Here is a 72,089-nt window from a genome sequence, read left to right as displayed (position 1 = left end):
AAGTCAGAAATCAAGTTGAAGAGGCCCCCAAACATAGGTGGGACACTCTGATCTTTAACAGCACCCTAAGTGTAATTTAATGGAAACGTTCTGATGCGTTTGTACCCATGGATTCTGGGTACCAACCAATATCACCTAAGTCACCTTTGAAGAGAGCGAGGGAAAGAATGTATTATTTTGAAAACTGGTAAATAAGGAGAAAGTCTTAAGCATTTACCCTGGCATGTCTATATGCACAGGACTTGAAGGAAGTGTATAGTTGACAGATTTTTATACGGAAGTAATCCGGCTAATTAAAAAAAAAAAAATGAAACCAGGAAACCAAGTCAGTCACTGGTGCTTTCTTCAAGAACTTTGAGATCTATATTAGTTAAAGCGATTTCATTTTCAAGCAATAGGACCAATGCTGGGTTCTGTAAGTAAAGAGGAATCGAGTCGCAGGTTAGAGGGGCGAAACAATTGATGGAGCCTTAGAGGAACAGGCTTGGAAACTAGAGCAGCTGGAGATGTCTGCAGGCAGCCAAGAAGCAGGGAGCCATCCCATTATCTTTTAGGAGAAACATTTTGGCCAGGATGCTGTGGCCGTCAGGACGCAGCCACTGCTATGTCTGCATATGAACTTTAACCTTTCACATGCTCAAGATGCAAATCCTGGAGAAGAGCATCTCATTGCTTAAAGGCCCTGAGGTCGTGTGCCCATAGGTTGAAGCAGAGGGAGGCTCTGGTCCCTCCTGATGTTGTAGAAAAGAAAAGATGATGCCCTGTGCCAGTACCAAAAGTTTCATATGTGTTTACTATGTGATTCAGTAATAAAAGGTCCTTGTATGTTTATCTTGATAATATATAATATTAATATGTGTCATATATTTATAAATCAGAAAAGCAATACGTGATATCATAGAAGACAATAGGAGAAAGAGAAGGAATTGTACACATACTATGCCGAAAGGTGTATCTCCCGCCTCATTATGGAACCCTAACACCTCTAAAGTCTGCATGGGAGGCACTCCCTATCTTTCAGGCAGCCTCATAATTCCTGGGAGTAAGTGAGGTCACTAACATGAAGTTGGAAGGGCCAGTGTTCGAGACTAGATTTTTATGATCACTAAATCCAGCTCCTATGAGAATCCAGGAAGAAGAAATGGTGGGCAATCAATGGATTGGCTCAACAGATAGCACTGGCTGTAGACCTTGAGAGTTGGGTAAGTTTCAATGTCCGTTAAGGAAAGAGAATCCCAGAGAGAGGGGACAGGATGGGAAGGGAGTGCAGTTTGGCAGCAATGGGAACAGGTATTGGGAAGGCAAGTGGAGGTTAAGGTGAAACCTTAGAGTGCTTTGAAGGCCAGGCTAGGAAGGGAATTTAGTCTTGACTCTGCGTGTACTTGAGAGCTGTTAGCAATGTTTGACCAGGGTGAGTAATATTGTCTGAACTGTGCCTCAGGAACATTAATGTGACAACATTTTTATTAAATTATGAGTTGCTACATGCTATTATTATTAAAAGAATATGGCCAGGTTTTCATTCTTTATACAAGGACACAATGAACAGTGTTCTTCATTATTTTTTGTATTAAAATACCCCTTGGGTAAAACTATTCCCTGTGGATAATTTTAACCCAGATAACCATTTTTAAACTTGTGTTAAGGTAAAAAATATCACACATATAGCAATATTTTCTTTTTTTCAACAGCTAATAATTTATTTAAATTAAAATTTGTACTTGAGCCCATGAAAATCTCAAAAGGTGCTTTGCATTTATTAGGCATCCCAGTATTTCATTTAGAGAATAAGAAACGAAACCAAGGCAAAGCAAATGACTTTGAGAATATCAAATTATGAATTTGTGTCAAAGCCAATAAAAGTCAAATTTAGCTTTTGTGGCTCCTAACATCACTCTGCCTTCCACATTCCACCACACATTTGCTGTCCTCTCTCTAGGCTGCTGGGGAGCAAAAATCATCTCATGGAAACTTCTGCAGGTCGCTGAGCATCCTGTGTGTAGGAAGAGTTGGTAATTTAAGGAGGGTCCTTCAGATTTATCTGGCAGTTTATTTATCTAACTTTTGTGAGAGTTGACAAGGTCACCATCTTGAAAACATCCAAGTCGGTCTGTCTCCAAAAGCCGTATCTTGAGATCTGACTTGAAGGATGTAAAATTATCAACAGATCAGCAGCTTAGCACTTAGATATCTAATTCCAATGAGCAATGGAAAATCGTATAAATAAATTATATGATTTGTATCTTCCTATATAGAAAGAGTAAAGGGAAAATTCTTTTGAGTCCTTTAGTTTCTTAAAACAACAACTCAAAATAACTGCCAAGAGAACATTTTAGGTCTTTTAATATAAATTATCAGTAAGATTGGTGATCATTTTATTTATTGCACACAGTCCACTTTTATTTTCCTTTAAAAACAAAAGGAGACATCTAATCTTGCTTATTTTTCTTTGCTTGGCCAAATGCATCGCATAGCTTCTTGAAAGGGTTAAATAATTTCCTCCTCTTCTGCACATTTTTTTTTTCTTTTTGTGTGTGTGTGTTTGAGGTTCCCCACTAACTATAGCTCTGTCCAAAAGGAAATTAAAATGAAATACATCAGGCATGCTGGGACTTCACACTTCAGAGACTTACAAAGCAATATGGCCTGGTTAAATTGATTGTCACTTTAACTGCCCACAGCTACTCTTCAGGGAGGGGGCTTACGGTTTTACTGTGCTTAACGGGACCATATCCCTTTTCCAATGGCTTAATTTAGGTTGTGCTGAAATTCCTATTAAAATCAGAGTCATTAATATTTCATTAAAAAGACCCATGATGTCAGAAGCAGCCATTCCAGGCCTGCCAAGTTACAAAGAAAACGACCCTTTCCTCCTCAGGTTGTGCTAACATCCTGATATCCAAGCCCACATTTACATTTTTCCATCAACCTGAACAAAAAGCAAAAAATGAGAGAGGAAATATATCAAGTGGCTGCCGTCGTCTGGTGCCTTCTCGGTTTTGATGTTCAGATTGAGCCCTTAACTCTTGAGTGAGATCAGAAAGTCTGACTTCAAGGATGTGAAATTATCAACAGATCAGCAGGCTGACCGATTCGATATCTCAGGTTTTTGCACCCAACATTAGAGCGTTTGACAGATGGATCTGGAGACTCCCTGGGTCAAGGGTACTGAAAAGATTTAAACAAAAGCCCTACAGACAGAGCCCCTTCCAATCCTGGAGCTGCCCCGCTCACGTGCATAGAACATTTCAATCATGGCGAAAACTCACTGTCGTACACTCAGCCAATTTCTTGTAGATCTTTATTCTTATTCACTGTTTGATTCAGAGCAAACTTCTTGTCACAGAGCCCTGTTTGGAACTTTGATTTTTTGAGTGTTTGCTTGGGGAGAGAAAAAGCCACTCGAAGTAGTCAGATGAAACGAGGACTCTCACTGACTGACTTCACATTCATGGAGCATTTTCTGTGCATGGCACATTCTTTGAGCCCTTCAGTCTACCTTTTCCTCCCTCTTTTTGCTCTACAATATGGTATATCTATCCCTAGAGGACTCATGCGTGCTTTCCCCCTTGTTTCTAAACTTCACACAACTCTCAGAAATTGGAGAGAAAAAGTTACTTGTCGGCTGGCCTGCTTGTGGTATTTCTTACTAAGTGAAATAGCACACACTGGCTACGGTGCCCTACATGTATCCCTGGTAAAAGGGAGGCTCCTTTTCAGGATGCACATGTTTAGAGAGAGAAAGTATTCTGGTTCAGCCTCATTTAAAGAAAATGGAAGAAAGAATCCTATATAATAAGATCGTAGTATGCACATTGTCCCCTCCCCCAGGAGTTGTCTGGGAGTTCAACCAGGGGGTGGGGCCAGCCAGGGGAAGGGAGGGAGGCCCCGGCCAGCAGCCAGCAGCTACTAGTGACCCTACCAGTGCACAATTTTGTGCACTGGGCCTCTAGTGTATTTATAAAAACGAAGTGATACTATTGGCCAATTGAATTCTGAAGGCAAAAGAAAAACCAACCAAAAAAACCCCACACAAAACAACAAAAACACAAAAAGAATTTAACCCACACACTTTTCTCATCCAAGCAATGACTCAGAAATAGTCATGATGACTATCTGTTTGAATTACACAAACACTACAGAGGAATATTGGGGGAAAATAGCTAAAGTAGAGGACATTAATGTGATAAAAGAATAAAATAAGACATGTGGTCTGAATAGAAGGAGAGAAACATCCTGATGATATGATTTCCTGGCTTCTCTGTTTTGTAAATAAAAACTAGATAAAACCACAGTTTCATAATTTGTAGGCTTATTTGAACAAGTAGATACAGGGGCTTATCTAAACCTGCCAAACTGGTGCCCCAGCCAACCATCTCTTCACTTCGAAAATGGCAAGGCCATCATCCATGCAGACAGCCTAATCTTGGGTTATTTTTAACTTGAATGAAAAGAGGAAATGCTCATGAGTGCACAAGAGACATTATACCAACAAACTCTCCATTTCATCTCCAGGCCAAAGACATGCAGATAAATTCGGGTTTAACTAGAGCCGGGTTAACACCAAACATGCTTGAATGGGAGGAAAGACACCCTGTTCTGACCTCTCTGCCTGATTTCTGAATATCAGTCCATTTTTTTTCTTCTTCAATTAGGGGAATTTTTCATTCAGGAGGACCATGATTATGTGATTATCTTCTCCAGTCTTTTTTTACATTGTATTTATTGGGATGATATGGGTTAATAAGATTATATAGGTTTCAAGTGTACAATTCTATGATACATCCTCTGTATGTTATATTGGTTCCCACCAAAGTCAAACCACCTTCCATCACCATGTATTTGACCCCCTTCACCCTTTATTACGCTCCCCACCCCCTTTCCTCTGGGAACCACCATACTGTTGTCCGTGTCTGTATGTTTTTGTTTCTTTTTCCTTTGTTTATTTGTTGCCTTCCATTTTTTTTCAGTTTTATATCTCAATATGACTGGAATCAGATGGTTCCTAACTTTTTCTGTGTGACTTATTTCGCTGAGCACAATATTCGTAAACTCTGTCCATGTTGTTGCAAATGTCAGAACTTCCTCTTTCCTTAGGGCTGAGTAGTAACCCATAGTGTATATGCACCACGTCTTCCTTTTATACCTCAGCCAGGGCCTCTAATTAGCATAATATTCTGCTTAACTATCTTTCATATGGAACGAAATCAAAGGAGGAGTGTAGGAATGGAAATCAGATGCAGTGGTTTCCCAGCTTCCATAGAAGCTTCATTAGATTTGCTAATAGAGAAAGGAAAAAAGCAGGGGGGGGGGGGAGAGAAGAGACAAAGAAAAGCATAAAATACATAAACCATTTAAAAACATCCTTTGGCTAAAATGACTTGGAACACATAGAAATTACACCAAATACAGAATATTTTGTTTTCACTTCATCTTTATTAAGGTGTCACTGACACAGCATTGTGAGGTGTTTAAAGTGTACATTGTTGTGATTTGATACAGATTTTGAAAGGCTTTCTTTTTTATCCTTTTAAGGTGGGGTTACCTACATTGGTCTATTTCGATGATTTCTTTCCTCTTGTGTAGCTCACTTCTACATCCTTCAGATTCAGGCCTTTTACCCAAAGAGTTTGTGTGATTCTGTTTTGGTTTTAGGACTTGTGCTCCATATTGTCCAGGTTTTTTTCTTCTTCTGGAATTCCAGTCATCTTAATTCTGTATGCTGTTTTCTACTGACCATAACTTTTACTTAATACATCTCATAAGCCACTCTGACTTGGACTTTCTGTGGGGCAGACAAACCTCCCGGGAGTGGGTATAATAGATAAGCACTTACGTTACCACTTCAGCGATGCAGAGTGTAAGACAAGTTAGCACTTCCAGCAGGGGCGTCTTATCTCCACGGGCCTGGGGACACTGGCTTCCTGGAGACAGCTATCAATAAGCCCTGGTCTGCTCCGCTGGCCTTCAGTCCCCGAACACAATGCGTCTATGTCTGATACCCTCTCTGGTGCTGCTGTCTGAACTATCACTGCCAAGCTCTGCCCGATCAAGGAGCAACCTCATTGTCCAGAGGACGTTCAGCCTGGTCTGTTTCTCTCACACAGATCCTTGCAAATGCTTCTGGTCCAGGACACAAAAGGACACCCGTGTGGAGCACTTGGTATCAATCCCAAGTCCCATCTTAGCCATCCGTCTCAGACTCATTCTTTCTGAATGCTACATATTAGCAGGATTTTTACCAAGATCTTCTCAGTTTAATTTTTCCTACACTGCTTCATCAAAAGGAAGAGATTGTTTCTTCCTTTAATCTCATCCTTGCTTTATTAAAGAATTGGAGGGTCCTGGCTAGATGGCTCAATGGGTTGGAGCATTGTCCATACATCAAAAGGTTGCCGGTTCGATTCCGGTCCAGGTGCAAATGGGAGGCAGCCGATCGATGTTTCCTTTTCACCTCTCTCTCTCTCTCTCTCTCTCTCTCTCTCTCTCTCTCTCTCTCTCTCTCTCTAAAAAAAAAAAAAATAGTAGTTGCAGATTAAGAGCTAGTCTAATTGAGATGTGTGATTTGGCTTGCCCACCTGTGCCTGTTAGGCCCACCAAGAGCAAAACAAAAAGCTGTTGGTTCAAAGGGAATGAGGAAACCTGGGGAGTGCACTTGAACCTATCTCACAACATGGTGCCAAGTCCAGCTGATCCCAGGCAAGCCCTGGGCGTCCACAGCCAACCCACAAGCAAGGAAGTGCGTGGTAGATGTGATCAGCCACGAGAAATGCAATCAGTCGTGTAAGCCCCTGAGAACTTTGTGTTTGATTAGTTAATCAAAATTATTTTATTTTATTTAATTTTTATTGCTTAAAGTATTACAAAGGGTATTACATATGTGTCCATTTTATCCCCCCGCCCTAGACAGTCCCCTAGCCTCCCCTATCCCCCAGTGTCTTATGTCCATTGGTTATGCTTATATGCATGCATACAAGTCCTTTAGTTGATCTCTTACCCCCCTACCTCCTGCCCCCCAACCCTCCCTGGCCTTCCCGCTGCAGTTTGACAATCTGTTTGAGGCAGCTCTGCCTCTGTATCTATTATTGTTCAAAAGTTTATAATGGTCTCTATTGTCCATGAATGAGTGAGATCATGTGGTATTTTTCCTTTATTGACTGGCTTATTTCACTTAGCATAATGCTCTCAAAATTATTTTAATACTTTACATTTATGGCATATAAACTATGGAACTTTAACCAAAAAATGTAAAATAATGAAAAATCATAATAACAAAAAATAACTCAGTGGCACAGTCATACACTGGAATTTCCCCTCCTCCACAGTCATATCTCTCTCTGCCTTTTTTCCCCTCCCTGAGGACCACACCACAATCTGTTTTTCTCTTCCCAAGAGTAGCAGGAATGACTCAGCATGAGCAACTCTTGGGTCCCTGTCATCCAAAGGCTAGACTCGCAGAGGACCCAGCATCCTTTGCTTGACTCGGTTTTCTCAGCCTTTTCAGGAAGCTGGTCTGTCTTTCTGAGCCTCCGGCAATGCTAACCTGCAAGGCTTCCTTAATCCTCTGGCTTGTGTGGGCCTCAGTTTCCTCATTTGTGACATTTGGCGTTCTGCTTCCACCCCGTGCCCCCCATTCCATTGGGGAAAGGAAGGTCTGGGCAGTTAGGTTGGAGCAGCTGGAGATCACAGAGGTGAAGAGGTCAAGGCAAGATTCATGGGCACAAGTCAGAGAGGGGTGGCATGGGCTTGGCGGGGAAGATAAGCTTTGGAGGCATAAAGCAGAGTACACAGGGGTCTCCTTTCCAGCTGGTGAAATAAAAAAAAATCCCCTTTAAGACCCTCAACGGGAAATCAGCGGCTTCCTCCCCCATGGAGAAACTTTCCTGTCTTAACAGGAACAGCATAAATAACACTTCTATTATAAGAAAGGATTGGCTTCTTATTAAGACCCATAAATCAAGCTATTTTATTTTCACAAAGTGACCCCCCCCATGTAATTTTAAAGTGAAAGCATATTTTAAGTGGCATATGGGTTTATATAATTTATATTTCTGGGTATACCTGTGGTGCTGAGATATCTACTTATATTTGAATAATTATTTGGGGGAATACACTGTTTTGTTATGTTTAAAATATGGGGCGTTAAATTACTGTCAATTCATGTGAGCATTGTAGTAGTGTTGAAAAGCATTAGGGCCAGAAAGACCTGGATGAAATTCTAGACTATCTCTCTCTATTTTCTTATTTTATTTACCAATGTAAACTTTTTGTCATCACAGACGTCTAGCACATAGTTTGAGTTTAATGTATGTCCGTAAAAAATAAATAAATAAAGCGCCCTAGTCGGTTTGGCTCAGTGGAGAGAGCATCGACCTGTGGACTGAAGGGTCCTGGGTTTGATTCTGGTTAACTTGATTTTTTAACTAGATGGTTTTGCTGGTTTTTTTCTTCTTTATTTTGTCTCTCCAACATTTATTTTGAAGCGCTACCCCCCAATGTGATGGTATTTAGAGATGTGGCATTTATTTGGGATGTAATTAGGGTTAGGTTAATTGCCCTGGTCCCATAAAATTGATGTCCTTATCAGAGAGGGAGACATGACAAGTTGCCAAGTTTTCTCTCTCCTGGCATGTGCATGAAATAAGTGGTCTTTGTTTTCAGCCACTAGAACCTCAAGTTGCTTACTACTCAAAAAATGGGTCGGGAATAAAGGAAGAATATCCTGTTGTAAAGGTTCCAATGCATGAGTCTTCCAGGTAGGAGGCGATACTGAACCCACCCTGTGTCTGACACCTCCCCTTTTCCTAACAGCTTGGCAATCAGGTGTCCCACAGGCACAAGGTAGCCTAAAGATTTTATTTATTTATTTTTTGTATATAGCCTTTCTCCTCTCATACCTAGAAAAGCCAACTACTAAAGTGTCCTTACACTCACTCACTCCAATGCCACCAAGATATTATATGGATGGTATAAGAATGATGTCTCTCAGGATAATTCTCAGTATCTTCAGAAGTGTTAGAAGGTCCATTTATATCATTTGATGTGGGTCAAATTCTGGATCCAAACTTATTGACACCTTAGCTCAGAGGCCAGGCACATAGCTCCTAGGCTCAGAGTGTATAGGTTCCAGGTTTGCTGGGCCCAAAGTTCAGTAGACCTGACTAATCTCACCCAATATTTTTATGTATCCACAGGACACAGAAGCATATTTTCAAATGAAATTCCTGGAAAATCTTTGAATTTCCTACTTAGTTTGCAAATTTAACTCAATGACTATACTAACTAGATAATATGGATTTGCACAAAGAAAAAATTTCCATAGCTACATATTTTACCCCTAAGCCCTCATCAGCCAGCTCACAAATATGTAAACAGGTATGAGAAGAAATACGAGAAAGTGTGAAATGTGAACTTAGTCTATCTTTTTCCAGAGCCCAAAGGAAAAGCACTTTATTATTTATTTACTCCTACTCCCCCCCCCCCCCACCCCCGGAAATGTATTTGAAACCGCTAAAGGTGAGGATTAAAGTAATGAAAAAGGTGAGGATTAAAGTAATGAAAAGCATCTTTTATCATATTGGTTTTGCAGGATATAACAAATCATGAGTGTTAATAATGTGTAGTATTCCGTTGTGTAAATGTACCACAGCTTTCTTATCCACTCATCTGCTGATGGGCCCTTGAGCTGCTTCCAAATCTTGGCTATTGTAAGATATTTAATTCATTAAAAGAAAGACTATCAGGAATGAATAACATCAACAGTGATTAAATGAATGAAGGTGGAAGTAAAGTCTAAATGCCCAGCAGCAGATGAGTGGATTTGAAAACTATGGCATATCTACACAATGGAATACTATGCTGCTATAAAAAGAAGGAATTCTTACCATTTGCAACAGCATGGATGGAACTGGAGAGCATTATGTTAAATGAAATAAGCCAGTCAGTGAAAGAAAAATATCACATGATCTCACTCATTTATGGATAATAAAAAACATTATAACCTGATGAACAAAAAGATAGATACAGAGGCAGAGAAGCATCGAACATACTGTCAAACTACAGCGGGAAGGCTGGAGAGGACTGGAGGGGGCAGGTAAGAGATCAACCAAAGGACGTGTATGCATGCATATAAGCATAACCAATGGACGCAAGACACTGGGGAGGGGGGGCACGTGGGGGTGGGGGCATGTGCCAAGGGGTAGGGGAGGCCAGGGGAAGGTCAATTAGGAAAAAAAGGAGACATATGTACTACTATTTGTAATACTTTAAACAATAAAATAAAAAATAAAATAAAAACCTAATAGTTATAATGTAACCAAGGCATATTAAATAAAAATATAAGTCTCTGGGCAGCATTTTGGATAGTTTCCTTTTAACACATCCCCACTAATGGCTTCAACCCCGTAGAAATGGACTAAAAGTTCTTCACTGCTCATTTAGCCATATTTATAGGCATGAAGGTCGCCCTTATCTAAGACATGATCAACTGAAGCTGTGTCCACGTGACAAAAACAAAGTAAATTTTAGTTTTTTAAAAAGCTTAATATTTATCTGCAAATATTCATAAAGTCTTGCCAAAGCATCTTCAGGTGTAAATTGATGTTTATTAGCATGGGCACTTCTAGACAGACACTGCAAATGATCAATTGCATTGTTCATTCCATGTTCCCAGGATCTTAACAAAAATGATGTGAGTGGAGTGGGGGAGAGTGATACCTAGGTTTTGTCTGTTAGCATTGAGGACATACTTACTGACTGAATTATCATAGGTGTACATTCCTCCATAACCAACGTGACACGTCCATGGAAAGAATGAGGGAACCTGAAAATAGGATAAACAGAAATTAAACAGAAAAAAAAGAGTGGGGAACTGTGTAGGCCATTCAAGAGCTGCAGGACAATATCAAATGTCTAAGGCATGTGTAATTAAAGATCCAGAAAGGAGAGACGAGGGCAGAATTTGAAGAGATAATAACCAAGAATTATTCAACAACGATGAATGGGGGCGGGGAAAAGGGGGCATCTGTAATACTTTCACCAACAAAGATACATTAAAAAACAAAAAATAAAATAAAAGACAGAGATTATCAAATTAGATAAAAAGTAATTCCCAACTATATATTGTCTAACAGAAAGCTACTGTGAGTATAAATCATAGCTTGACTAAAGTAAAAGGCATCACATTATAAACAAAACAAAGCTGGAATGACTATTCAAATAGGGTAGATTAGACCTCGTTAGAGGAACATTACCAGAAAATGATGAGGAGCATTACAAAATGATAACGGGGTTCATTCAACAAGAGCATCATTTCAGAATCTGTGTACCTTAAAACAGGACTTCAAAATACAGGAAGCAAACACTGGTAGAACAGGAGAAAGAGACACAGGCACAACTGTATTTGGAGACCTTAGCATCTCTCAGGGTTCAATAACAAATTAGATAACCTGTAAGGACACACTGTCCCCTAACTTTACCTAATTGGCATCTAGGGACCCTTTCACCCAACACACAGGATTCACATTCGAGATCAAATAGACAATTCACCACCATGGGCCATATATTTTGCCAATAAACACAGTCAAAAATGTTAAAGTGTTTAAATCAAAGTATGCTTTCTGTTCACAACAGAATTAAACTAAATATTAATAATACAGATATATCGGGGAAGTCCCAAGGTTTGGAAACCAAAAAACTCAATCAAATATCTAAAGACCTGCCTAGGTCAAAGAAAAAAAAAATAAATCCAAAGGCAAATGGAATAATTTGTATTGGAATAAAAATGAAAAGGAACGTATAGCATTTCTGGGATGCAGCTGAACCCGGGATTGGTCTGCCTTTGTGGTGGCCCCAGCTGACCCTGACAGCCTGCATCTCAGCACCTCTTCCCTCTCTGTCCTTGGGTTTCTCTGCCTGTGGCTACTGCTCAGAAATTCAACTCCCTTGGAAATCAGAGAACCTGGAGGTGCAAGGAAGCTGAGATTCCATAGAGAAACTCATGAATATTGGAGGCAATAGATATCCGATTCCAGCCCTCAAGAAATAATACCAAGGTAAATTTTGCACAGTTGTGTTTTTTCCAGAAGATCCCCAAGCAAGATTGATACGCAGTGAGTTGCCCTGGAAATGGCAAGATCGGTAACAGGCTTTAGGACTGGTATCGCCCCTCCTTTGCTATGACAGGATTCCCAGGCTTCCACTCCTATTGATTAAAATCAGTTCCAGAATAAACCTACAGGCTAGCCACCTCCTTATCAGATGTTCTTTGGAAGAACTGAGGATAAGAAAAGATTATAAATGTTTTCCTTTTGATGATCCTTTTATTTATTTATTTATTTATTTTTAATTCTTTATAGATTAAAGTCCTACATGTGTCTTCTTATTCCCCCATTATCTCTCCCCGACTACTCCCACCCCCCAGCACATGCCCTCACTCCCTTAGTGTCTGTGTCTTATATACATTCATACTACAAGTCCTTTGGTTGATCTCTTACCCCTGCCCCCCCCCCCCCCACTTTCACCTTCCCCTGCCTTCCTTCTGAGGTTTGATGGTCTGTTCGAGGCTTCTCTGTCTCTGGATCTATTTTTGTTTATCAGTTTATGTTGTTCATTATATTCCACAAATGAGTGATATCGTGATATTTGTCTTTCTCTGACTGGCTTATTTTGCTTAGCATAATGCTCTCCAATTCCATCCATACTGTTTCAAATTGTAAGAGTTCCTTTTTTTATATAGCAGTAGTATTCCATTGTGTAGATGTACCAAAGTTATTTAATGCACTCATCTGCTGATGGGAACTTAGGTTGTTTCCAAATCTTAGCTATTGTAAATTGTGTTGCTATGAACATTGGGGTGCATATATCCTTTCTGATTGGTGTTTCTGATTTCTTGGGATATATTCCTAGAAGTGGGATTACTGGGTGATAATCCTATATAATAAAAGACAAATATGAAAATTGTCCCCTCGACTGGGAGCTCGACCAGGGGCGGGGCTGGCCTGACAACCATCCACAGCCCCTTCCCCCAGCCAGCCCCACCCTGATCAGCCCCCCGACCCTGATTGGGGGCAGGGCTGGCCAGCCAACCTCCCACATCCCCTCACCTGAGCTGGTCCAGCCCGATCGCCCCAATCAGGGCGAGCCACCCATGCATGAATTCGTGCACTGGGCCTCTAGAACTTTTATATTACTATCCTTTGCTACTACAAATAATATTGTGGTGGACATCAGTTATACATATATCTTTGCCATTCACATATGTACAGGGTGTCCCCAAAATGTATACACACTTTGAATAATTATTAATTATAGTGGGTTAAATCTGAAAAGAAAGAAACATCAATTGAGCTATCAGCTATTAAAGGGTGTATACCTTTTTGGGGGACACCCTGTGCATATGTGGGTCTATTGGATAGTTTCTTGGGACTATTATGTTAGGTAAAAGGGCTCATGCATTTTAAATTTTCACAAATAGTGCAGATTTTTTTTTTTCCAAGACCTTCTTGCAGGGAAGCTTTTTAGCCTTTCCCAATGTTTAAACATTTTTTAAAATATGTTTTATTGATTTTTTTACAGAGAAGAAGGGAGAGGGATAGAGAGTTAGAAACATCCATGAGAGAGAAACATTGATCAGCTGCCTCCTGCACACCCCCTACTGGGGATGTGCCGACAACCAAGGTACATGCCCTTGATCGGAATCGAATCTGGGACCTTTCAGTCCGCAGGCCGATGCTCTATCCACTGAGCCAAACCGGTTAAGGCCAGATTTTCTTTTTAACAGTTGTAACTATATTCTCACCAAAGTTATGGGAGTTGTTTGCTATTTATATCATAAATGTTATTTCTTTCCAGTACCACTGTAGATCCATTGGTAGCTAAGATGAAGTTCACTATGTCATCCCTCCAGTATTATGATAGCATATATTGGAACTATGTTCATGAGTTCAAAAGTTGTGCACAATTTAAGACTATTTCTCTGAGAGAGAACAGGTGGGATACAAGACCCAAACATACTAACCAATAGGAATTCCATCAGAAGAGAGCGGGCCTGCCTTAGCCAGTTTGGCTCAGTGGATAGAGCACTGGGCTTCAACCTGAGGGTCCTGGGTTTGATTCTGGTCAAGAGTACATACCTTGGTGGCAGGCTCCTTTCTAGCCCGGGCCCTGTTCGGGCTGGTGCAGGAGGCAACCAATTGACACATCAGTATTTCTCTCTATCTTTCCCTCTTTCTTCCACTATCTCTAAAAATCTATGGGAAAATATCCTCAGGTGAGGATTAAAAAAACAGAGAGAGAGAGAGAGAGAGAGAGAGAGAGAGAGAGAGAGAGAACCAGTCAGTGTGACTCCTGCTCCAGAATTGGCCAAAACATTGACAAACAAGTTTAGTCTCCAATAGTCTTGTAATTGAAATACTCATTCAACAATTGCTAGCCCAGCAAATAACAGAAAACAGTGCAATGGTTTTGATTTATGCATGTTCTTATGAGGTAGCCTCATGGTTAATCATCCAGATTTTTTTTTAAAAAGATTTACTTATATAGGACTCTACAGTAATACAGTAGTAGTATTTTCACAATATGCTTGATGGGTGGGTAATTCTCTAAGCAAAATAAAAGCTGTAAATATTAAAATTTATGAAGGCTCAATTGCTCCAAACTTTTCTATTGCAGAAAAGTAGTTAAAATCTTAGTTGCTGACTTTCCCCCGGGATAAAATTTTTACTGGGAAGGTGGTTGGACTATGGAAACATTTACCAGCTGCAGGTATAATACTGTGTCTGTTGTCAGACTCACAACTTCATTGGTTTATTTCTGGAGGATTATTTAGATGGCTGTGGTCTTATATCCAGGCCCCAAGGAAAGGAATAAAAAAAAAAAGGGAAAGAAAGAAAAAGAAGTCTATGAGGTGTGCCTTCTCACTACAGAATAGTGATTTGTTATGCATTTGTCTGAGTTAAATATAGCAGCCAGTCATCTTGCACAGTCCTATATTATATACTGCTCACTACCAAAAAAAAAGAAACAGTTGTTTGGATAGTTGAAGTAGTCTCAATAAAAACCACAGCTCTCTTATCCACTCCTACAATTATTTAAGGTAGATTTGCAGTGCTCATGATATAAATTTCAACAATTAATCAATAAGAATCGAAATTTGTTTGGCTCGTTAATGCCATCGTCATTTATTCAGTCATGTTATGATTTTAACGAGGGTGATTTCGAATGTGACATTCCTAGTGGGGTAGCAATTATGTGGGAGGGGTGGGGGGCTGCCTGTTCACTCCCCTGGGTTATTAATCAATTGGTGGGGCCCAGGGCAAAAATTAATTAGAAATTACCAAAACCCTCCCTCATTATATTAAATGGCTTATTGAAAACAAATAACCTCACCTGCATTAAATCTATGAGTTCATAGATGAAAGAAATGGAATTGAATTCATTACCAGTGATTTTCAGTGCGCAAGCCGAGACCAATATAATGTTCAAAGGCTGTCTGTCTCCGGGAAAGCCTAGGCCCGCAAGTTATGCTGCCATTTCTGGTTTCTGCAGACATTTGCTAGATCCCAAGGTTTATTATGATTTGATTGAAATGTATGTGTTTTCAGCCATTTGCAATGGCAGCGCCGGTAATGATGGAAGTCAAGAGAATCGGGTCTGGATGGATGTTGATGGCTGTAAAATACTTAGTAACTTAAATGGTTGGTAGCAGGACTCAAAAGTTGGAGTTCTGTAGTAAGAATTCAGTGTGAGGTTATGTTTCACTTCTGCACTTGAGTATTTACTATGTTCTTCACGAGACAGATAAAGTAGACCGTGAACCTATGTGTCATAATTCTCCTTCGATATTGTAAATTGAATCATTCTTGTAAATTAAACACATCACTGAATGTATTGATGACTGGCACCATCCCTGTAACATACCAAGAAAAAGTGATCACTCTCCTTTGTGTGGATTTGTGGAAGATTCAATAAGCCTTTTAGTTGGCCACCATGCTTTCTGTTTTAATGAATGGCGATGCATGTTTGTTGATTGCTATAAAAGTAATTTATAAAACATACCATCCCCTTCAATACAAAATAATACAAAACAGAATGATGAAGTAAAGTTTAGTCATTTATGGCTCTACCATTCATATACTGCCTTGGTATGTAAGGCTATGTGTATATATAAACACACACGTATCCTTTGCAAAATTTCCTGTCAGTTTAAAAATTGATTTCACATTAGTGTAGATATTGGCTTGTTTCTCTTAATCTTATATCATGACTATGTCACGATTACTTATATAGTTTAAAAATTATTTAATTATAACTTCATTTCAAAATCCTCCCTTCTACCTACTTCTCTCCTTTACTTTCTGGAAATGGCATGAGCACGTGACAATAATAGATTTTGGTGTGATTCAGACCTGGGCCAACATTGATGACCATCTTCAAGTTATAAGTTTGTTACATCTTCTAGCATCAGTTTGACAGTGTATCTGGAATGAAATAATAGCTGAATAAAATCAGCTGTTATTGTTTTTATCCTGTAATTATTCAACAGAAGTTGGCCAAATGATTACTAAGTCCTCAGCATTCAAGGATAAAGAACTCCAATATAAAAGAAAATGTTTTTTGCTCTTTTTACAAGCATGTATATCAGCAGGGCAGGCGGAGCATCTCATGACTGAATTCATGAGCATCTTTAGTTTGTATGCCACTGAAGAATCACCCTGCAAATGTTTTCCTTGAACTAAGTTTCACCTGGACTTAGTACAACCCAGGCTTGTTGCAGGTGCTCCCGTGGCTCCCTGGAGAGGCCCACCTTTCCCTGTCCCATTCCATTCACCACTAAGCGGCGTCTCTGTCAAGCTCTACTCAAGGTAAGTCCCTCTGCAGAGAGATGCATTCACATGCTAGACATTTTAAAGGAAGGCTGTTAAAAGACTAGAGTTCAAATATATCTACTTACCATCTCTTTAAAGTGTCGATGTCCTATGACTGACACACTTGACTCTGAGCTTTCTATCTCCAAAGAAATGATGGGGGAATTTTTTTTTAAAACTAATACAATGGCCCCAAACATTTTATTTATATGATTAGATATGTATGACTTCGAGACACAGATACCATCCACTATGGAGGTAAGTACTTTTAAACTACTCAGTCATTTCTTTTAGTCCTTTTACTTCATGGAAATAACTGTGAATATGCACAGAGATTTACCTGCTAGGATTACCTGCTAGAATAATTACCTGTAAAAAATTTATGATTGTGTGGTATTTAGTAAATGAATAATGCCATCAGAAAAGATTTTATGACAGAGTCGTAAAAATAGGAGTTGCAAAACAAAATGTGCTTTGTCATCTAATTTTGTAAAAATGAATAAGCATATAAATATCCAAGAGACTACCACTCCACTTTTTAGTTTTTATCTACATTTTTAATATTATGTTTGATCATAATGCGTGACATTTGTAATATATAAAAACGTGAGTATTACCTTCTTTAAGGTGTAGCAAGTTGGGAATGCAACTTAATATTGCCAAATAAGCTTGGTTTTCTTTTAGCACATTGCATGGACCTACCTGGTCATTGAAAAGGATAAAATATATAAAACCTGTGAGATCTGTCTCTCCATCTTTTGCAAATGTGACAGGGATAATGAATTCAGGATTCTTTTGCTACATGGATAAAGAACAATATAGTTCATACCCAGCCAGCGTGGCTCAGTGGTTGAGTGTCAACCTATAAACTAGTAGGTCATGGTTCAATTCACAGTCAGCGCACATGCCCAGGTTGAGGTCTCAATCCCCAATGTGGGGCATGCAGGAGGCAGTCCATCAATGATTCTCTTTTATCATTGATGTTTCTATCTCTCTTTCCCTCTCACTTCCTCTCTGAAATCAATCAAAATATATTTTTAAAAAAGAGAATGATATAGTTCAGTATTGAAAACTTTCCTCCTTGGTATAGTAGGCAGAAGCATGTCGTGCCCCAAATGTCGATGCCCTAATCTCCAGAACCTGTAAGTGTGTTACCTTACAAGACAACAGGGACTTCGGTTGTGTGATTAAGTTAAAGGTGTTGAGATGGAAGGAACATCCTGAATTGTATGGGTGGGCCTAATGTTATCATAGGGCTCCTTGGAAGTGTCGGAGGGAGGCAGAGTGAAAGAAGGAAATATGATAATAGAAGCGGAAGTCAGAGTAAGAGAAGGAGCCCATAAACCAATGTAGAGATAGAGACAGGGATGATATGGATATCCCCCTGGAGCCTCCAGGAGCAACACTGCTTCACCATCTCCTTGAGTTTAGGGCATTTGACTTCTAGACCCAAAAGGGAATAAATATGTGTTGTTTTAAGCCATTATATTTGTGCTGCTTTGTTATAGCAGCAACAGGAAACTCATACTCTTTGGAAGACAGAATCTCCTTCCGAATTTCTTGACAATCCCAGCATAGGACCAGGTCAGACATTGAGCAAGACTTGTCTGACTTACTTTTCTTTAACTTTCCAAGAATTATGTCAGATATTTCCCCAGGGTAAGCCTTCACCATCTCAGTCTTTGAAAATAATAATTAAAAAAAGCTTCAACTGTCAAATGATCTAACGAACCATGAATACCCGTTTGCAACCCAGAGCAAGGGAGGTGTTCGACTCCCAGAAGGAATGTAAGACAGCTCCAGGGGCAATGCCCCTTTCAGCCAGAGGTTCCCCAGCTTTCAGTCAGCTGTGTGCCAGCCGTTTTAAGCGCCTACCCTGAGAGCAGGTGAAAATGTGCTTATAAGCTGTGCGATGACAGTTTCCCAAACTTAGGAGGAGAACAGAGCCGCTCAGATACATCTGCTACTCACTTGACGGTTTTGCTTTGCACCCTGCACCAACAGAACTAGGCACCGTTTCGGACTGTGCCATGATGTGTACAAGAACACCTCTAGTTTTTCTATTTCATAACATAGTTCTGATCACAAAACTAATACATAGTCAGTGAAGACATCTTGGAAAACACAAAAAAGCATGTGGCAAAAAGTAACTGGTCTGTGTGCTGACCATTAACATTTTGCACTCCCTCTAACTCCCTCTTTCTTTCTTTTTTCTATATATGCATACACTTCCACAAACAAAAATAATAATAAAAGTGTGATCTTTGCTGTGGAGCCACATTGTGTTCCATGCTCTTCTGGGTTCTAGTGTTCCCATTGACCCACTACGTATAAGCGGCTAGTCTCAGGGTCTCCAAGGTTGGCATGAATCAGAGGTAGCTGGAAGCCGGCTTAACACACACACTACTCACCCCACCCCTAAAGTCTCTGACTCACTAGATTCTGGGCAGGGACCCTGGAAATTGCATTCGAACAGATTCCCAGATGAGGCAGCTATCATTGATCCAGAGACTACCTTTGAGTAGCACTATTCTCTATAGAAGAATAGTAGCTGACATTGGAAAATATATTTCTGTCATCTCGTTCATTTCCAGTGAACAGTTATTTTAAAATCATGTCCACGCTGCACATTCGGAGGCTACAGGATCCTGCACAGTGTTCAGTAGGTGTGGAAGAATGGCTCTTATTCATCACATCGAGGAACAAAATATGTTGCCTCACCTATATGGATGTTGCTAGTGTTCAGGGCATATAAGTAATTAAGATAATTGGGGTCAAGTCTCAACTAACATAGCATGTGTATACTGACATTCTATGTGTGATGGTAATTGTTTTCCAAGGGGTTCCATTTAAGTAGAATTTCCTAATGAGATGTGTTTTCCAGGTAGTTCTTGAAACAGTTCTCTCTCTTTTTTTTAATTGAACTTTAAAAAAAAAAAATGGATTCACTGAAAGGGCTGGCTGGCGGCCTCGGAATGTAGGAAACCCAAGCAGTTCTGGTTGCACAATCCAAATGTAAACAGCTCTCCTTGTCATCCGCTGGCGCAGTGTTTGGGACACCGAGTTATTTCAGTTTATTGAAATTTCTCTCATGAAAAATGCATGGAACAGCCTTCCCTTCTGCCAAACCCTCGTGTATTTACCGCACTAGGTGCCATGAGGATTTGTGTGTAAATACATGGAGAGCCCTGGTGCTGTCTGAACAGCAGAGAACAAGAATGGCTCTTACTGCCCATAGGAAAAAGTGTACCATAGACAAACTTTGCATTGGCATCCACTTTCATCTGAAACCCTTTCCAGAACATTCCTTCTTACCTGCGCTCCTGCTCAGTGGGACAAGGAACTCTCTTGTTGGCTTCAACCTGGACTGGAGAAACGGAGATTTTTTTTTATGGTCCTGGGTCCAGTGACCTGCTTCCTAATCCCAAAGTTTAGAACAAGTCATTCATCAGCAAATCTTCTATGAATTGTGAATCGATCCACAGAATTTATCTTAGAAAGTCATAAACCATTGCATCGAGTTTGGTTAGCTACTTCAAAAGTAATCGTCTTCACTGAATTAAAAAAAAAAAAAGTCATGTGAGCCCTGGCCTGTGTGCTTCAGTGGGTTGAGCACCACCCCATGCATTGAGCGGCCACTGGTTCGATTTCCTGTCAGGGCACATGCCCCGGTTGCAGGCTCACTCCCCTGTAGGCAGTGCACAGGAGGCAGCCTATCTATATTTCTCTCTCTTATCAACATTTTTTTCTCCCTCTCTCCAAAACCAATAAAAACGTATATTTTTTAAAAAATCATGTGAAATTGAAACTAAGCCCTGAGGTCCAGAGCGCAGAGAACACTCTGATATCATGGGAACGCCCTCAGCTCAGAAGCTAAAACTGGTGGGCTCGAGATGGTGAAAAAATGCAACTGTGCTTCTCAGGCCTTAACACAAAGAAAACCCCAAAGTGCCAAACAGAATGTCAAGAATGGAGACAATTATATATATATATATATATTATCATTTTAATTAATGCATATATTAAACTAGTTATCTTCTAAGTTAATTATGCCATCTGAGCCCCTCATCCCATCCCATTCAGTTCCGCCTCAAATAGGTGTAATTCCGTGGCTCCTTGTAGCACAGATTAAGAAATCTCACAGCCCTAGGTGTTGAGAGTGCCGGATGTGGACTCAGGCAGACCCAGGTCCAGGTTGCAGCAGATGCTGTGTGTTCTGTGCAGCCCCTGGGGTTGCTGTAGGGTTTTCATTGGTGCCAGCTCTCCTTCATCCACAGCTCCACAGTCCTCTTCCTCAGCCTCACCTCCACTGCCTCCTCCACACCCGTTCCTTCACCAACATCCCCATCACCATCATCTCCACTGCCCTCTCCAGTCACCACTCAACAACTCCATCCCCACCATTCATCAGCAAAGCTTTTTATTTTATGCAAAGGATAGCTGTTGTCCCCAAGGCATATGCACCTCCACGTCCTAAAATAATTTCACTGCTTGCACATCGCTCTTTTGTTATTTGATTGAAAGGGAGCTTCATATTTACAAGCTTCTCCACTTACCCTTATTTTATGGTTTAAACATCAGGGAAATAGAGGAGCGACTTGGGGTATCTACTCCCACAAGTCATAGTGTTTCACTTACGCCAATCTTGGTGACTGTGGAGATGTTGACTCTCACTAGGTAACCTGGATTCCCCTGCATACCCTAGCCTCAGCTGCACATTACCCAGAAGAGCTAAGCATGCACAAGGCAAGAATTCCATCTGCTAACTTCCAGGAATGTCCCTATGAGAACCTATGGTCAAAATCAGTCTATCGACCTTCGATGTTGCCTTGTCCGGTTACACCCCATTCTCACTGAAGCCCAAATTAAAATGATACAATCCAGTAGGAGTAGAAAAAAATGATAAAATGTAGATTACATGAAAATATGATCATGCCAACCATGTCATCTAAGCCTTTTTATCCCCAGCATTAAATAAAATTATACTAAGCTGCTTCTTGCCCGATTGTTTTGATAACCAAATGCAAGTATTTCTGGTATTGTTGGCAAGGCCAGTGGTGCTGTCAGTAGTCATGGAAACAAATGCCGTTAACTGGTTGGGGCTGGGATTGTGCCCATGGTTTTATTCTCAGAAACACAATGCGCTAACCAACTGTTGCTCATCCAAAGCCAACTGTGGAGTGAAGCCTCCAAATTTCCTTTGCCCACCACGGCAGACTTGGCTGGAGACCGGTTTTCACGCTTGGTTAAATTGGTGAAGGTTGGCCAAGTCAGTGTCTCACCACTGACCTTACCATTATGGTTTTACCCTGCCCATGGTGGTCATCCCCAGTAAAAATACTCAGAGACTCTTTTGTCATCTCCACGCTGTTGGTCTACCCCTTATGAGGTAGTGTCTCCGAGGTCAGAATTAGACACATATTAACTGAAAAGCACGTCAGGTGGAATCCACATTGTGAAATCACCCTCTGGGTTGATACACGTCTCCTGAAAGATTAATTACACTTTCCTTCGCGGCTAGGCAGAAATGGTCCGTGTGTCACTGTCTCTGGTCTTTATAGCATTTTAAAAGACATAAACTGCTCTGTCTTTTTAAATGATCAAACTTTTAATGTAAACACATCCCAAGTTATATTTGTAAATATAAATTTTACATGTATATTTCCCCCTGCATCCATGCATGACTTATAGAATTCCAGCCACACCGATTGCCAGTCTTTGGTAAAAATAGTTCCTATGAATACAAATATTTGGTCTGTTAAATGGGAGTTGAAATTAGATCCACTTTTAATGGTTTTACACCCAGGAAGGGGCTTATCCTTGTAAGAAAATAACCTTCAAAAAATGTCCATGATTCTCCAGGGGAAAAGGGACCATTTGCCCATAAATACACATATCATCGCTATTTAAAAATAAATAGCCTAAATATTGCCTGCCACAACTCAAATCCTATCATTAGCAAGCAGTTCTTGTAAAGAGGCATTTCATTAAATTAATACATATGAGAAGGCATTAGGCATGTACTATACTTTAGGGAAGAAAAAGTACATAAATAAATGAATGGGAAGAGATGTTTTGCATCACATGTTGGGTAGTCCAACATTTTCCCCAATGTGAAAATAACTTTCACCACTTGGCTGATGAAAAACTGGACCTCAGTAAATAGGGCTAGACCTTCCACCGTTGTGTCCCACACATGGGTGGCCAACCAGAAGCTAAACAAATAGAGGCTACTTAAGGTTTAAAGAAAAGTGGCATATTGACTAAGTCAGGAAAATGATTTAAAATGAAATGAAAATATAAATAATAATTAGCCGTAATTATGTAAGGAAATTGCTAATTTACTATAAATAGAAGGTTTACCATTTTCTAAAAAACACATTATCAGATGTCAGTGAAACTCTTTATCTGAATTCCATGGAAAAGTATTTGTCAACAACATTGACTTTTTATTGCGTCTTTTCCCTCATTTTTTTGCTTGTTGTTGATGGTCACTTTCAATATAAAAATTTCAAGTTCTGACCTGGTAAACAATTTTTTGGTAATTCATCTTCAATAATTTACTTTCATAAAATTGTCTTTTTCCTTTATAAAAACTTATCCATGAATGGGTTCCCTTGGAAGGTGACCTGTAGAGATCTGCTCTTTTGTTGAGAAACTTTAAATAATAGGTTCTATCTGTACTTTCTCTCTGTCTGTCTTTCTGGAAAGAACCAAACAACCTCTTGCCTATGTCTGCATCTAGATCAGTGGTTCTCAACCTTCTGGCCCTTTAAAACAGTGCCTCATGTTGTGACCCCCAACCATAAAATTATTTTCCTTGCTACTTCATAAATGTAACATTGCTACTGTTATGAATCGTAATGTAAATATCTGATATGCAGGATGGTCTTAGGTGACCCCTGTGTAAGGGTCATTTGACCGCCAAAGGGGTCGCGACCCACAGGTTGAGAACCGCTGATCTAGATAGTCCTGGATAATATATGCTGGAGTCGAGCGTCAGCGGGGGCTGATAGTCTTATCTGATACAGGAATTCTCATTTGACACCTCCTATTTCCAGATGAGCACCTCTCACCAGCCCTCTCTTATGGCTGTTCCCACTGTCTGGAGCAATCTGGTTTGCTTTCTCCAAAAAAAAAAATAAATCTTCTCCTTCTCGTTTAAATAGAGGATATATAATATTGGAACCAGGCTGCTTCTTACACACACTTGCATGGAATTCCCTGGTTTATATACCCTTGCCCTGTTGTCACATTCATTGATACCTTGTGACTCCAGTTTCTGAGTCTCTGTGAGGTGCTGTGATGCCGGGGTCCTGCCCCAGCGGGTCCAGGGGTCCCCAAAGGTGTAGACGGAGTCGGCGAAGAAGGAAGGACACGGAGACAGTGTTCAGTTGATCAGCAGCCTAGCCAGGATCTCTAGCCAGGATCTCCAGCCAAGTTCTGGTCTGTATCTCCAGAGAGGTTCTGCTTAGGACCTCCAGCCAGGTTCTGTCCAGGTTCTCCAGGAAGGTCCAGTCACCAGGTTCTAGTCAGGCTCTCCTGCCAAACTCCGCAGTCAGGTTCAGTCCAGGATCCCTGCCATGCTCTCTCGCCAGGCTCCACCTCCAGGCTCCGAGGCCAGTCCCTGTCCAGGATCCTCCGGCATGCTCTCGCCAGTGAAGTTCTTCTGTCTCTAGAGAACGTTCTGTGTAGGTTCTGTGCCTAGGCTCTGTCTCTCTTGGTCCTGTCTTCCAAGCCCTGTGTCCTTAGTTCTGTGTTCTGAGTTCTGTGTCTCTGTCTGGTTACATCTGTATTTATACCAGTTGATTCAATCCTATCAATCTCTATTACAAAGGTTAGTGCGTTTCTTATCTCCATTCCAGGGAGTAAAGATTATGTAGCTTAAGCATGATTGTTTGTAGTTAAAGGGATTAATTACCCTCCTGGCACTTAGTTGAGGGGTTTTATTCCCTCCCTAACTTCAGGGGAAAATCCCTACCTGGGGATTCAACCTTTCTCGGAGAGGTGACCTTGGTTAAAACACAGTGCCAAGAAGGTGAGCAAACATATTAAGAACCGTATGCCATATATGCCAGGTCCCTTGAAACAGCAAGGATGGACCGGCTCCCGGCACTGTGATGGGAGTTGGCTTGCTCCTCCTTGTCAACTCCCCCTGCAAGCACTTCGAAATAGCATCCACATTCCTCTTAATTCCTGTTGAACATTCTCCGAATCCCTTACTCATTGTGGGCTTATGCATTAGCTATCTATTGCTGTGTAACAAAGTACCCCATGCTCGGCTGATGAGGGCAACAAACATTACATATCACAGGTTCTTAGTCTCAGGTATCTGGGAGAGGCTTAATCTGGGTGGCCGTAGCTCATGGTCTCAGGAGATTGCTACCAAGCTTTCAACTGGGGCAGCCATCTAACAGCTCACATGGGGCCCTAATCAGTTTGGCTCAGTGGATGGAGCATTGGCCTGTGAACGAAAAGATCCTGGGTTTGATTCTGGTCAAGGGCATGTACCTTTGTTGCAGGCTTGATCCCCAGTAGGGGAGCATGCAGAAGGCAGCTGATCGATGTTTCTCTCTCATCGATGTTTCTAACTTTCTATCGCTCCCCCTTGCTCTCTGTAAAAAAATCAGTAAAAATATATTAAAAATAAATAAATAAGTAAGTAAATAAAAGCTCACATGGGCTGAACTTCCATGTCAAGATTAGTCACGTGGCTGGGGGCAGGTCTCTGTTCTTCAGTTGTTGGCAGGAAGGTTCAGATTCTCCTTCTGTGGGTCTCTCCATTGAGCTGATCATTGTGTAATAGTTTGTTTCGCCCACAGTGAGAGATGAGCGGGGGGATAAAAGCCATATTATGTTATAACCTAATATCAGAAGTGATATCCTATCACTTTTGCCTTATGATGTTGGTCAAACAGTCCAATCTTGGTTTCATATGGGGAACTTCCCAGGCTGTGAAGTGCCAGGAGGCAGATATCATTGGAAACTGTCTTATAGGTCAGCTTGCATAGTTCGTCTTTTGGATGTATTTATTCTTGTTTGTGGAATTTGAGAGAAAGAAGATATAAATGTGTGGGTTTACTTCATCCTATCTAACCAGAAGTACACTGAAGTTTTTAAAAGCAGGACTTGTTGAAGGAGATATGGGGTTTAGGTTATCGGTGGGGGGAAGTTGCCCCACTTAATTCCGTTTACATTTGAGTCCATCTCCACAATGGAAAAAATAAAAAGCCTTGAAATACCAAGCAGTCAAAGACATAACCAAATTTACTCCATGCCAATTGAATTACTCATAGAAATTTGACAGTTAGATCCACATACTACCTGCTATTCTGAAACCCTGACTAATACAGATGAAATTCTACCTGAAGTTTCTTTGAAAGGAATGCTGGGCATTTAAACTGAATTTTCTGGGACTAGCTGTTTTCTGCATTTTTCACTTTTTATGTTGTTAAGAAGAAAGCTTTGGCCAGAGGCAATGTCTGGAATGAAAACCTGATACAGAGATGCTTTTCTCAGTGGTATGAAGGGAGTATGTTCTTAATAATGCAAAAATTGCAAATCGATTGGTTAAGTCAGCCCTTTTTAAGGTTGAGACTGAGGCTACTAGGAGGTTATAATAGTTGATGAAGCCCATTTGTAAGCATTTCACTTTTAGCAGTGGGATGGGTGACTGGGGCAGTCAATGAAAAATACACAGAGTTTCTACGATCTTACCACAGTGACAAATGTTATGCCATCAAACCTTGCACCCTTAGTAAAGGCAACACATGTCCCCTGAGATTCAAGAACTCAAATCTTATTCAATGTGTAACTTTAGTTGGCAAACATATCTACAGCAGTGCTTTGCAGTGGATGATTTTATTTTACTATGCTGTAGAGGAAAGAGAACCTTTATTTTAAAATCTAGCAAATAAACATAGTTTTACATGAAACGGATTTGGAAAACTTGAAGGTTTTACAATACATACATGAGTCACAGTGTGATTCTCCCAAGGTCTTCTAAAGCTGAAAACACAGATGTAATCATAGTTGGTATATTTTCACCAAAAATGTCATCATTATCATACTGATCTTAATGAATTACAATTCATTTCATAAATATCTACTTTATTTTTGCACACATGGGTATTATCCTATATAATAAAAGGCTAATATGCAATTCGACCGAACGGCGGAATGACCGGTCTCTATGATGCACACTGACCACCAGGGGACAGACGCTCAATGCAGGAGCTGCCTTCTGGCGGTCAGTGCGCTCCCACAAGGAGAGTGCTGCTCAGCCAGAAGCTGGGCTCATGGCTGGTGAGCACAGTGGTGGTGGCGGGGATTGGGCCTAAGCAGTCAGTCAGACATCTCCTGAGGGCTCCAGGACTGTGAGAGGGTGCAGGCTGGGCTGAGGGACCCCCCCCCCAAGTGCACAAATTTCGTGCACCGGGCCTCTAGTATCAATATAAATAGAGACATATGTGAAGTAGATATGGGCATGGTCACAGAATTATCTGGGTATAGAGGGGATATCTTGAATAATAGCTGATTAATTTCTCTTAGGTAGCTCCATTATTATTTTGTGAGGTATCTACATACTCTTTTCGACAATGTGCCAATTTACATTTCCACCAATAGTATTGGGTTCTCTTTCTCCCAACACCACCATATAATCCAGCATTCCCACTTCTTGGTGGATATCCAAAGAGATATCTGCACCCCCCCCCCGACCCCTGTTCATTGCAGTATTATTTACAATAGCCAAGATACGGGCCAAAACCAGTTTGGCTCAGTGGATAGAGCGTTGGCCTACGGACTGAGGGGTCCTGGGTTCGATTCCGGTCAAGGGCATGTACCTGGGTTGCGGGCACATCCCCAGTGGGGAGTGTGCAGGAGGCAGCTGGTCGATGTTTCTCTCTCATCAATGTTTCTACCTCTCTGTCTTTCTCCCTTCCTCTCTGTAAAAAATCAATAATATATATATATATATATATATATATATATATATATATATATATATATATATATACATAAAAGATACGGAAACAACCTGTGTTTGTTGATGGATTAATATATAAAGAAAATGTGGCATATATGCACAATGGAATATTATTCAACCATAAAAAATAAGGAAATCCTGCCATTTGTGACAATATGGTTGTCAATATTGGCAGCCCAGCTATGAAGGATCCGATAAATGAACACCCCTGACTCTCTGTCTGCCCTTTCTTCTCTTGTCAGAGCTGTCTAGTGACCAAACCCAACTAGAAGCCAGAGACCCAAGGAGGCCAGGTAAATCATTATCAGTGTCCAGGTTCAGAAAGGCAAGAGAAAGCAGAGAAGGCAATCTAGTCACAGAGAGAACAACCAACACAACTGGGTTGTGGGTGTGGAAATTCTCTCCCTATTTTAAGAGTAAGAGCAACCGAGACATAGAATAGCTCATTCAGAAAACCAGAAATAGATGATTCATTTAATAATTTCTAGGACATGGCTCTATCCACTTCGACTGGGATGTGCTATTTGGCATTTTGTTTTGTGGCCTTTTAATGGGTGGGTGTATCTCAGAAGATTTGTATAAATGCCCTTTGGTGTGGGTGGGCCATGAAGCATCAAACCAAAGGTTCATAAAGCTCATCATATTTGCTTCTGGAAAATGGACAGATTTTTAAATTGTGCACATTCAGACCAAGATTTGAAAATTTACTTGATTTGCAAATGTGTCTTCAAAAAATTAACTGGATATAGAGGGGATATCTTGAATAATAATTGTTTCAAAGACACAAAAATGTTAATGGAATCTCCTCTATTATCTTATGTCCCCCCAAACTATTTAATTAGTACTTAAGAATGAATGGAAGAATTATACTCACATGCAAGTATTTAACAAAATGTATATTTGGACAGAAGTGTTCCCACTGCAGACACAGCTGACTCTCACAGCCAGTTGGCCTGGAGGTCAAATCCCCCCCAGTATTACCTACAACAATCAAGGCTTAACTACAACAAGACTGCGCACAAAGACCACAAGGGGGTGCACCAAGAAAGCATAAAAAATGCAGAGACAAGAGGGAAAATGGCGGAGGTATAAACGGACGTGTCCGGTGCCTTGTTCTGGAGCAGATAAGGGTGAGCAGCTGAAACGGGTAACATGCAGCCCGAATAGGCAGAGGATTTTCAGCTGAGAGACTGTCTGCAGCTAGGAAAGACCGAGAACCCCTAGGAAAAAAAGGACGGTTGGAGACTGCAGCTGAAGCCTCTCCGGGTGCGCCAGCTAAGCAGCGGAGTCTGTGCCATCTTGGGCGGTTGTTGCCGGCATCCAGAGACCAGCTACTAACCTGGAAACAAGGGATCTCAAGCAGCGTGACTGCGTGATCTCAGACGAGCACTGCTTCTTCTCACGGAAAGGTTAGACTTCCCCTAAAGGTGTAGTTTGCAGTTCGGGTTGGAGGGAGGACCGAGCTCGCGCGCGCGGGGCGAAATCTGCGCCCCACAGAGTCCGCAGCCATTGGGACCAGTGTGACCCGCGAGTGGGGAAGCGGCCCCACAGGGCTGCTGGCAGAAGGGAACGCGAAAAATGAGCCCATAGCTGGACTGGATGTAAAGGAGCAGCCTTGGACTTTGCCAATCTGCTGGCTGCTTGGTGCCAGGGGTGAGTGGGCGCGCGGAGACTGTGCTCGGAGACTGTGCGCAGACCTGGAAGGTGGAGGCTTGCAAATTCGCACAACTATCAGGCTCTTGTTACAGTTCCCCTTAGATCCGTGCATTTGATTATTAAACCCAGTGCATGGGATTCCCCAGTTGGGGTCATTCGCAGAGCCTGTAGGCGAAAGTTCTTTTTGGGGAGCCTGGGAAACAGCGGGCAGTGGCAAGGAACCAGCTCTGGGCAGTGGTCTTTCCCAAACCAGTTCCAAATACCATAGAGGAAAAAAAAAAAAAAAAAAACCCTACCGATAGAGGGGACTTATAACCTCAGAGGTCAATCCAGACACACTGCCACCCAGAGGCAGAGCCACGAACTGTCTCTTCTGTGATCACAAATAAAGGCAGTCTGGTAAACAAATAAAAAAAAAAAAAAAAAAAAAAAAAAAAAAAAAAAAAACAAAATGTATATTTGTATTTATTATCTTTTGCACTTCTATAGCTTTATATGAGGTAGTTTTAATAACATCAGAAAAATAAAGTAATTCATTTTCATGTTAGTATAAATTAGGTTTAAAGAACATAGACTATACCTACTTGTGATTCTTAATGATGCTTGGGCAGTTGTGTTGCCTATAAACATGTGAAAGAAATAGTTAATAGTCCAAGAAGACAACCTAAAAGTAATTTATTTTTCTGTTTGATGTCCCGAATGATACAACATTCCCAATACCTTTCAGTATAGTCCTCCTGTTATAAGCAAACAAACATCAAATCAATCATGGCATACACAAGTTACATAAAGGTAGTGATTGGATAGTGGAAAGCAATTATAAATACGTCACCCCATTGTTTCACAAATATGACACAGTATCTGCTTTCATGTCTAGGAAAGACAGGTCTTAGAACCTTTGTGATTGACCAAGCCATGTTATAGCAAACATTTATGCTGTCTATAGTTTGAGAAATGTGATTTGAGCCATGCAAAGTTTTAATGAATATAGTAGCCAAATCAGTTCTATAATTAGGTGCCAATATAATTGCATGATCCTTAAAGAATTTTTCTGAGTCCCATAGTAGTTAAAGTATTAAAACTACCTGGTGACATTTGGAAGTCAGGGTGCATGGGACTCTATACCATTCTTTTCATTTTGATTCCAGATTTCCCCAGTCTAAGTCACAGACAGGAGAGTGCTCTTTTGTCTCCCCAGCTAGAGATGAAGCATCTCAGGTCCTCCTGTTATTTAACTTTTCTGAACCACATTTCACACAGTGAGAGCCTATGTCTGCATGAGTCATGTACTATTATCTGTGTCTAACAGTGATTTCCCTCTCATTCAATCAGCTTTTTTGTGAAACAGCTAACTCAGCACCCGTTCTACATAAAAATATACTATCTGTGGTAGTTTTGAGAAATGTTTGAAATCCACCGAGATATGTTTAAGACTCTCTGAACATCATTACCTCTTATTAAAAACACTGGTGGGCGGAGAGGCAGTGGGAGAGCTGAAAATCTGTAATAGGGTGAGGATTCAATAAAATGTTATCTCAAACTAACGGGCTCTGGCAACTTTTCTTTTCCTCCTGCAAATTCTGTCTGTGGCATTACTGCAATTAGGCCAAATAGATGTCCTCGGCAATAATGGTCATGAGAGGACAACGACAGATGGCGTGCCCCTGGGACCAGCTCACTGTCTGGAAAGAGCATGAAATTTCAGCTCTGTCTCCCTTTGTCTACTCAGGCCTCAGTCGTCTCGATTTTCCTTCTTTTTTCCCCCCCTTTCTTTTTTTAAAAACATATGCCATGATTGTCTAGGTTGGGCGTTGGCAAACTTTTTCTGGATAGCTCCAGACAGTAAGTAGTTTTGGGTTTGTTGTATCTGCTCAGCTCTACTCTTGCACAGTGAAAGTTCCATACACAACGGCAACTCATACATGAATGAGCCGCGCCATTTTTCAATAAAACTTTATTTATTAAATTAGGCCAAGGGTCAATTTGGCCTGAACTCTGTAGTTGCCAATTCCTGGCACAAAGTCATCCATATGCGAAGTTTTTAGAGTACACTAATAATAGCTTTTTCGTGGAGTCCCAACCTCTTTTAATTCTCTTTAAAAATGAAAGTAATAGGATTATGACTACAGATAGGCACAAAGCTCTTAGAAAGAAGGCTAACAAAGTTCTTCCTTTTGCATCTGGGTAGTAGAAGAAAGTTAGAGAGCTTCCTATGTGTATCTATTTGTGCTACTACTAAGTGTTGCCACCATGTCAAACATTTTAAATGTCCTCTAGTCGCTTCTGGGTGTCTTGCATGTGATATTATCAGTTACCAGTATTTTTTGGTCCAGTTCTAGGTCCCAATCCTGTTTTGGTCATAGCAAACTCTGAAGACATTTTAATTTGGGAGACATTTAGGGTTTGCACAGATGTGATTGACAGTTTGTATCAATGTCACATTTTTGTTGTTTTCATTTGAGAAATAATGAAAGTGCTCCAGGTCTACTCTTTTCCAACGTGTCTATTTTTTATGCACTTGAAAAGAGAATGGAAATTTAAAATCCTAGTTCAGCCAACGATGAATTTTACCACCCTGTGCCATTGGCTTACTGCCTCTGCCTTAATGTTCTTATTTGAAAGACGGGGGATAATAAATTATTTGTTATAAAGTGGAAATGAATTTTATATGGAAATTGCTTAAAAAGTTCTCTGCATGCAGTATGTTAAATAAATAGTGGCTAATATATTTAATGAGCTAAAGAAATATTGACATATTATCAGGTGACATTATCAGGTGACATCATCCTATTTGGTGATTAGAAAGTTTAAAAGTAAGAAATTTGTGGCATCATGCCCCTAAAGAATCTAATTAAATAGAATTCCTGTTACTATCAGTTAGGAGCAACCTTAGAGACACGGATTAGGCGTAACACTGAACTCCTGAATTCTTAGTATTAAGTGGTTCATGGTGGCTATTCTACTCATGCTGATGATACTGACTGTACATAATATTGGGAAAGATGTTATTAGCGTGTCTTTGATTAACATGTCAATTACCTCCCAAAGTCACCTGAAAGTAGCAGTTACTATAGGAAACTTTCATAGGTTTGTTCAAGAACTGCTCTCCACTCCCACCCCTGAAATAAACAGAGGCAGGTGCCTGAAGTGTATTTCTCCGCATCGTGTGTGAATCACTACTGATTCTGTTCACTGGACTGGACGAGGGACAAGGACAGTTTGGATTCAAGGCTGCACTGTGGCACTCTGTCCCATTCCCCATGTTGACAAGGAATTTCCTTAGGGGTTACTGGCTGCTCGGTCCCAAGGCCCAGCAGTTTACCTCTGTTGGCATGTATGTTTTGTAGGTAATTTTGAGCTGGAGACTCTTGAAACCGTTTGACCTGTGGAAGAAAATTACTTGGAGCAGTAGGAAAATATCCCTGAGACCGTGCGGTTTCAAAACTCTTTTGCACTGTACTCTGTTTCCCAATGATTTCCAGCTGTGTCTGGCCACTAAGCGTACCTTCATAACCTGCCTTTTTTTTTTTGTTTGAATAGTTGTGAAGTGCCATGATTTGTTTATTTGTTCAAGTGAATGCCGAATGTGGGGTAGAGGTGGATTCAGCTCTCTACAGAACGATCTCCACTCTTTCTCCTGGAACTTCACGCCTCTCTCTTTTTCCCGATTTTATATTTCTGAGGAGAGTGGGAAGTGAAAAATTGGATGAAGTCTCAATAATTGTTACTCCTTTCATTTACTCTTTTGCAACTATAGATAGCGATGAAATTTCACTTACACTCCCTATGGGAAAAATATGCATTATAAGAATGAGAGTTTATAGTTAAATGAGTATGTTAATCACTCATTAACTGGGATCATTGCTTTTTCACATCATGGGCAGCATCAGTTTGCCAATGAGTCATACAATGGATGGATTGCCTACCTGATCTACTGAACATAAATTCATTAATCAGTAATTTGTTTGCCATTCTGTTTTCTTTCAGATATTCTAAAACTTAGACATCTAACCTAGTTTACAGTGCTTTGCACCACTTTCCCCTCCACACTGGAACTGCCAAACATGACATTCTCTTCATGCATTCAAATTCTGATAAAGGCACTCCTCTTCAACATATGAAGAGGTACTCCTCTTCAACATTCTTATATAAGTGTCAAGAATACAGCCTAGCCTGCATGGCTCAGTGGTTGTGTGTTGACCTATGAACCAAGGGGTCACAGTTCAACTCTTGGTCAGAGCACATGCTCAGGTTGCGGCTCAATCCCCAATGCGGGGTGTGCAGGAGGCAGCCGATCAATGATTCTCTCTCATCATTGATGTTTCTATCTCCCTCTCCCTTCCTATCTGAAGTCAATAAAATATCAATAAGAGAAAAAAAAAGAATACAGCACAGTTACCAGGGCAGCTGTTGACATTATTTAATGACTGGTAGATACTGGGCAACAGCCAATCAAAAACAGATGCCCAGTCCAATCAAAAAGGACACCCGGCCGTAAGCACCAGCCCAGCCCAACAGGTGCATCCCAGCTGCCAGTCAGTCTTGCCTGCTCCCAGGGGAGGTCGGCAGCTGCTCTCAGACCCAGGAGGTTAGCAAGGGACAGAGAACATGTAATAATGTACTGTCCCTATGACTTGATTTTGTCAACATCTCTGAATACTTCATCTAGTCCTGTTTTAACTAAAAATCTGAACACATTCCCATGAAAGCAAGACCCTTTGTTAGCTTCCTAATTCTAATAAGAATTTGAGTCATGACTTGATGCTGTGTAATATTCTGAGGGAAGAAGCGACCTATTTCCAGCAAGAAACAGGTTCAGATATTAAAGCTGCTGGCATCATCTGGATTTAGGTCTCCAATGTAAAATCATTGCAGTGTTTAAAGTGGGTTTTGAAAGCAACAAAAACGTAGAAAAACTAAAGTTTATAAATTCACTCCGGAGAGGACCAGGAATTACTTTTAAATTATCTATGCTTCTGCTGCCCCCCCATTAGCGAAAATACCAGAGGTCTATCCAAATTTTTTAAATGCCCCCCATTATGTACGTGGGTGCATGCACACACTGTGTTTATTTTTAGACACATACAAGTGAAGCCGACACATAATTCTGTATGTTACTTCTCTAAATTTAGTTTCAGTTCTACCAGAAAATTCTATATGGTGCAGAAAATAACATTCATCCTTGATGATAAATTTAGTAACCAAAGTTGGCAGAATATTAATAGATGCTAGAGGTCATTGCTCTCCTGCAACCACTAAAAACATGTTCTCTGTTACAAACATTTGAACAAGGTTTAAATTAGGTTAGATTATTTATAAAATGAGAACTTTCCAGACATTCCTCTCTGACATCCCAGGAGAATGGTCATCTCTTCCATCTCCCGTATTCTCAGAGATGTATAATGTGCTACAAGCATGTGTCCTCAATGCCGTATATGCCGGGAAAGTATAAGCGAAACTCCTCTTTAGTCAGGCATCCCACAAGCCCATGCATTCCACAAATCACAGTAAAAACAACCCATCCATTCATTCTTGTGCTTATTCATTCCACAGAGTTTTATTAAGTGTCCACCCTGGGCCAGAGGATCCTGATGCATCTGTGATAAGTACAACCTCACCCTGTCTTCTAGAAGCACATGCTTCAGAGGCAAAGGCAAAACACGTGTAAATAAAAGCTGATATCCATGGCAACGTATGCCACCATTGCAATAATATGGACAGGATGCTATTCAGATGCAGGGGAAGAGAAGCTGAGGGTGTCAGGATGATGGGAGGACAATTGTTGTCCCCTGACGGCTCCGGAGGTCATTCTCAGACAGCAAAAGTGGCAGAGCCATTAGGTGAGTGAGAACAAATCACGTAACTCAAATGGACATCACATAATTGAATCTTTCATTCGACTTGAAAAATCAAAATAAAGCTGCTCTGAAGTAGCTATATGCATAAAGAAAAATAAGACCTAATTTACCCATGGAGCTAGGGATAGATTATTTCCTTACACGGGGGAACAGTTGATTAGGGTTGAAGACAGAGCCTGTAGAACATCAGTAAGTGAGGCAGGGCCTGAGGTGCAGTCCGTGGGTTGTGAACTTGACGTGTGTGTCTTCCTGGATCCCCTTTCAGCTTCTTTCTCCCTCCCAAGGCCTCCCCCTCTTTTCAACTTCCATCATCTTCACCTCATACGTAGAGATGCAAATTCAACCTCTCCTGTGATCTTTCCTTTATATTTCATTCCCACAAAAATATGCTCCAGTGACAGCTTCGTGTTTACCATTTCATGAGAACCTGATGACATGAGGAGGTATTTCTAGTCCTGGAATTCCAGGTGCTAATGGCATGGCTCTCCAGGAAAGACCTAAAAGAAAGAATTGCTATGATGGTTTATGTATAAGGAGTGCATGTGTTTACACACACACACACACACACACACACACACACACGAATGATTAAACGACTCTGATGCATATTATGCGTGCATAGTGGATAACATATCCATATATATGGCTGACAATAATCAGAGGCTGCTTTTTCTGTATTACAACTCTCAGAAATTGCATCATGCCAAATGATTTGAAAGTGACTGTGTTTTTCTCGTAGAACGAATCCCTTCAGTCCCTTCTATTTCAGAGCTCCCGACTGTTTAAATGAAAATTAAACACAGCAAAAATTTCTGTCAAATACTCCAGAGGGGCCTCCAGCTCTTTTTTCTGCGGGTTATGCTGCGCAGTTTCAGCGAGCACTTTTGAGAAAACGGGTGGAGCGGAAACTTTGAACTCCGTAGAAGACAGACACAAACTGTCTCAAGCACTCTAATTGTTTTTCTGGGAAATTCAGTAATTACGGAGAAGTTCTGTTTATTTTAATGGCTTCTTATCACCACATGCAACTCACTTAATGACCACGTTTTCTCCAGGGACCTTCATGACATCAGCGAGTAGCCCCAGTGCTTCCTGAAACGTTAAAATTCTGTCACAGCCAATTTTCACGATTGCAGAGGATTGTGGGATTTCTGGGGAAGTCTCACGAAGCTCCCATACATACATGTACATATATGCAATATGTAGAGTCTCAAGTATATCATACAAAATATAAAAATAAAACATACATATGTATTTCTAATTAGCAATGCAGTGTGGTAAAGGTTGGGCTTATTGTTTTAATATATTTTTTATTGATTTCAGAGAGGAAGGGAGAAAGAGAGAGAGATAGAAACATCAATGATGAGAGAGAATCATTGATCTGCTGCATCCTGCACGCCCCCTACTGGGGATTGAGCCTGTAACCGGGCCTGTGCCCTGACAGGGAATTGAACTGTCACCTCCAGGTTCATAGGTCAATGCTCAACCACTGAGCTACACTGTCCTGGCTGTTGAGCTTGTTTTAATTCAATTTAGTATCTAGAGGGCCAGAGGGGTTGCTTCTCTGCAGCAGCTGGTCTGAATGAGGAACTTCCTCATTGAAAAAGAAAAACAGCTGAAACCGGTTTGGCTCAGTGGATAGAGGGTAGGCCTGCGAACTGAAAGGTCCCAGGTTCGATTCCGGTCAAGGGCATGTACCTGGGTTGCGGGCACATCCCCAGTAGGAGATGTGCAGGAGGCAGCTGATCGATGTTTCTCTCTCATCAATGTTTCTAACTCTCTGTGTCTCTCCCTTCCTCTCAGTAAAAAATCAATAAAATATATTTAAAATTATAGGGTGAGGGGTAGAAACTAGACTCTGGTGGTGAGGGTGATGTAAGACATGCAGATGTCGAATTATAATGTTGCACACCTGAAACTTATGTAATATTATAAACCGACGTCACCTCAGTGTAATTAAGTAATTTTTTTAAAAAGAAATTATACCAGTCACCTACCAACCGGGCAGAAGTTGGTGCACAACTGAGTCCAGCTAGTGAATGCATGAGGGGTGGAGGAAGGACCGAATAAACAAGTAACTGAATACTGGGAGGAAGGCTTGATGGGCGGCTGTTGGTTTATCAGAGGGTGGGGGTGGGGAAGATGGACAGATCTGAAGACCCGCCCTGCTGGAAGGCTTCTCTAAAATAATGGTCTGTACTGTTTCTCCGGAGACAGTTCCATTTTTACCTATCCCTGCTCTGTTCAGAGTTTTATCCCAACAGAATGGTATCTCTAAGGGCAGGTTTTTCGACCTTCCACCAATGGATTAGAGAGATTTGGAGGTAGGTTCCGGGGACAGAGAAACATTTTAGTGCAGTTAAATCCTGTAACGCATTTGGCCACTTTGAAAGAAGAACCCCAGTCCTCTTTAAGGAGAGGTGGCCGACGCCGTGTGAAACAGAAATAATGTCCTTTCCACCAGGTTCCCAAGCTCCCTGGGGCTCTCCACTGGCCCTTCCCTTCCTCCAGGCCAGCCTCCCTGCACTTCCCAGAAAACCAGGAGATAAGGAGCCCCTCCCCCAGCAACCCACCCGGCCTGGGGGTTGGGCTGAGAGAGGTCATTCTCTAATTCTCTAGGCTGTGGCTTGGGAACTCTGACCCCAGCCACCAGGTAGAGCCAGCAGCCTCAGTGATGTTCTCATTTCCACCGAAAGCGCCGGCGGCCGGCCTGCGACGGGAATATCAAGTGTTAGCGCGCGTTGCTGCAGCTGCGAGCCATTATTTCCAGTGGCAGTGGAAATCCATTGAGGGATCTCCTGGGAGATGGTGCAAAATGCTGTGGTGGGTTTAATATTAACCCTTGCCACCGCGGCAGCTAAGACTTCCGGCGAAGAGCAACCTTGACTGGTTCCGCGGCTGCCAAGTTTCAGAAAACACAGACCTCATCCCGCGCCGGCGGGGGCTGGGGAGGGAAGCCCCGCGTCTGCCTTTGACAGTTTCACACCCCGCGCTGTCTGTTTCACGGCGGCCGAGAGAGCTTTCGGGGAGGGACGCCGGGGACAGGAATGCGCCCACATGCCTTTTTCTTTTACAGTTGAATACGCACCTTAAGAAAAAATGGAAGAAAACTAGATTACATTACCAGGCACACTTACGTTTTATGTCGACAGCTCTCCCCCCCCCCCCCCCGACTTAATTTGAAATGCCTTTATTATTGTGTTGCCTTGCTTGTTTAGGGAAACTCGCACTGTGACCTCCTGTGTAGTGTTTTCTCTTTGGGGCAAATTTCAAGTGAGTTACCAAGTCCCGAAAACACACACAGAGACATGTCCAGCGCCAGGTTTAACCTGTCCGGACTGTTCCCATGTGCACATCATTGCAAACGCGGATGCCGGTAGAGGAATTCTAAATGTGTACACGGGCCAGCCTGTTGATGAAAAGCCACACCGTTCCGTTTCCACCTAATTTCTGCAGTGAAATCGCTGCGATTCATTAGTCAGGTCCTATGATCTGGACAGAGACCTTAAAGCAGGGTTTCTCCACATTCGCTAGGGACATTTGGGGGGTGCAGAATCCTCTATTTATTATTGGGGGGTGCTGTGCACTGTATGATATCCCACAGCATCCTTGGCCGGCAGCACCCCCTCCCCCCAGCTGGGACACCCCCAAAACGTCTCCAGCCACTTGTCAGGATCCCTCGGGAGCAAAACCACCCCCGGCTGAGAAGCACGCACTGGCTTAGAAGAAACGGGGAGAAGGGAAGAGCATAAACGCACATCTTCCAAAAAAAAAAAATTTAAAAATCTATAAACAACGTCCTTAGAGCCTAGAATGTTTTACACTCAGGATCTAAGTCCCTGATCGCAAATCGTTCCTCGTCCCTATTCCCGCGCCGTCTTCTGTCTCTCTGTTCTCCCCTGGGGTGGACTTCCTGCGCGCTTTCCCTACCTAGTGACTGCTGAAACCTTCTTTTCAATTTCCCTGAGAATTAAAGCCTTCAGCACTCGCACTTAGCTCCAGGCTGCAGGCTGCCTCTGTGCCTGGCTCCTGCTCTTGCGCTTGCACCAGGGAAGCGCCAGGTGGGAGGAGGGGGGGCGGGGAGGGGGCATGGACTCCCCGGGGGTCACCAGGAAGCTGCCACCCCTCCTGGGGACAGAAGCAGAAAGAGAGCATGACCAACAGCTGGTGCCCCCCCCCCCCCTGCCTGCAGCCAGAGAGCGGGTGCCTGCCACGGGCCATCCGAAAACCATCCGCAGACACTAGTTCTTAGTTGTGAGAAAGCGCAGCTTCGTCCCACTGCCGCGTTTGTGTGCAAACACTGGTGCCCTTCAAGCCGCGGCCCCTCCAGCCGGCGAGCCCTGTGTCCACCCTGTGCGAGACTCCGACGGCTCGGGGAATAGAGTTCTTCCAACTGCTTTCTAAAGGAGCCTGTATTCCCACAAGAACGTAACATTGTTAAACAGCAATTTCGGCTGAAAGTTAACAAGGTTTTAAGGTAGTTAAAAAACTGTGAAAGCCCAATGCCCGGTGTGAAACGCAAACCCTGTGACATTCAAATGAGCGGGGGAGGCTTTCATTTACTCGGAGCTGTGATGGAGGCTGAAAATGTTTCTTTGTTTTAAAAAACAAATCCACGGGCCAGGGTGCAAAGACACGTAGGATTCTTAAAGGTTGCTATTTATTTTATCTGTGGCTAATGATGAGCTGAAAATAGTTCACTGTGTAATATAGGTAGGTGTTTTCATTTATATGCGCTATATACTCTGTATTCTGTCTCTATCTCTATATACATATCTGTGTGAATATATATGTATATTATACTTATATGTAACCTACTTATATATTAAGTATAGTGTATGCAATCACTTAAGCATATGAAAAGACTTTGAAATGTATTATCATGTTGTAGTGGAATGAGTATTTGAGTATGCATCAAAAAACCAGGATTCAGTCCTTAGCTTGCTGAGGGACTGTGGACTAATAACTTTATCAATATTTCAGCCAATCCCAAGTTTTCTCCTACGTAATCTGAGAATACTAATACCCTAATATTCCCTACCCACTCCAAAAATTATAAAAAGGCCTTTTTTAAAATGCAAAGTATATCAAATATATAGAAATACATACGTATATAGATATATTCCTAAGGAAACGAAGTACTGAAAAATTTGTAATTTCAAGCTACTACTTGAAATGACTTCTGTATTCTGTAGGTGATATATGTCATGTCAAATACCCACCTATGTAATGAGCCATGCAAAAGTTCCATATCAGTGCGATAAAATGAGTCAACATACTGCTGTGTGTTGGGATCCTGGGGAATAGGGTAGGGTCAGAACACAGCTCTTTCGCCAACCAGACTTTACCTCAATATAAGCTTCCCCAAATGCTGTAAGATTTTTAACTATTGTGCACCCAGCATTCAAATTTAGCTACTGAAAGTATGATTCTGAATGATATAATGAAAGGTCTAATTTATCTTTTGAGTGTTGTACTGTAGCAGAAACAATATCTGAAAAGACTTTTGGGTACATGCATATTGATTAAATGGTATTCATTTTGATCACCTGAACAGAAGGATCAAGAGAATTTTATTGTACACAAAAGTATTCATCTGTAACAAATAGTTACAAAAAGTGAGAGATGCCGACTTTCCTTTATCCGTGTTATTAAAATATAGTCATTAAATATCTCATCTCTAAAAGCATAGTAGATATTCTTCCTTATCTTTTATGACTTTTTTATTGTAGTCACTGTTTATTAGACTTGTGATGAATCTGATTTTAAAGACACAACTTTCAAGTCAAAAGACTTAAAATTGGTATCATAGATTTCTTAGACTTTGAAATCAGTTTTCAATTACTGGACTATTCAAGTGTCAGATAAATTAGGGGCCAACAAGGAAAAGTAAATGAATTATAGTAAATCCATATGATGTAATAGTTCATTGCATTCACAATTATATAGTAATAACCCAAAGACCTGAGACTGTCTTCAAAGCATAATGTTAAGTAAAATCTCAAAATTCTGTAGCTAATATAATCTAATGTTAAGTATATTTGTAAACATATACACACATATGAAATGTATATTGTGATATGTGTGAAAAACTGATATTAACATACATGAAATGTATGAATAGTTCATGTGTGCATATATGAAAAAGACAGGAAAAAGTGATCAGTCTGATGATATATCTCTGGGAGGTAGAAGTATGAGTCATTTTAAATTGGTATCTGTATTTTATAAATATGTGCAATATTGTTTATTATTTTATAGTCAGAAAATAAGTAGATGTTTTAATGCTATAATCTTAAAAATTATGAAGAGAAAAAATTAAATAGAAAGTAAGAAAGTTCACATTTGAGGTGTTGGTTCTGGAACAGAATGAAATATGAAGGTGATATGTATTTCCACCTCCAAGTGAGTTTTAAACAGTGCAAAGTAAAAACTCAATTTGAAAACAAATTTTGAAAGGACACTAGAAACGTGTTCTGACAAAGAGAATAAAGAAGAGACTGTATTAAAATGCTCTTAAAATCAGATTTTTAGTATATAATATTTATTAGAAGAGTTTCACTTAGCTTATTTTTTATAGATGTCCAAATCATGATTTTAAAAAAGTTTCATTTTCAACTATAATAGACATATTTTATTCAAATATCAAGGACTTTAAGGCATTGGGAGAGTTAAACATATAAAAATAGTCCTTTCTCTATTTTGGTGAACTAAAATATTCAAACTTTTGCATGTATTTCATTGGCAAGAATAGTCAGAGCTTTTATGACTTTTCAAGTTGTTTAAAATATTACATCAGTAAATACAAACTCTCATTAAAGCATAATATTATTTTAAAAAACAGTCTGATGACATTTCTTTGAGCTATAAAGATAATGACCGCCAATGGTCTCATTTGATAGGCTTCTGTTTGCCAACTACCTTTTGTTTAAGTGTAATTTTTATAAGATTAATGTTTAGAGGTTGAGTCACAGACTGCAGTACCATTGCCCTTACTAGTCTGTGATTTTAAAAAACAAAAATCATTAATGAATCCAAAAAGTAGAGGTGGGGCGGTGGGGCTGCATGTGGTGTCAATACAGTTTAATTAAGTGCAATAATTCCCCTTTCCTGAGGTAGCTGTGCTAGGACAGATTTCTCCTCAGAGATTTACATTCTGGGGATCACTTTTCCGCCCAACCATCAGATTCATCTGTGGGATTCTACTGCCCTCTGTTGGAACACAGCGGAAGTTGCCATGGCTCCCCATCTTATCAGACCAGACATTTGAGGTTCAGTTTTTCATAGTTTGGGTTACTTCCAGCTCTTCATAGAAATCTTCTGAGGATAATATTGTTTTTAAGAAAGTTTGAAGTAAAGGAAAGGCTGCTTAACTCCCTCGCAGGCAAACTTCACTCAAAAACATGTATTTGCATGTTGAAAATAAGCTTGGGCTTCTTGGCTATCATTTTTCTGTCGATAATATTTGTAAGAGCTTTTGCCTGTTGAGACAGAAAGAAATCTTGTCGTTGAAATCCGGCAACATCATTTTTCTTTTTTTGACCTAAGGAACCAGGCAGAAAGTAGGATCATCTAGGAAAACTAATTCTTATACCACTGTGTTAGTAGTATACTTAAATGCTTAGCGATCATAAAGACAGACAAGATTCTTGCAAAACTTAAAATGCAATAAAATCTGCAATTCATTGTTTGAAAGCCTTTCACAGAATGAATTTTCTCAACATGGGCCCTTGTTTCGGGGCAGAACTTTGGAGGCGGAGGCCTTTGATGTGGGGGGCAGATGGCGAGCTGAGCGCTTCTCGCACAAATCCTCCACAAATATACAAGAAGAGGTGACCTGGAAAGTCACCTTGCAGAGGAGTGCAGAAGTGGCCAGAGGTGGGCTCAGAAGGGCCCCAGGCTAGCTATCTGGCTGGAGGCATGGTTACTGCTGGGATGTCCGTTTTTCATTCGTTGGGTAGTGCTTTTCAGCTAAAATTTGAAAATCTCTCCTCCCTTTTCAACATCTGGTTTAGCCATTCCTTGAGAGACAAAACAGCCCTTTCTCTCTCATCCCATCTATTAAAATGTACCTAGTCCCTGAGACAGAAATGAATGACCATGTCAGAACTGAATGGTTCTGCCACAGTATTCTGTTAGAAATAAGCCCCAATACCCTAAAACTAAAATATTACAGTAGGACAATCTTCCACGATGCAACCGATGGGAAATTAGCTCGGTTTCCTATGATATCCTGGGCAGTCATTTGTTACATCCCAAATACATGAAATATTCTAATGAGTTCAATTTATTTCTCTATTGGAAGAGCACAATAATGTAAGTCCTTGAATCTGAACCCTTCATGGCTGCTAAGGATTTTAATGTACAGTAGATTATTTTAACAGTTTTTCAATGAAGTGTTTCCAAATAGTACTTACTATATTAAATATGCAAAGAAACCCATGCGTGGATTTATTCATAATACTTAAATGTTGCAGTAAAAGGGGAAGCACTTAGAATGACACTTTAATTTTAACTATAAAGAATTCTTTAAAAGTGTAGTCCTCCTATGGCTCTTTTTTATCAGTATAAGATTTCCTAAAATAATGAAAGCTCTCTCAATAATAAGAAATCTCATTCTGAAGAATTAATTTTACATCTGGTGACTTTTGGGGGGTTTTGTCTACCATTAAATGCAACAAAGCAGAACAAATCAAAAATAGCAAAAATGTATTTATGTTTGTAAATTGTTAGTTATCTGCCAATGTGGCATATTTAGTACACAATGATCAATGTGTACTCAAGCTTCTTGCATTTACCAAAGCAAATATACTTGAAGCTGTCAGTTTTATGAGTAAAACTGACATATCATATATACAGGTATCATCATTGTTAAAGAAAAGAGAGACCAATATATTCAGTTTTAAGAAATGACAAAAAACTAAGTTGTGCATTACAATGTAGAGTATTTTGTCTCCACTAGCATATGCCTTGCATATATATGAATAACTATGTCAAAATGTGGATTGAGACATCGTCGATAATTTTATATAAGTTGTAAAAATGTATGTGTAATTAAAAAAAAGCATTCGTTATTATAGGGACTAATGATTACTCTACAGGTGATAAAATTGGCTTACACACAAAAGTGTTATTGTTGAGAACTGTGTGAGGTCAGAATTCATGAATATTCTAAAAATCTTTTTACACCGACCCTAAAATTTCTATAAACCGTCTTTGTTTAAAATCAAACTTACTGCCATGTGTAGTTAAGTTTACATTATTTTGTGACTTATCACACAGAACAGGAGAAAATGCATCAATAAAAGGTTTCTAAGATCGCTTATGTTTATTAAGGAGAGAAGAATATCAGTTAGTTCTATAACCTAGTCGTCTTTGGAGAAGGGGTAGGCACCACATATGGTGTAGTGTTCTCTTAGAGCTCTGCAGCCAACATGTACTGGGCTGCGGTGGAGCAGAGAGATGCATGCGTTGCTAACTTTTTACCTAGGACTTGGTACTAATGCATCCATTGTAGTGCTTATTTGTTCCTGTTAGGAGTCTTGGGGGACAAACTCCTTCCTGTTCAGGCAGGAAGCCGGTACTGTCTTGAGCTGATCTGGGTCATTTTCTTTCTTCCCCTCTTAATTCTTAGTCCCCTGAGCACATACATTCCCTGTCTCACAACAACGTTCGATGACTGAGCCCCCACACTGTTCCCATTTAAATTTTAGCCAAACTAGATAATGAGCAAATCATACTAAAAACCCTCTTCCTTCATTTCAGTCAAGACAGATGGTGAGTTTTCTAAAGGAACTTGGTGAAACAAAAGCTTTTGAGTCTCCTGTATTCCAGACACTGCATTGGACCTTGATAGACATCTTCGTGTAGGATCTTGTCAATAGTTCCGTCAGCCATTATCATTGTTTCCATTTCACACATGAGGACACTGAGGTTCAGATAGAGGAAGGGGCTTGCCAAGGACAATACAGAGGTTTCCAGACACAGACATTTTCGACTACAAGCGTCTCACCACGCTCCCTTCCTCCCTTTCCCCACGTTCCCACCAAAATCTCTCCTCCCCTTCCGTATCAAAAGCGCCTAAAGGAATTCTTTCCCCAAGCAACATTTTAGGCCTCTAGGAGAGCAAATATGCTCCGTAGATAAGAAATATGAAGTTAGTAGAAAAAGAGTGAGTTGGTAAGTAGGATTCCAAGAATGAATCTCAATCCAGCCAGGTTAAACATGGTGCCTTCCAACTTTATGTCCGCACTCAGCCCTCTATATTTGCACCAATGTCTCTACACCGTAAAGACATTATCCTGAGCCTTGCTGTCTTTCCTGACCCATGACAAAGCTACTGTTCAGCTTCAAAAACCCTTAAAAGTCACCATATACACCTACTAGTCTATTTCTCTGACACCCTTAGGAGTCTTAACATCACCATGACTCCATCCTGGCTACTGCCTGAAAATGAGTTATGCTTACTACCCCCACTTTTTAGGAGCTACCTTTAAACACTGACTCTTTTTTGCTTGCTCTTACTAGAGCCCAGGGGAATGGGGTGGTGGGAATCTGATGGGAGGCATGATCTTGAACTTTTTGGTTTGGAAACAATTTTTTAGCTTCCTGCTTCTAAAACATCGTCTCATGTTCTTTTGTGCTACCTGGTAGGTTTCTGTTTTCTGTCTGAGAGAGAACACACAAAGGTAACTTGGGTTTTACTCAATGATCAAGTGTCTTAGTTCCGACCCCAGGGATAGAGGACAATAAAGGAATAAAGGATAATGCTTTTCCATGGGTCCTAGATTTATACACACAGGACAATCCTACTTAATTAATTAAAACTACATAGCATGTAATTGTAATTACCTACAGGAGCAGGCTATTCTTTTGTAATCTTTATAGTAATTTTTTAATTGGCTGACATTAGAAGGTATAGGCAATTGTGTTTGTGGGGGCTGATTTCAAACAACAAACTTACTCAAAGTTAAAGCATTGGCTGTAGTCACTCCTAATATTTTCACCTCCATCCTTTAACACAGGATAGATTGAAGACCATTTAAAGATTATTTAACTTAAATTTATTATTTAAAAATATCTTCTTCTTGATAATAACTAAAAACTGCTTATAATTTAACAATACATTTGGCCGTTTATAGAGCCTGAATCGTTTCGATCCATTTGCTCTAAGTTTCATTCTTTACCATGCAAGAGATTCAGAGTTACTTTTTAAAATATTCAGCAGCCTTATTTGATTGTCCTGTTGCTTAAAATAAATATAAACATGATGGCTCCATAGGAAGAAAAGATAAAATCAACATTTTAAACACACTATTTAGGCTCATAATGAAGGCAAGTAAGACTTATTCTAATTTTACTATAAATATTAGTTGAAACACACATATATGTGTAATTAATAGACATTCCTAGGAAAATATATTATATTGTTTACCTAGTATTACTGAGTCCCAGGTCACAAGGAATAGTCTGGAGAGAAGAGCAGAATATAGTCTATCCTTACTCGTAGGAGAGATTGTTGCGTTCAGGAAAGATTTCTTATTGTATGGACAACCTCTATGCTACCATTGATAGCTCAGTAGCAGCCTATTTGTGGACAAGACATAAAGAATTATATTAAATACAAAAAAAAACCAAAAACATTGAGATGCTCTTACGAGCTCTTGGGGAAATCAGCAAGCCTACCAACTAACAGGAGCCTGATACAAGGTGGCTAACTTCTTTCTCCAAGCTGGCTAAACATACTGTACTATTTACAAGAGATTTTCAAACAAGGGAATCTCGTTTTCTAAATGGTTTGCATGGTTTTCTTTCGTTTGTTTCGCATTTTCTTGCCACATGGGTTAAATTATCTGCCAGTAGAGCAAATGAAGATGGTAACAATCCAATAATCCTCTCCGGCGAAGAGCGTTTAACATTCAGAAACCACCGAAGTTTAATTTCATCCTCATTAGAACCAGGAGAGCCCAGCGATGGGGACAGGGGGCTGATTTAGGGACGCTGGAGCTCATTCTGAAACATCGTGGTATTTTTCTTGAAACAGAAGGTAGTAATCAATGAGAAGTTATTCAATGTGGTTCAGCTCATATAATCCTTTCCTGGTGTTAGTCTAACCACTATTGCTTTGCACTTTTTTTTTTTTTTCAAACCTTAGTAGACTCTTGAAGGTCACATCTGTTAGGGCACATAATGGTTTTTAATCACACTTTTCTAAATGACTAGAACACAAGTATGCGAGGGAGCAGCACTTAAACCGAAGCCTGATCCCTGTTGTAGGACATTTGGGTGGTGATTTTCCGGAGGCTTGAATGCGGAATGGCAGAAACCTCTGCTGAACTCCCGCCACTTGATATACAGCTGAACAATCACGGGCAGGCAGACTCCCACTCTGAGTGAGTCTCCTCTCCCAGCGGAGGATCAGGGAGAGATCACGTTCAATTCCAGGCAAGCAGTGCAGGCTGGAATAATAGATCATCTTTACAGACCCTTGTCTTCAATTCCAAACACCTCTAATGCACCTTAAATCCACATCAGATCAGTTTCAACCAAATTATAATAAGTAGTCACAGCGGCGTATGTTTTTTTCCAAATTTGAATTAGGTGCTAAAAACAAATTTTTCTTCTTTTTTCAACTTCCATGTAACCAGAGTCATTGATGATGTGCTACTGACTACGGCTGTATACCTTGGAACAAAGTCATACGTTATATGATCTACATATATACTAGATAGAGTTATGGCTAAGTGTGCCCCATGCACTCTCAGTTCTAGGAACAGAAAAAACCCAGAACTGGTATTTTTTTAAGAAATCAATTTTATTAATAAATAATAGTGTTCTAGGCCCTTGCTTGGTAGCTCAGTTGGTTAGAGCGTCATCCCTATACACCAAGGTTGCGGGTTCGATCTCTGGTCAGGGCACATGCAAGAATTAACCAATGAATGCATAAATGAGTGGATCAACAAATCTCTCTCTCTCTCTCTCTCTCTCTCTCTCTCTCTCTCTCTCTCTTTCTCAAATCAATAAATAATTTAAAAAATAAAATAATGAATCGATACTGTTCTAGGAAGTGAGGAAAGAGCAGCTACACACAACAAGGACCCTGTTCTCATGGAGCAACTCATCTAAACGTGTCCATGGGACCAGAAAGTCAAAGCGAGCTAGATCATTTGGGCTGGGGGTGAATGCCACAGGGCACGTAACTGAGTGATGGGACAGGGAAAGACAGAAGGAGGCTTCTTATGTTCATATTTAGGGAAGCTTTTTTAAAGAGATATTTGCCCTGAGATCTGGATGCCAAGAAAAAGTTAATTTTGAGAAGATCTGAGTGCAAAAATAAAAACAAAAGCTTTCAGGCAGACTCAAGGGAACCAATCAAGCAATGCAAAAAGGCCAGTGTGGCTGGACGAGGATGAACCCGGAAAAGGGCATTTGTTGTGAACTCTGGTGTTTTGTATCATCAGGCCTTGAAGGCCAGAGTGAATTTTTCATGTGGGTGTCAACGTGGTTGAACAGGGCTCTACTTACTAGTCAACATGCTCGACTGTAATACTATTTTTTTGTTTTATCTAAAGACAATCTGAGGTCCCCACTGCCCAAGCTACTCTGAGGTGCTAGTATATTACAGATCTAAACAAGACAGGCCATATGATCTCAAAGAGGCAGGAGACTCTTCTTCTGTTTATGAAACGCATTACCTCATGGCAGCAGCAACCTTGGAAAGTTATCCTACATGTTCACTAATTCAATAAAAATCTAAATTACACCAACAATGTGTATAACAGATAAGGATAACAGAAATAAAGAAAATAGTTCCAGTCCTTAAAGAGTTTATCATAAACACTCTTTTTTTTTTTTTCACCATATGAAGCTGTTGAGGTCAGAGAATGGGAAACTTGGTTTGATTTTTTAATTTAGTCATTTAAAAATGGATCCTTTGCGTTACTGACTGGACATTGTTCACATTATAGCATATGACATGTGAAGCTCTGAGAAGAAAATACTGGCTGCCCACCTGTGTATGTCCGCAGCAGTTACACCAAGAGTAGCAATACGTTAACCAGGCCATGCCAAGGAGAGGAAGTCTGAATGATTATAGTCATAAACTCAAGTTTACATTGTGAAAAACTGGCCCAATAATCGTGTGCCAATTCCATGCATTAATAATTTATTAATGAGCTGTTCCATGGAGGGCAGGTGCTATTCTGGGCAAAAGTGATTCTAAGATAGAAGGCATTCTCAAGGATGTTACAAAGGGAGAAAGACAAGTTTGCCATTGGGAGGCAGGGTTGTCAACCCTCTCAGTAAGATAGGAGCATATGAGACGTACTAAGCATCTGAGATTCAAGAAGTTAAAGTAGAAGGAACTCCTAACAGCCCAAGTGTCTGGAGATGGGAAGAATGCTGGAAGGACTCTTCCTGGAGAGAACTGAATTGAGCCTTAGACAAGAAAACCTGCAGTCAAACAAGGAGACTTGAGGACGGAGTGAATGTGGGAAGTAGGAGAAAATCACAGGCAGAGGAAGCAGTGGGAGCCAAGTCGTAAAGATGAGAGGACAGAGCATGTAAGGAACCATCTAGAGAAATAAGAGGAGTATATATATTTCCATTTTCTCCCTTCTCAAAGAAACAATCAGGACAAGTGTTCTCTTCAATCCAATGCACACATTCAGACGCAATCAGGATTGTGTATTTTTCAGGAAAAATATGTATTTTTTCCCACTTGGATAAGCTTTCTCCACAGTGCCAAGATGGTTGACTATAGCAAGATTCTCTTTCCATTGTTTACTCACTGGCCCCTTGCGCCTTCAGGGGGCATTAAGCAGGAGAAATGAAGAAGAGGAAGCACAGACAGATCCATTTTCCAGATTGTCATGGCAGGAATTTTAACCATTAGTTTAAATCCAATTATATCCAGCATGATAGATATCCCAGGCACCCACAAGACTAAAGGTTTTCAACAATCCTTTTAAAAATGTACTTAAAAAGTAGCTCTGTTCCCCCAAAATTGTGAGTTCCCAAGCCAGAAAAATGCAAGAACTCATATGAATTATCACCAAAGAATACATTTTTGAAGGTTTGCCTCTTTTTAAGAATCGTGGAAACATTAGTGAAACCTCATTTCTGGCTTTAAAACGTCTTGCCCCAAAGTCAAACACCCTACTGGTTTGGGTGCTGTTCCAGTGCAACTGAACTGAAATATGTGCAGTGATTCTGATTGTTTTCTTGAAGTTCACTATCAAATACCTTGCTTTGGGTGGGCTCTTCTGCAGCTGGTGGACATCTTACCTGCTTTAGTTACTGACCCACCTCTGCAACGGGAACTTTGCAATCCTTTTTTTTTTTCTTTTTTTTTACTTTAAAGTTGAAAATCACTAATAAAGGGAGGAGGTGGGTCTCAACTGTCCACTGGGATGTGGTTGTGCTTTTGATTTGACACCGTGTGCTTGTTCGGGCATCTTCAAAATAATCCCGGATTTCATCGACGCCATGAAAATATCTACAAGTATCTAATTTATAAGCATCCAAAACCAAAGAAATGGAGCCCATTTATTTAAAAACGTGACCCTGTTTTTGAGACAAAGTTACATTGCTTCTCCAACAGGAAATCAGGGGTCGGTCCATTGGACTGGAGTTGCTTTTTTGAAGCCACGTGACAGAGGAATGTGGCCGGGACCTGGTGGCACAATTTCTTTCCAGAATCTTAGGAGTGCTTTTTTGTGTGTGTTTTTCCAGTTGATATCCTTTAAATAACCTTTAATTTTTCTGCGTTAAAATCTCTATTATAACAGGGAAAATTGAGGAAGACACTTATTAAAAAGAAGCAGTGGCACATGTGGTTTTATTTTTACAGCCATTCAGTGTGTTGATATAAAGTAATACATTTGAGTCAAACATCATCTGTGTGAGTAGTTAAAGCGAAAGCTGATCTGACTTTGCACTGGGGGTACAACTGGCCATCCAATTAGCAAAATGATTAGCCAGGCTAATATCAACAGAACCGTTCCTGTGTCAAGTTGACAGTTCCCTCCGAACTGTCCCACAGGACCCTGGTCCGTGATCCACATAGTCTTTCAAGAAGCGCCATTCACTGGGTTTCTATCACAGACAAGAGGGTTGTTTTTTTTTTTTTTTCCAAGAATACTTCAACGGTTTTCTGAAATTTGGAAGATTTTGTTTTAAAAAATATATCATTAATTCAGCCCACCTCCAAATTATTTTCTGGAAGAGTTGTGAACAAGGGACGTTGGGTATGAAGTATGTCTTTGGCTTGTAGCTAAGGTGAGTTAGACTAGTTTAAGTGTAAACTATTTAAGACTGTGATTTGAATATATACCCTCGCTTAAAACACTTAAATCCTGTAACTGCACTTTAAAATAAATACCTGCAAATCATTTCCTTATTGATGTGATTACCAAATGTGGATGTCTCGACAAAATTATCTTCTTGATACTCTGCTTTTTCCAGACAGTTGAGTGGCCCAGGGACCTCAACGTTGGAAAAACACACACCTTTACTTTGATATTAGGGACTTGACTAAAAGAAAGTAGAATTAAGAGCTTCATATCAGAAAAAAAATGACTAAACCTATTAACATTACAGCAGAAATTCTTAACCTGGGTAGAAATTCTTAATCTTTGGATAGGCTCAAGGAGTCACATAAGGCTCTGTAATAAGTGTGTGCCCCATTGCCTGTGCTTGTATGTGTGCATGAGTGTGTGCATGTATACATGTGTATTTTTCTGGATTGAGAGAGTATTCTATAGTTTTCATCACGTTCTCACAACAGTCTGGAGCTCAGGAAAGTTTAATGACCCTGCTTGCCAGCACTTCTTGCACCAAAGTCAACTCTCAAAGGAGAGAGTGCTGCGTATCTTCCATCTGGCCCTATAGATAGACCCTCTATCTGATCTTCCCCACCCTGCCCCTGGGCCTGGGCAGCTGGCCTGCAGGGACCACCTCCACTGGCTGCTTGTGGATCCCTGTTAGGATTAGCCAATGGGGGAACAATGGAAGGATATCAGAGGGAGAAAGGACGGTTCATCCAAGTATTCATCCCTCTGTCTCCAACACACGCTGTCTATAGCCTTCCACTAGCGGTCACAGGTCCTATCAGGTAGCCCTGTTGTCACAGCTCTCTCTCTAACTTCCTCACCCCTTCAGGTCTAGGGGTGATAACAAAACCATCATATGTGTATATGAGTTGCATTTTATATTTAGTGGGGTTCTTGAAAAGAGTATAGAACTTATTGGAGCACTTCAAAATCATATTTTAATATGCAAACCACTCTTTATTTAATTTTTAAATAATCCTTTTAGTAGCAATCTTGACTCAGTTATATTGGAAAAAACTGTTATGCTGGATTTTAAGGTTGTGGGCTATGTACAGATGACCACGGCGATGTTTCAACCTAATTTATTCTTCAGCACTTCTTTGAGCTTGATAAAATAACTAGATTATCTTTAATCAATAATTTGTCTATAATTATTTACAAAATATCTTTTAAAAAGATTTCAAATAACAGGATTTGGATATGTTAAGCAATTCCTTAGGAAAATTGAACTTGTTCAGTGAAAATGTATTCGTTTGGATCAATCAAGCCTATTTTCAGTGTCAATACTTTTTTCAACCACTCTGATATCTGCACAACTGCTACATCAATCAGCTTTTATTTCTATAACTGTTTTATATCCTTGTTTTGTATTTATCATTTATCTTACTTAACAGACATCATACACATAGGCATTGTGAAATATTTTTGCCCTTTGAGTTGAAATAATGCTTTTTCCTGTTGCATTAAGAAATTCTGAAGGTGCATTTTTACAGCATTTTTTCCTGACCCTAAACTTGTTTTGTTCTACAAAAATTTATTCTCAAGCTTATTTAAGCTTAGAGCTACATAAATAAGACTCACACCTTTTAAGCAAAAGAAAGGGCAAGAGTTGTGATCTGTGTCAATCAAACCCATTCTGGTACAAACTTCATTTTCATCTTATTAGACACGAGTTATTCATGTGCCGATTTAATAGTAAAGATCATACAAGAGCTCACAGAAAATTAGATATCCAACTCGATGATTCTAAGTCCTTTTTTGAGTAACATTTTCCCCTAAAGTAGTTTCATTTGGGCCAGGTCAGCAAAGATGACTCCATATGTCTTAGTTTGCTGGGACAGCAATCAAAACATACTCTTAGACAATGCGTAAAATAGAAATAACCCATAATTCATACCCGGGGTCTTTATTTAGAAAGCAGCATGATATATTTTATTGTTGGGTAACAAAAATCTATATTGTTTAAAAATGTCTGTAATCTGAGTTCTTTCTTCCCCCCTCCTAAAGTGACATTGACTGAAATCTCTCCATAAAGAGAATTAGGCTGTTGCTTCTAGTTCAAATGCATACCCTTCATTTCCTCTAATTTTATACAATGTAAATAAATACTGTGTGGTGTTCAGAGGCTACTGGAAAACTCTGAATACCGATCATGTGTTCTAAATAAGGCCTTCTTGCATAAAGAATTGCCTTGGAGCTCAGAAAAGTAATAGTTGCTAAGCAGAAAGGTCAACAGGAGCAAGTGGGCTTTTTCCTGTATTTGTCTGTGAGAATAAACATATGGAGGAAAATGTCCCTCTATAAAAGAATTTAAACAAAGCAAAAGTCTTCAGAAAATAGATTGCCATGGAACGTTTATTTAAACTTAAGACTCCCGCATGGAATTAGCCACGTTACACTGAATTGAATTGAATGAATAATTCCACTCCAATACGGTCTATTTTCCTTTCATTTCTGTGAGTAATGTTTGGAATATTTTTGCCCCACAGAATATGAGACATTTCAACATCAGCAAATTGAGCACAAGAAATAAGACCCTGAAGAAATGGACCCACTACTTCAGGGCTAGTCAAACGCGTACCGATTCAGATCATTGCAGAGGGTGAAGGGTAATATCCGAGATTTTAAAAATGACAAGATGTCACATGTCTAGCATTCGTTAGAATTTTATGAATTCTACAATTCAAAATTGGTATTTCAAAATGCGTTGCTGTACAGAACATTTTATATGGTTTTCATAGTATTTCACAGGCACATGAAAAGCAAAATGGAACAGCTTGTTTATAAGTTTGGGAATGTTGAGATTTGTAACTCAGGAGAATATAAGCAATTTCTTTCCCCCCCAAAAAAGGACTTTCCCATTCTTTTGGTTGAACTCTTGTAAACAATCTGCATTACCTCTTTGTTCCTAACATATGATATAGTCTTCTGTGAGTTGCTACTAACCTTTATAATAAGCCATCTACCTAGATAGGGCTCTCTGGGTAAATTTACCAATTTACCCATAACATATCAATCATAATTAAGAAATGTTGAAAACTTCTAGCAGTACTAAAAATTAAAACCAAAAGGTAACATATTGTTAGAATCTGCACTTTTTTTCTAAAAGAGCTGTTTTTTTAAAGGTGAGATAATGAAAAACATGGAAAAGAAAGACAATACACGTTCCTCCTTCTCTTTCTCTCTCCAATGTGCTTCTTTCTTAAATGTCTAAAATCTGGGCTAGATCCATAACAGGGTGACCATTACTCAATTCTGTGGCCACCAAGGTTCTAGTGGAGAAAAGGGGTGAAGGACCTATAACAACACATCGCAAAGGTATAGTCATCACAATGAAAAAGGGAGAGAGGGCCACTGCTCACAGATATTAAAACTTATTATGAAACCACATGGATTTTTAAAGTATGATACTCAGACAAGAACATATGGAGTGATCAAGCATCTAAAAAGAGATATCTCATAAATAATCCATGTGGATACTTGAATTTAGCTGTTTTTGTTTTTTTAAGGTGGAGTAATAGGATCTGTAGGAATGGAAATAATTAACCTATGATAGTATAGCATTTGGAATATTCTGAACAACACATTGCCACCAAAATGAAATCCACATAGATTCAACAATTAAATGTAAACAGGAACAAATAAACTCAAAGAAAATATAGCTAAATATTTGCTTATTGCACTCTGATTAAATAAATAAAGGGAAAGACAGAATTCACATTTGGGGGGAAAAACCCAACACTTCAAAAGTGCTCCATGAGGAACTTATGTCAATGAAATACACAAATTCATTTCCTGATACAATTGATAAATATGGAAACGAATTAAGCAAGAGTTGCATTCTCCTATGCTCTTGGAAATGTAAATCTAGGGTGCCATTCTCTAAGTAATTAGGTAATTTAAAGTTGACCTATTAATTCTATTCCTAGAAATGCACCTGAGAAAATAAACAGAGCAGTGGTCAAATGCTTCTGTAAAGGTATGTGCATTCTTTCTATAATACAATATACTAGAAATGAAAATTCAAAATTTTAAACTTGAATTTAATAAAATTTTGAAAACATGACAGAGTTATGTTGCTATTAAAATGATAAATTGAAGAATATTTGAATGTGAAGATTTGGACACGAGTTACATTCTTAAGAATGAGACATTTTGAACATATATTTTCAAGTCATACTCATTCCACATTCTCCCATTCTCAGCTCCTTTGTATAGAGAATAGTTTGCTTATTACAACAAATGGGAAGGTCAGTTCCACAAGGTCAAGGTCTGGTTTTGTTTTAGTTTTGCTGTTATTTTTGTTTTGTCCAATTTTTGCCACCACCCCTCCCCCCACCACACACACACACACACACACACACACACACACACACACACACAATATTTTAACTGCGGCACCAGGCTTTGGCATGTGTTAGGAGCTCCATAATATCTGCAGCGTGAATGAAGAGATGCATTAAAGACGACACTGTGAACTCTAGTGGCAGCGTGAGGTGAGTTTCGGTTGGGGAAGCTCACACATACAAGGTCATATACTTGACAACAAGAAAAACCTCTTCAGAAAAATACTTTCAAAATAAATTATAGGTTTTTGTGTGTTTGTTCATAGAATTAGGATCAACTTACAAACTATAAACTCAAAAGCATAGGATCCTAAACACTTTTTGCCCCTTCATTGCTTCATTTAAAAAGAAAGAAAAGAAAAACAACAGTACATTTTATTGCTGTGTTCTGTCTAATGCTAACGTATTTAAGAGGCTATAGTGGCCCCTTATCACAGATACTTATTCTATGCCAAACCCGCCCTTTTCTTAATAGGATGTTATGTCAGTCAGCCTTGGAGGATGACTTTTAATCATAAACAGACAAACACACACAAAGGTCACCTAAAGTAGACAGTTGCAAAAAGCTCCCTTGCTTGTTTGTTCATTTTAGTCCAATGAATGTGACTCATTAACTATGGATAGGAATTTTATAAGATATTGTCAAGCACAATAAAACAAAATGAAATAAAAAAACCCTACCATTTCTATATGCTAAGATTTTCAACTCAAATAATAGAACTCAAGCCTGCAGTACAGTATGTACTACTGTAACCAAAGGGCTGAGGGCCGAATGCGTGCAATAAGAAAGTGCATTTAAAGTGTAGAAACAATCTCAAGGAGTGAATAATACAGAATGAGGCACGAAAGGAGTCTCATTACACCATGCATGCCCAAGTTGTCTTCCTCTTGAACAATAGCTGTTTCCCAAACATACAAAAGAGCCTGGTGGCTGAGGGAGGGGAAGGGCTCATTCCCAACAGAAGCAACAGTGACTTTTGCAGACAAGTAGGCATCAAGTGAGCATGGTGTCTTTAAGCAGCCACATGCAGTTTGGTGTTATGAGATCATTGCGTGTAGGGATGCAGGGAAGGTACATAGTAGATGATAAAATGGGAAATCCTCCAAGCCATTGTCTATAATACTAAGAGGTTAGATTGGACATTATATTCCATGGACCATGGAGGTCTATTGAAGGGTTTTCAGCTGGGGATGGACATGTTCCCATCTGACTTGTTTAAAGGTAACAGTTGCAAATCAAGCTTTTTTGGGGGGTGCTACCAAAAGCCAGGGCTCCAGTTAGGAGGGAGGGGCTGTGGGAGAGATGTCGACAACCTGAACTAAGACTACAAATGAAAGGAAGGAATCGGATGCCTCGAGAGGAGTGTAAGAGATGGGCTGTGACATTTATGGGATCTTCATTCATATTCATCCTCCACTTTAGGACTTACAATGGGATTTTATACGAGAAGGCATCCAAGAATTTGACCACATCCTTGAGGCATTAAAAATGGATCCAGAGCTCCTCTTCTCGAGTGGAAAAGTCAATATCATGCAATAACTTTTTTTAAAAGTGAAAATGACATCAGCATCTATATAAAGAATCTTAGGTTACAGAGAGTGGGTTTCGCTTGGATGGGGAGGGAATTAAGACAGGAGCTTCCTAGAAGGCCTCGTCTTTTGAAGCATCTATAGGTTTTTGGTATTTTTTAAAAAATATATTTTTATTGATTTCAGAGAGAAAGAGAGAGATAGAAACATCAATGATGAGAATCATTGATCGGCCACCTCCTGCATGCCCCATACTGGGGATCGAGCCACAGCCCAGAATTGAACTATAACCTCCTGGTTCATAGGTCAATGCTCAACCACTGAACCACACAGGAGGGGCGGTTTTTGGTTTTAAAGGTAAAGTCATTTGAAGTCTCAAAGTCTCATTTATCAGAGTTGAGTTCTTAAAGAGATTTTGCCCTGCTTATTAGAGTAGACATAAATCTACATAGTGGATTATTTCTTCATCCCTACCTTATGTGGTCTGCGGATTAGTGTGAAACCAAATTTGGTGTTGGTTATCCTACAACGTCTCTTGATTTTATTTTATTTTTTCATTGTGTTGGGTACCAGGGAGATTTCCATTAGCCTGAGGCATTTAAGGTTTTCAAATGTTTAAAAAGTTGAAAATCAGAGTCTTCAATAAAACGGTCATTTCTCAAGTTGATTGGTAGGTCCTAGCACTAATCCCTTTACAGAGAATGAAACATTGAAATAATTTTGGTAATGTAGATATGGCCCAAGAGTGTTTATGCCATTTATCTGAACTAGACAGGGCCTGTATGTGGCTGGTATGGTCTCTGAAGCTAATAAGCAGTCTTTTCTAAATGCCGCTCTGTCCTAGAGCAAGGGCCATGCCCAGCACTAATGATTGAAAGAGAAAAGAGGTTTAACGTGAGCCAATTGCTTTTGAGGATTAGCAAAGGGGCTTGGGTGCTCCAGAATATTGCACGCATGTCAATTGCAGCAATCTACATGGTAATTGGCTGGGCCTTGGAAGGTAGTTATAGCTAGTTTTGATAAAATACACAGTTGTCTGAACTTTTGCCCAGAACCAGAAACCAACTAGGACGTAGGCCTTCATTTGGAGAGTTCATTTATGCGTTTCTGAATTTGAGCATTCCCCTGGACTAATGGGACATTAAGAACTGTGGTTAACTCAAGATGAACGTTTGGAGTGGCTACTGCTTGGGTAAAATGATTTTCGTATGTTTTCATATAATCGCTCAATGAGCTGGATCCCATGAGGTCATCCTGGAGACCCACAACAACTAAACCTAAATAGTACGTTGAAGTCTGACTTTTTTTTTTTTTTAATCAAGAACATTATTTTTTTAAGGCTTCATTTGCTCCCCTCACTCTCCCTCTCATCCAGGGGAGCATATTTGGCTCTCTGTTTAAAACCAGAAATGGAAAGTTGTGTTGGTTTTCCTTAATAAAATTCTCACAAATTTGATTTTTAACGTATAGAAGGGAGTTTTCCATGAAGCTTCTTTTCCATGTAAGAAAGCAGCAAAGTTGGCTACACAGAAATCTATAATTAAAAACAAAGATCCCCCAGTTTCCCTTTTGGCTCATTTTTAGAGAATAGGGTAAAACTCATATGAAAAATAATACAGTAATTAATAGGGAATAATGTAAGAAGGAATTCTGTTTTGCGTGCTCACAACTGTAAACCTATGTTGCCATCACCTTGCATGTTAGGCTTCTTAAAGATTGCGTTAGAAAACTTTTCTCCAAGCATTGTGCTTGGTCTCATGTGATACAACCAGAAGTCTTGGCATGAAGGTGAAGCGCAGACTCAGTTCCCTAGACGTGGAAACAGCAGGAACATTGAGTATGATGCCAGGTGCCTGTTGGCTTATATCATTATGCGGGTCTTGGACTTGGAAGTGAACCATCACATGTTTAGTATTTGTTTTCTGTTGCTGTTTTGTTTTCCTTCATCTATAGGTTTTAAGGAGGAGCATCTACAATTTCATAGAAAGCCCTAGATTTTCGTTCAGGAATTAGATGCCACAGCTGGCTCTGGCTGCTAGCTTATTTGCATACGTTTGAGTTTTTCCCCACAGTATTTCATTTAATCATCAACAAATAAGCTGCTCTGTGGTGTTTCATAGTATCTCCATTTAACAGGTAAGAAAATTGAGGGTTAGTAAAGTTACATTCCATGCTGCAGACCCTAGAGCCTGCAGGTGGGACGCCTGGCCAGGCTAAGAGTGACATCCAAGTCCATGCTCTTTACACTCTTAGGAGCTCTCCACACTTGGCCCACTTGTTGAGTTCCTTGGGGCCCTCTGTGAGTTATATGCAAACTGCAACAGTGCTCTCTTTCACAGGGTGTTATGTCTTTGCAATGAAATGACATACGTGAAAATACTGCTATGGACTGAACGTTTGTGCTCCCAAATTCGTATATTGAATTACAGTCCCCGGGGAGATCATGTTTGGAGGTGGGAGCTTTAGGAGGTGACTGTCTCCTGAGGGAAGATTCCCTCATAACAGAGACCAGGGGAGATCCCTGCCTCTTCAGCCACGTGAGGTTCCAGTGAGAAGATAGCCATCAATGCGGAAGGGGACTCCCACCTAACGCCAGGTCTGCTGGCTCCATGATCATGAACTTCCCAGCCTCTAGAACTGTGGGAGATAAATACAAACTTTTTATAAGCCACCCAGTTTATGGTATTTTTTTTTTGTTATGAACAGACTAAGAGGAGTACTTAGCATGCTGTTTAACATATGTGGGAAGTCAATAACTATTTGTTTAATTTGAAGAAATACGCTACCTATGACTTGGGAAGATTAAAATTGCTGAAGGAAGACAATGATTTTTACTGGGCATCCTGGACAATTAATGGTGGGATCACCAGTAATATGACGAAAGAATCTGGGATTTTAAGAAGAGTGTGTATTTTCTTTCTTTTTGGCCCAAAGAGGTATTGATGTACCCTGCGGAGACAGGGGGGAAAAGTGGTCACCAGCTTTTCACAATATTAGTTGACTTTCTGGATTAGAAGGTATCTTTCAACATACAAAATGGATAGCGTCGGGCTTGAAAATGTATGAGCAGTCCAGGAATTGAACAGCTTGACACTATTTCATTCTGAAGAACAAAATTAGAAATCCCCATTAATATACTCTCTGCAGACTGGAGAATATATAAAAAACACAGGCTTGAATTTCATAATGAATTTATGATGTTTTTCTTCGCTGTACATCTTGGCTCTCTCTGAAAGCCACAAATGTGAACATAGGTCATAACGGAGCTTAGAAGATGGAGCAGAAGAAGGAACAGGAGGAGGAAAGGGAGAAAAATGATACCTGCAAAAATACTATACCATTGAAAAGCAGATCATTTTAATGGCCAAATGGGGAGAACACTGTCCAATAATAAATTCTTATACAAAGAAGTTGAAACATTTTAAAAATAACTATGGAAATTGGTATTCACACAGCAAGAATGAGTTTGTGTTAAGAATAATTTTTATATCACATTACTAAAAGAAGGACTATGTGTGTGTGAATATGTATAGAGAGAAATTACATATATATTAATTCTCATTAATTTTTTAATGATAAGTACATCTTTCAAAATAACTGTGTTGCTCTTCTAACCTAGTTTTCCTATTTGCTCTTTTGCCTTTAGAAGATACTTGGCTTTCTTCCTTTTTGCATACTAGACTTTTGCTTCTTCTTCCTGAAGTGCCTTTGTCCTTTGTCCTAATTCCTACACAGTTTTCAAACAGCCCAGGAAGCATTTCCTGTAAGAAGCTCTTTAGCTTCTCTTCCCTTTGTCTTTCCAAATGCTTTTTCTAATAGCTTGTCCACATCTTCACATTCCACTCCGTGCACTTAAAAATCAAAACCTTTTTGAATCTTCGTCTTCTTTAGTCATGTTGGTTTCTGGAAGAGCAAAAATAAATGCATGATTCAATGTTCTTTTAATTCCACATTGACTGCACAATATATAACACAATGGACACTCAATAAATACAGAGCATCCCAAAAATGTACACACACACTTTGAATAATGATAAAGGAAGTGTTTACTACAATACATTTTATTTTAAACATTGAGCTACCAGCTGTTAAAGTGTGTATACATTTTTGGGGAGACTCTGTATTTGTTTATGAACCAATAAGTAACTTTGTGTATTCAGGAAAAAATGTATAATCTCCATTTTCACATTTAGTATTCCAATTTCAAGGTGTCAACATTCATAGAATAACATCAAACATGATGAATTACTTTCCTTAATGTAAGATTACACATGACATTTCCTAAACAGAAGCGTTTTCCCCCTATACCAGAAACTATCAATTGCATCAGGCATCATTAGTGTGTTCAATTACCTTTATTATTAGGAATCAAACTTCTCTATCTATATTCTGGAGTTTATTCGCCAAGCAAAAACTAGAGCATTGAGTTTTGTAAAGCATCTCCCATTTCGATCAGTGTATGCTAATCACAGAACCCTACAAGAGAACTTTCTACCTTTCCACTGCCAATTGTAAGTAGATGAAAAGTGCACATGGGACATTCTTCCTACGACTTTTGGAAACAGTCAGATTAGAGTGAAGAAAGGAACTCCTGTCCTGAAGTCTGCGCTAAGTGGCTTCTGTGGAATGCAATGGGATCCAGATTCTTTGTGTCTGGGAAGTAGAGACCACCAGCATTTCATACAGTCAGAGCAGAGCAGGAATGGTTTCTCTCTACTTAAGTTCATAAAGTGCCATCCACAGCATTGTGTGATGAGGGCACCTCATCAGGAGACAGAGATGTTCAATAGGGCAGGTTTGGGGAGATTCCGTGTACCTCCAAGGACAGACTATGAGGACAGAACAAGCTCATTTGAAGCCCATTGAGCTGATAGGAGATGTGAAAGTCCCCCAGTAAGCCAGACCACCCATTCACCTGAAATGCCACCAGCTACCATGGGAGGTTAGGAAAGAAAAGGTGGTGGGCCCTAGCCAGTTTGGCTCAGTGAATAGAGTGTTGGCTTGGAGACTGACCGGTCCCAGGTTCCATTCCGGTTGAGAGCACATACCTCGGTTGTGGGCTCAGGTCCTGGTCTAGGCATGTGTGGGAGGCAACCAATCAATGTGTCTCTCTCACATTGATGTTTCTCTCTCTCTCTGTTTCTCCCCCTCCCTTCAACTCTCTTTAAAAATCGATAGGAAAATGTCCTCAGGAAAGGATTAACAACAGCAACAACAAAAAGCAAAGGTGTGGTGTGATTTCACCCACTGGAAAGTCATAAGCTCCATGCAGAGCTCCCCACTCATCATGAAGGGCACCAGCATCTGCTGCTCCTCTCTCTTCAGATAAACTGGAAATGAGCATCTGCAGTAGATGCTTGGAGTGAATTCCTGGGAGAACGCAGTCGTTTAGCTTTATGGGAGAAATAAAAGGGCAAGAGTTTCAGCAGAATATTCCCTGACGGTTTAAAATCTCCCCCAAAAGTTCAATGTCTACTGTTTCCCATTTACATCGTTCATACTCTAGGCATATTTTATAAAATGTTTATCTAAAGATGTTCAAACCTTTATGGTCCCCAGTGAGCTAAAGGTGATCCACATGAGGAATACATCCATGGAAGAAACTGGTGCTCAAATCGTAATGGAAAGAAAGTGACATTTAGATATTTAACCTTTCTAAGCTCTTCACACTGAAATCAGCAATAGATATGATACAGCATCATGGAGAGACATAGGATCCATGAGGGGGTCTTCAGTGAGTCCCTTCTCCTCTCTGTATCTTTCCATCACAGCTGTCAAGTAGGGTTCACAACTCTGCTCCCCTTTCTTATACCATTGTTGTAAGGACCATATAGATATAGCTATAGGATGCAAATAAATCAGTGTATTAATTTCTCACCAAATGTAAGTGCACTCAATCTGGAACTCAAATGTTAAAGTGAAATTAACATTTCCAAATCTATATAATAAAAGCCTACATGACCATTACGGAGGAATGACCAGAATGATTGGTCACTATGATGCGCAATGCAGGAGCTGCCCCTGGTGGTCAGTGTGCTCAGAGCTGCCCCCAGAAGCCAGGCTCACGGGCTGGCGAGTGCAGCCGAGGTGGTAGGAGCCTCTCCCACCGCCGTGAAAGCACTAAGGAGCAGTGAGCCGAGTGGTGAGCTGAGCCTTAAGGAGCGAGGGATCCCGGATTGTGAGAGGGATGTCTGACTGCCGGCTTAGGCCCGATCCCCCTGGGTGGTCCAAGACTGTGAGAGGGCGAAGGCCAGGCTGAGTGATCCCTCTGTCCCAGTGCATGAATTTCATGCACTGGGCCTCTAGTGTCTAATAAAAAAAAAACATTTTAGGGAGATTTCCCATGATTCCAAAATCGGATAATTTTAAATAGCTTTGGATTAATGTTTCTACAGCTGTTACATAATTTATTGCCCTAACTCCCTAAAGCTTAGAGAGTAGCATCATATATTGGAGTCAGTGACAGAGTATATTTTTTAATTGAACCGAGTTTGGTTTTAAACGTGGCTCAATAGAGAGACTTAGCAATTTATTAGCAATTTTTTAGGGAAAAGCTATCTTGTCACAAAAAATCAGTGTCATTTTCACATGCAGATATTTGGTTTCTGAGCTATTTATTATAAGGGCTGGGAAAATTTGTTACACTCCATAATCGGTGCACAGATGTTATTTTCCATGAATTATATGATGACAAAAGCAACTAAGTCCTGAACCAAAATTATGCCACTTGCTAACTTAAACTGGAGGGATTCCATTTCTCCTTTCATATGTAATTTGAAAAATTTAAATTCTAGTCTTTTTCTTGAACTGACAAGAAGCTATGAAGCAGGAAAGCATAATTTGAACACTGACTAAATTCAGTTGTGTTTTATCGCAGCTTTTACACACTCAAATCTGACTGGTGAAACTCAGGTGTGTTATTACTATGATTTATTATTATTATTATCACTATTAAATTGTGTACAACCATTGCTAAAATGCTCTGTAATATATGCTTGGCATTCAATACTTAGAATAAAGGTTTTAAAAAATATTTTAAACTATAACCCAAACTGGGATTTTTTAAACATTTTGCAAAGTATCGTGAGATACATACATGCAAATTTTATGGATTTCCTTAAAAATTAAGCCGCTATGACAAACACCTATTGAACAAATGTATAGTATACTTATATTCCTTTGGTAGAGGCCACTGATTTTCTAAAACAATTATTTTTGTTTTATATTGTGTATTTCACTGTTTACTCACCACCTGGAGTAATGCTCAGGTTTTTTGATAGAATGGCACAACCTGATGGTATTTTGTCAAGCGCTACAATTTCCCAAAGGTCAGACTAATCATAAACAGAAGTGTAGTTATCTATTTTCATTATACAAATGGCTTTACACTCTAGCCAGCCTCAAATATGCTCAAAACACACCTTGCCTGGAGCAGGGGGAGGAGGAGTTACCTATACCTCATGTTGCTTAATTCCATACATACTTTTTAAAACACAGGAAATCCCAATAGCCCTTTGTTCTTATTGTTATATAAAATGTGAGTTTAAAAGTTTTTTTTCACTTCCCATGATACATATTACCATTGATTAATTCTAATTAATTTTTTAAATTTTGGCTTACAATGTAAGAATTCAATAAGCCTGTTGCCATAGCTACCAATAAAATGTGCTTCCAGTTTTGGGTGGTGGTTGCTCTTTGTAGACAGAAACAGCAAAAGGAGCTCTAAGTTGTATGAACAACCAAATAAACACTCATTCATTCATCTTGGGTGGTTTTTCCAAAAGCGTTGCTGCCCTCAGCAGGCTCAGTAAATTTTTTTGATGTTCATAATAATTTGGACATCAAGTGACAAGAGGAGAGGGAGTGGCTAGTGTACCACTAGGAAGAATCTTTTTCCATTTTTGTGAAATTGTCCATAAGAGGGGAAAAAAACACAGTAATTTCCTCATACATATTCTAAGGGCTTTTGTGTTGCTTGTTTTCAAAAAACATTTTATTTTGAAATAATTGTAGATTTGCAGAAAATTTGTAATGATAGTATAGAGAGTTCCCAGATACCCCCCATACATATTGCTGATGCATCTTTGTTAAAACTAAGAGACCCACCCTGGGACATTACTATTAACTAAACCCCAGACTTTATTTGAAAGTCACACTCGGTCCATTCATTTCTGTTTTCTGTCCCAGGACTGACATCATGATGCCACAGTGCAATCAGTTGCTATGTCTCCTTAGCTTCCTTGGATAGGTTCCCAGTCTGTCTTTGTTTTTCATGGCCTTTGTATTTTGAGCAGTACTGATAATGAATTTTTGAAATTGCCCAAGGACTTCGTCTTTAACTTGACTAAAAAATTGAGTTCAAGAAAATAACTACCGTTCTATACATACACCTACTTGAGATACTGATGCAAAACGAATATAATGTAGCAAAGCGAGATGGAAGTGTTCAGGCCAATAGGGGACCCTCCGGAGAAGAGTTATTGACATGGTTTTTGCACTATTGGCTCAGGTGGTTGGAGGAGCTATTTGTAGCCAGAACACTAGGCAGCTTGGTGAAGGTTTGGATCAGGTTTTATATTTGAATTCCCTACTTTAGTTGCTTCTGTCATTTGTACCTAACTAGGAATTCAGTGGACACAGTGGCCCAGAGCTACAGGTTTTCCATTGTCTCGATACTGCAAGGGATGACTACAAAAACACAAAAGCATAGTGAATGCAGCTGAAAATTGAGAGTGTAGGATTTGAGGTCTCACTGCTTGAAAACCTTCAGAAGCGTATGCCTGCCAAGAAAAGAAGTTGAAGCATTGCACTTCCATTGCTAAAGAGAAGTGAAGCCAGTACCTAGAAGACATATGTCTTTATTTACTCAAACATAAATCACATGGTCCAGGAACTTGTGCAAGTAAATCGGATTCCATTTGTATGTTTTTCCTGACACATAAATCTAGCTGCATGCAGAATGGCATGAATAATGCAGGAACTGAGCTCCCAGAGTGAATAATTTTTCATGAAAAACCTGGGACTGATGGCTTACCTTCCAGAAATGCGCTTGGCACCGTGGAGACGAACGCAAGGAAATGCATAAGCAGTGTGTGCATCTACTTTTCTCCCATTGAAGTTTACTCTTCTGATGCACATGAAAGTAGTTCTATGACAGTGATAAGTTTCCTCACTTAATGCATTGAACAATAATAATAAATCTTAAGCATGGTTATTCTTATTGCTAATTATGATATGTAGGCCGCACTACTCACAGCAAGCTAGTGAGATGCATAGGATTATATGATCATGTTGATATGAAGAAAATAAGGAGATCTTTATAACATATCCAAGATTGTATACCAGGTCAAGTGCAGGGCCCAGTCTATTCTACCTGACTCCCAAGGCAAGAACATGGCTAAACTCTACTCCTGTCTCAGACTCAGGGTGGTCTCTGATGGCCTACGCTGGTAGGATAAAATAAGCTGACAGAAGGAGAAAAGAATAAATAAAGAAAAACGAGTTTCCACAAAACCCTGATTACAAAGAGAAGAGCCAGTCATGTGCTCAGGCTACTGAGCTACATTACAGCAGACCCAACAATCATGGTCTCAGCAGCCCGACGAGGGACTCTACATAAACCAATATTCACATCCCATTTATCACCTGCTGTCCGAACAGTTTGGAGGGAAAAAAAGAAACCTTGACTTGTCATCATACCTGAGGTTATGAAGGCCTCCATTCACGTATTAAAAATTTATTCTGCGATTAACTCAGAGCCAGGCGAATGCTAAGTCCTCAAAAGACTGTTGGATGAAAGCATGCAGACAAATAGTCACAAATCGCTCTGGGGATTTCATATGTATATTTTCCTCCAACTGATGGGGATTCAAGGATAAATAAGACGTAATCCCTGGCTTGTGTGGCATTCACATTTTGTCAAGGAAGTCAGGCATCAGCCAAATAATTGCATAATTATTATTTAATTGCAGTTTGAATACATGCTAACATGATAGGAAGCTAGGTTATAAATATGTTTCTTATTCTTAAATAATTTTTACTATAAAACAGAAATGAGACATGTTGATGATACATATAGCATAATTTATAACATAAAAAAGATACAATTGAGGGTTTTAGAAATTCAGGGGTGGGTGATATTTATTAAATAATTTTAATAATTCTTGTGTTTGGAGGAAAATCAGGTAATAATTCATCACAGGACTTCAGAAAATGGGGATTTTAAAAAATAGATTGATGTTTTTCTATCTCTCCACTGGAAATTAATTAAAAAATGCGTGTTTTGCCTTATTCATCTTTGTTTTTCCTTTTCCTGGCATAGTAGGTGCTCGGGCCATATCTGGTAAACTATTCACATTAGGTATGTTTAGAATTGTTTTCATAGAAGATATATTATGAATTAAGGCCTGAGATTTAAGTAATAGATGAATGTAATTCTGGCATTGTCATCATGATTTGCAACGTTCCTTTGAAAATATCCAGAAAAGTTCATTCATTCATTGGGCATTTATAGATCCTATGCATGGTGAATACCATTCAAATTTCTTAGAATCTTCACTGGTTGGTACATTGTGGTTCTTTAAGATATTTCTTCATTGCTGCTTTCAGAGTAGGATTATTAAGCCACAAATTAAACCCATTTTCTGTACCTTAAATCAGGTCTTATCAATTTCAGCAACAGAGTTGATATATTTATATACATTATTTCAATATAGATAAAACCTCAACAATTTAGAGCCTAGTTATTAAAAACACCCATTATGAATGTAGACACAAGAATCCAAGACAAAGTAATAACAAACTGAATCAAGTAAAATACTTATGAAGGCTTATAAGTATGACCAAGTGTGATTTACCCCAGAAGTGCAAGGCTGGTTCAATTTATAATCATCAATCAATGGTATAAACCATACTGATGGAATATAGAAAAGAAATCCTCATGATCATATCAATATAAGCGGAAAGAGCATTCGATAAAAATCGATACCCTTTCATGATAACAGCAATCAACAAACCAGAGGCAACACCCTCAATCTAATGACCGGTATCTATAAATAACCCATCACTAGCATCATACATAATAGTGAAAGCCTAGAAGATTGTTCTCCATAACAAGACAAGAATGTCCGCTCTTACCTCTTTTGTTTAATGTTGTACTGTAGGTTCTAGCCAGGGCAACTAGGCAAGAAAAAGAAATAAAAGATACCCAGACTGTCTAGAAAGAAGTAACTCTATCTCTATTTCTCTAAAGAACAGAATCTTGTATCTAGATCATCTTAAGGCACACACACAGATCAGCTCTAATAAAAAAGTGCCACAAGTGATGTAACAAATGATCAAACACAAGACTTGTATTAGGCAGAGTACTTCTGGAGCTAGCGTTCCCCACATCCTTGCGTGATTGCCCCTGAACTTCTCCGAAGACGTTCCCTTTAAACCGAGCCTTCCTGTCATTTCTCATGTCGACTAGCAGCAAGCCTGACTTTGCAGCCGCTTCTGGGAAAGCACTCCTGAAGTGGCTGACATCTTTCTTTGATTGCAAAACACTCCTCTTTGCTCATTCTGATCTTCGATTCATTTATCTTTTCCAACATGCACAGTCTGTCGGACACACTCGTCACGTTAAAGCTGCCAGAATTGAAACCAACCCACTTTAATGGGTTCCTTTAACCAAGTGAACCAGTGTAGCCTCCCACCCATATGCAATGACTAGAGTTATTTTTCCCCCTTTATTTATAACCCGAAGTAGTTATTAAGAAGGTTCCTAAAATATCTTTCTGGGACTCCACCAATGACGCATGTGTTCAAACCAAACACAGAGTAATGGAACATAAGGAAACATATTTATTAATAAAAATTAATAACAAGCTTCATCAGCAGATATTACATGTATTCCAAATAGACTCAATCATCTGTGGAAGAGGCTGAGTCCATAAATAACTAAGGAGCTGAGAACTGTGATTTTTGAAATGGGAGAGCAACATGTGTTAAGATTATTAAAGTGTTTCTTTAATATATATTTACAAAGATGTTAAGAGTCTAGAACAGGGATGGGCAACCCCTGGCACATGTGCCAAACATGGCACGCCAGTAACTTTTGCTGGCACGTGAAACCCTCTCTTATAATCTTCCATTTACAATTTTTTTCTTAATATTGACTTTTTTATTTTTCAGATAAATTAAGTGTAGGTGCATCTTAGATAAATAATTTTACATAACATGTATACATTAAAAAATAAATGTATTTTTCATCATCATATACTGTGTTTTTGTTGCTCGAATGAATTTTATTATTTCTTCAAGGTTCTTCACATACATACACCTTAAGAGATATCAAGTAGGCGTAACATGTTCTCAAAAAATTAGGGTTGGCACGCAGAAGAATTTTGAGTCAGAGATTTTGCTGGTTTTGGCACGCACTCACAAAAAGGTTGCCCACCCCTGGTCTAGAGCATAAGAGGGAAGTCTGGGCTAGTCATACCAAGTTGGGAGTTATGAGCACATAGGCAGCAATTGAAGCCATCTGACTGGATGAGATATCAACCAGATATTATAAAGGGATAAATGAAATGGGTATGTGTCATAATTTTGAGGAATACCAACATTTAAGTTTCCAAAAAGAAACAGAAATGTGGCAGTAAAATAGTGATAATGTAACCACATGGCATTTAAGAAATGCTTGGTTCAACAGAAGATCCAGGATGCCATAGGCTGCTAGGAAGTCAAGTACAGAAGACCTGTAACATTGAATGGCTAGTTAAATTGGCAACAATGACTGAGTTCAAAAGGCCATAAGGCTCAATGTTCTTACTGAGATTCAGTCATTTTTTAAAATATATTTTTATTTATTTCAGAGAGGAAGGGAGAGGGAGAGAGAGATGATGAGAATCATTGATCAGCTGCCTCCTGCACGCCCCCTACTGGGGATCGAGCCCACTACTGGGACATGTGCCCTTGACAGGAATCAAACCGGAGACCCTTTAGTCCACAGGCCAACGCTCTATCCACTCAGCCAAACCAGCAAGGGCTAGTCATTAATTTTGAATAAACGTTGCAAGGCTCCAGTCAATATGTGGTGTTCTGAAAAAGTGTATTCTGACCAACTTTGGCAGGTTTTATAAAGGAGAGAATTTTGGAAGGTCCTTACTCGGCTTTTTCACAGATTCCTCACCCATATTTAGTCTTGCGATCTTGACCTACGTATCCATTTTGGACTACTGCATTTAATCTGACATTATCAGTGACCTACAACTGTAACCCATGGCAATGCCTTTTGCATCAATCAGTTTCCCTATCTTATTTATAACTTGCTTCTCTTATTTATTACTTAGGCCAGCAATTTTCAACCCCTTTCCATCTCATGGCACACATAAACTAATTGCCGGGAGCCGGTCCATCCTTGCTGTTTCAAAGGACTTGGCATATATGGCATACTGTTCTTAATATGTTTGCTCACCTTCTTGGCACTATGTGTTTTAACCAAGGTCTCCTCTCTGAGAAAGGTTGTTTCCCCAGGTAGGGATTTTCCCCTGAAGTTAGGGAGGGAATAAAACCCTTTAACTAAGTGCCAGGCGGGTAATTAATCACTTTAACTACGAACAATCATGCTTAAGCTACATAATCTTTACTCCCTGGAATGGAGATAAGAAACGCCCTAACCTTTGTAATAGAGATTGATAGGATTGAATCAACTGGTATAAATACAGATGTAACAAGACAGCAAGACACAGAACCAAGAGAGACAGAATCTAGGCACAGAACCTACACAGAACGTTCTCTAGAGACAGAACTTCGCTGGAGAGAACATGGCAAAAGATCCTGGACAGAAACTGGCCTCAGAACCTAGAGACAGAACCTAGCGAGAGAACATGGCAAAAGATCCTGGACTGAACCTGACTACAGAAATTGGCAAGAGAACCTGACTAGAACCTGGTGACTGAACCTGGCTGGAGAACCTGGACAGAACCTGGCTGGAGAACCTAGCGAGGGAACATGGCTACAGAACCTGGCTGGAGAACCTGGAGAACCTAGTAAGAGAACATGGACACAGTACCTGGCTGGAGATCCTGAACCAGAACTTCGCTGGAGATCCTGATCAGAACTTGGCTAGAGATCCTGGCTAGGCTGCTGATCAACTGAACGCTGTCTCCGTGTCATTCCTTCTTCGCAGACTCCGTCTACGCCTTTGGGGACCCCTGGACCTGCTGGGGTTGGACCCCGGCAACTAATTACTAAAATTCTGCAGCACACCAAAAAAATCTATCATGTTTTTGCTGATCTGACAAAATAAAGTAGGTGTCATTTTGATTTGTTCACACTAGATGGCTATTGTTGCGTTGGCTGATGTCATTTTTTATTTGACAGTCTAAGGGAAAAGAGGTCAGGGCCCCTGACGACATAGTCAGGTATTGTACATTTCAAAAATACTTGCAGCACACCAGGGTGCCACAGCACCGTGGTTGAAAATCAGTGACTTAGACCAAAGAAAGGTGAGCATACCTCAGGAGATGCTCAAA

Source organism: Myotis daubentonii, chromosome 16, assembly GCF_963259705.1.
Source record: "Myotis daubentonii chromosome 16, mMyoDau2.1, whole genome shotgun sequence".
Lineage (NCBI taxonomy): Eukaryota > Metazoa > Chordata > Mammalia > Chiroptera > Vespertilionidae > Myotis > Myotis daubentonii.
This window is presented reverse-complemented; position numbering follows the sequence as displayed.